The sequence below is a fragment of the Suncus etruscus genome, chromosome 17, assembly GCF_024139225.1.
Source record: "Suncus etruscus isolate mSunEtr1 chromosome 17, mSunEtr1.pri.cur, whole genome shotgun sequence".
NCBI classification, from domain to species: domain Eukaryota; kingdom Metazoa; phylum Chordata; class Mammalia; order Eulipotyphla; family Soricidae; genus Suncus; species Suncus etruscus.
Genome location: NC_064864.1, coordinates 24,071,768 through 24,132,715, shown reverse-complemented (window position 1 = coordinate 24,132,715; position 60,948 = coordinate 24,071,768). Strand labels below are relative to the sequence as shown.

Genomic DNA, 60,948 nt, shown 5'->3' with positions numbered 1-60,948 from the left:
CCTCTGGATAATGTGCAGAAAGCCTCTGTCCACCCTGGCTGCCGGTGCTGAAGATGACCCTCGGACACTCAGAATTCGGCATGGTGACTGCAGTTCTGGAGTCCGGTGCCCAAATCTCAGGTCCAGCTCTGCTCAATCCTCCTCAGAGACTTATCTGTCTCTGCCTCAGGTGTGGGACACCAACATGGCTGCGTCACAACTGCTAAGGGAGTGAGCTTACTGAACATGAGATCCTGAGGACAGACACTGTTCCAGGAAGGCTCCAGCATCATAGGGGCAGCTGTGTGCTGGCTAGGGAGGCAGGAAGCTGAATAAAGCTTTACAAGGTCATGGGTGAGGTCAGCGAGCCGGCCTCCAACCCTTCCAACCCTGTCTGAGGGCCAGAGGGTCAGGAAGGCTGACAGTGGCCCCATATAGGGAGAAGGGACCCTCTGGGGTACCCCACACCTGCACCCCTAATCCTGGCTGTCTCTTCTGTCTCTGGCCAGCACCTGAGTCAGATGAAATGGCTGAGATGAGTCTAAAAGGTTTTGGAAGCTTGCTTGAAAGCAAATCTGACTCTGAAAAAGCCCCAGCTTGACTCCTCCCTGAATAAAGAGAGTCAGCAGGTGATGGCCACTGCATGTGGCTGCTCCAGAGAACAGCAAGGTGCGGCCTGGTGGCAAGATCAGAGTGTGTGGTGGCACCATCACCCACTACTCAGCTGCACCATGCTGTGGGCTGGACAGGGAGGCCCAAGATCAAGGCTCCCTCTGGGCCTACAGAGTTCTCCAAGCAACATCACCCACTGGGCAGGGACAAGCCACCAAAGGCAGCGTTTCCCAGCAGTAACCAAGAGTGGCCTAGCAAACCTAAGGGTAAGAAAAGCCACTCCACTGACATTCATTTCCAAGTGCAGCAGCACGGGCAGCGCCGTCCACCCTGCCGTGAGGCTCAGGCCACCCTGCCACGGCCTCCTCGGCAACCCAGAGCACCAGTAAGATTGTTGACGCCGCAGCAAAGAACAGACCGACAGCATTCATATAAAGGTATATTCCATAAAAGAGTTTGGCAGTGGAAGAAAAGTATTACGCTTCCTAAAAACACAAGCACTCTTCTTCCCCTACATCTACAAAGAAAAAAATTCTAACAACAGCGTCGACAAACACCCACTAGTCCACACCATGCAGGAATGTCCAGTGGGCAAGTCGGTGAAGATGGCGCCGATCCCTGAACAGAGAGAACAGAGGGTGCGCGATCCTGGGATGATGGGGACTGGGAGAGACCAGCCCAGGGATGGAAGCCCAGCGGGTCAGTTCACAGGACAACTGCACTTCCGAGAGTGGCCCCAGAACGACCTGAAGGAGCACACAGTGGCCACTGGGACGGGGCTTGGAGAAGGGGGGGGGGGGGTGTCCCCTTGAGTGACCCAACACCCAGAGCTTCTGCTCAGTGGCATGCAGGATCCGCAGAGACCACTCATGGCCATGCGCGGAGGGTCAGGACTCCAGTCCTGGGGACAGTTTTAGTAGCACCACGATCAGAAGACAGTGAGGCCAAGCCAGGGAGGGGAGTGTAAATGTGATGGGGGTGCACTGGTGATGGGAGCTCAGGAGAAAAAAGTGGAGCCTCGGGGTCGGTTCTGAAGCTCCTGGAGGGAAGTGAGAGGGAGGGCTGGAGCCCTCAACACATGTAAGGCCATGGGGGAAATGAAAAAATGGTGTGTGAATGTTTCTTACCCTATAAATAAACCATTTATATACTTTAAGAAAAGGAGAGCCGGCTCTCGGTAAAAACCCAGCCTGTGGCACCCGGGCACATGCCAAGCAGGAGATGGCGTGACCCAGGGGCAGGGTGGGCAGGGCGGCCGGGCTCCCCTGGCACCATCCATGTGCTGGTTAAGCTCCCTTTCTGGGATGCAGATCTTGCCAACTACAGGCCCAGCTGGCACTCGGAGGTCCCAGGGCCCTCCCAGCACTGAGCCCACAGCCGTGAGTCCTTCAAACTACTCACAGGAGTGGCTGGCATGAGAGAGAAGCCCTGCAGGCACGTGGGCTCGGGGCACGGGGCACAGGGCCCAGCCCTCCTGAGCTCAGGAGTCTCAGCTGCCCCTCAGTGTCCCCAGCCCCCGCCACCCCTGCAGACACAGTCTCTGTCTCTGGGAGGGCCCCGCAGGGCAGGTGAAATCAGAGGTCTTGTGGCACTGATGCCGAAGGCGGGGTGCTGGCTCTGGACAGGGCACCCTGCACAATCGGGAGGGAAAGCGAAGACCACGACCTTCACTGTGGCTCAGCTCCACTCGCTCTGTCTGTGCTTCAGAAGTGGTGGCCCGCCTTCACTGCCTCGATGTCTGAGATGAGAGTCCGTGCCAGGAAGATGCCGAATATCTGAAAGTCAAAGTGGTGGTATCTAAGAAGGTGCCCACTGACACATCCTGAGCAGCAGCAGACGGTGCCACAGGACCCCGAACTATGGTAAAAAGTAGTGCACGTGCACCCCGAGAACCCACATCAAGATGAAATAGGCCTGGGAAGGGTTGAACAATGGCTGTCTGGAAACCAGCCTGACCACCCAGAATGTCAAAGTGTCTGGAGACCAGCTTGTTCCCAGCTTGGGTCATCCTGCCGCCTATGGCCACTTCCTAACCTCAAGGACAGAATAAGGGGCCAGATCGATAGCACAACAGTAGGGCATTTGCCTTGCATGCAGCCAACCTGGGACAGGTGTGGGTTCAATCCCCAGCCTGCCAGGAGCGATTTCTTTTTTGTTTTGTTTTGTTTCGTTTTGGGGTCACACCGGCAGTGCTCAGGTTAATCCTGGCTCTACACTCAGAAATCGCTCCTGGCAGGCTCGGGGGACCATATGAGATGCCGGGATTCAAACCACTGTCCTTCTGCATGCAAGGCAAATGCCCTACCTCCATGCTATCTCTTCGTCCCCCAGGAGCAATTTCTAAATGCAGAGCCAGGAGTAACCCCTGAGCATCATAGGGTCTGGCCAAAAACCAAAAAACTAAATAAAAAATAAGAACATGAATAAGAGCAGGGCAGGGCAGGTGATGTATACTGCGGGGGCAGTCAGGTGGAAGAACAGGGCAGCCTGACTTCTGCCTGTGCCCGCTCCCCACTCTGCTGGAAAACGCTTCCCAGATGTCTATGCCTCGCCGCTTTCCTTGACACTACCCATGCGCACTTGTTGAGCAGAGAGGGGTCGTGGGTCAGTAACCCACAAGACAGCTTGGCCAAGATAGAAGATGGAGTTCTGGAAGGGGGTAAGGGATGCAGCAGGGAGGGGAGGAGGCAGGTGGACCTTACCTGCAACAGCGAGATGGCAATGAAGACACCAGCCACTATGTAGATATTGCGCGGAAGCCAGCCCTCCAGGGCCTGGATGCAGCCTTTCGTGAAGATGGATTCGTCCCACTTACTCTTGGCCTGTGCAGAGAACCACAGCAGAAGCCTGAGTCTCAGGCACCATCCTACACTCCCACACCCCCAGAGAGCACCCACAGGGGCCAAGCAGAACCTGCTGGGAGGTGGCTAAGAAGCAGGTGGCAGGGAGTGGCAGAACTTTTCGGAAGACACACAGGACTGTTAACACAGGACTGTTTTCTTCCTTGGGTGGCACCTTTTACGGCCTCACTCAGGCCCCAGGCTGTGACCCAGACTGAGATGAAGCTGTTCCCCAACATCTCCCCCCACCACCAGCCCTCGACCCAGGTGAGGGGCTGGATGAAGGGAGATGGGGTGGGAAGAGGAAATTCGGTATCTTCTGACCAGGATGTCACGAGAGAAAATGTGAGCCCCCGTGTGCTCCACCCCACTCTAGTGAAAGCTTCGCCCCAGAAATGCCCGAGTATGCACAACAGGGTGCTCTTAAGGGACAGAGCTCTTTAGGAGGCAAAGAAGCTACAAGAGGCCATGGGGTGCCCCTGGACCAAGAGGCCAGTGTCCCTGGAAGGAGGAGAGAGCAGGAGGAGTCCTTAGGGACACCGTCACTCCAGGCCTTCATCTAGAGCCCAGGCATCTGCCCTCAGAACCAGAGAAACCATCTTCCTGGGGTCTGTGCCACAACAGCTGGAGCAGCTGAGATAAGCAACAGAGCTGGACTAGAGACACCGTGACAAGACGGTCAGGGCAGAAGAACCTAAACTGGGCAGTTTCAACACAAGTTCTACACCCCTAATGTCCATGAACTACACAAGGGATGTCTATGGATCCTCTCGAGTCTAGTTCCTCCTACAGGACAGCATGAAGACGGGGTCTGGGTGGGAGCTGCTCTCCTCACACCAATGGCTCCTGTGCTCCCCTGCTCACCCCAAGCCCCTGAATGCCCTCCTTGCCATCCCCACCACCTCCTGCCTCCAACTCATACCGCCACCTCAGATGCATGTCATCAGGGACTCAGAACCTCTAGGAAAGTCAAGGACAGGGTTAGAGCAAAGCACATGCTTTGCCCAACACCACAAAAGTAAATAAAATATTAGCTTCAGTATCCCTAAGTGTGGCGCTGGCTCTTTCCACCAATGCAAAAACACTGCAGGTCACTGAGACCAGAAGTCATAGGTCAGGGGTGGGGGGAATCCCACCGTCTCAGCAGCCCGGAACAGGGATGCATGAGCTCCTGCCCAGCCACTGGCCAGCAGAGATGGTACCCATGGGCTTTTGCTATCCCTTGTTTTCCAAATCCAATATGTGCCCCCACCAGAGGCCAGGAGCTGTGGAATCTGCAAGCATGGGGCTTCTCACCTGGGCCCTGACATCATAGCCGCACTGAGTGTTCACAACCTTTTGCTGCAAGAAAAATGGGGAGATGTCATGTCTCTGGAGAAGCAGGTAAGTCAGACCCAAACATCCGACGTTCATCGGTGCCAACAGCCTCAGTCACAGCCACATAGTGGCCAGCAACCGTGCTCCGGGGAGGGCAACTCGCATCTGTACCAGCTCTGTGCCAGCCTGCTTAGGCCCAATCCACACAAATCCTCAGTGGCCCCCACCCACCAAGACTGGCCCCAAGCTGAGCTAAAAGTGAGCAAGATGTAGGAGAGAGGCTTAAAAGCAATTCTCTACCTCACACATGGTCCCCCACACATAGTAACAGAACCCCACTGTCCCCACAGAGAGGTAGCTGGCTGTCAGCAACATCTTGTCCAGTACTCGCCCCAAGAGAACACTGAGCTCTCCCAAGACAGCCATAACCATGATCCCTGGGAGAACATTCTGGCTGTCTCAGCTACAAGGTTCAGAGGCCCTGAGGACAGGGGCCTCCCCAGAGGGAAGAAGCTGTGCGTGCCCAGGTTCGGGGCGACTCACCGCAGGGTCAGGTACACAGCAGGAGAAGGGCACCCCACACTTCTCTCGGCTGTAGCTGGCGCCACTGCAATTGAAGTAGATGTTGAGGTCCCAGTCTTCAGGGCCATACGCCCCACAGCACTGGTTCTGCCATCACAAAGCAAAGACATTGGTTGAGGGGTTGTAGGGAAGTAAAGACCCTCCAGTGAAAGGGACCCAACCAGGGAAAGGGACCAGAGCCAGACACCCCCACCCACCTCTCCAGCCTGGTCTAGCTTTTCTCTCCCACCCTCAGCCCAGCAGGAATGCCCTCCATGCACCCCCATGTCAAGAGAAGTGCTTCCCATGGCGGGGGGGGGGGGGGGTTTGTACCCACTGGACAGTCTTCCTTCCTAAGCAATATCCTGGTCTTTCCTACCACTCTACAGATTCACTAGCTCTGCTCACCTTCTGGGCCTACCTAGCCCACTGCTGCTGCCCATGGCAAGAGAATAAAGGCAAACACATTCAGGTTAATAATAATCAGGCCAGCAGGGCACAGCTATTTTTAATGCTTCCTGCTTTGTTTTCTTTAAGATCAAAGATGTGTGTGGAAGCTGAGTTTGCCAGCAAAACGGACACAGCAGCAAGCCAGGTCCAGAGTCAATGGGGAGAGTCCTCCCGAGGGGCGACCAGGTCCCAACCTCCAGGTGCAGCCCCCAGCATACACACAGGGTCCAGGCCCTCGAACTGCTCAGGCAGCTCAAGGGTCCATTCCAGGGAGGTCACATCCCATTCCACGCTAGGAAGTTTCCTCCAGGCAGATCTGCCGGCTCACACAGGAAGGGGGAAAGGGCAGGAAGGACAGAAATAGCCTTGATGGTGAGTCATGCACTGCGGAGATGGAACACTACTTTTCCCTGAGCTACAGCACCTGGGGTCCGGGGAGGCACCGTGGGAGGGAGCCACCGGGCCTGCTCCCCACGACCATGCTTTGGAGCAATACCCACAAGACCGGCCAGGAAAGCAACGTGACAGTGCTTACAGCTTTCTGCAGGGAGTCAATGAGGTTCTGCAAGTCGATGTCGTCCCGGTAGGAGCGGATGTTGCTCTCAAAGAACTCCCGGAAGCGGTCCCTCACCCAGTCCTGGAAGAGGAAGGCCAGGACGGCCACCGCCAGCTCCAGGAAGAAGATGAGCACGATGGCACTGCAGAACTACGGGGACAAGGCGGCAGCAAGGTCATCACACCCAGAGTGCAAGCCTCACCTATGAAGCAGAGCCCCACGAGGCCTATACGTCCCCACTCAACAGCGGGAGTCAAGAGGGAAGGCACAGGAAATGTACCAAATCCTGTCAGCCCCAGTCAGGGAAGTACTCCTTCCTGGGAGATGGGGAGAGCAGCACCCCCCAAGGGAAGTCCCACCAGGCACCAGTTCCTGCACACACAACCCCTGCCCACCTACCCAATGGAGTCCCTAGCCTCCACCATAGGAAGGGACTAGAGCACTGCAGTGCCCTCCAGGAAAAGAGTGTTGGGGGGGGGGGTTTGCACATTTCTGGGGAGGGCTGTGCTCACCATATCACTCTGGTGCAAATCCCCATGGCAGGGCCATCTACAGAAGCCCCCCATAATACCCTACACAGCCTGTGGGCATGCACAGCAGGCCTTTGCAGACAGGCCTTGGGAGAACAGATCAAGGAAACACATATACATGTACAAATACATGCACAAACATATGTGTACAAATGGAATTTCACACAGGCACATGAGCACACAGGCACGCCCACATGTATACACAGGCCCTCCAAAACTCAATCTCCATTCACACAAAAGCGAGAGACTAAAGTGATTGTTTTTAAAGTGCAGAGGAAAAAAATGGGCAAAGGAAAATGGTGCTCTTACGGCCAACAAAGAAAAGGCCTGATCTAATAAATTCAACAACCACCACCACCAAGAAAAAAAAAAAAAAAGATTGCAAACCACAATTATGTGTTCCCCACCACCAGGTGCTATTTAATTTTAACCAAATGCATTGCAAAATGAACTCGTATCTAAATATAAAACTAAACTCTAAGTAACTCCGAGTTCTGCCAGGAAACGAAGTGCATCCAGTAGATTCACGCTCCCTGGAGGAGGGAAATGATTTCCTCTCCCGCTGGAAACTGCTTTTTATCTTAGTCAAGAAAGGCAAAGGTGAGTCGCAAACAAATAATTCCTCTGAAGCGTCTCAGGGCAGAAAAGGGCAGACAACAGACAGGGGAGCTGGTCCGAAGGACTCCCAAGGGACTGAAAACCAATTGGAAGGTGGGTTCGAGATATGGAGTTAAGTGTAGCTGACTGTTCCCTAGTGCCTTGTTCAGTTCAGGAGGTCTCTCCTCCCCTGACCTCACCCCATCCTCCATCACCACCTCACCCCCCATCTTTCTCCCCATCCCATCTTCCCTCTGCTGCTGGTGCTTGGGGAGACCTCAGAGCTGCAGCCTGAGGTTGACCCAGCCCCCTGGCCCCTCTGCCCCGGGAAACACTCACAAACTTGAGCAGGCAGATGTTCTCCCGCAGGGCCCCCACGCAGCCGGCGAAGCCCAAAGTGAACATCACCAAGCCCACCATCAGGACCAGCACCACAGGGTCGATGCCATGGAGCCGGGTCACCTTGGTGAGGTCAGACAGCACCCCCTAAAAGAGGCAGAGGAGGAGAATCAGCATCAGAGGAGCCCAAGGCATCCAGGGAGTGGAGCTGTGAGAACAGATGTGAGGATACGGCCACCCTCCCAGGTCCTCTCACGAGGCCCTGAACAACTGCTCTTTAAGCCCCTCTTCCAGGGGTCTCTCCCCACCTCTGGAGCCTCCAGAGCCTCCCAGACTGACCCCAGGCTGTTTCTGAGGTCAATGACCAAAAAAGGCCAATGCCATACCAGGATGTAAGGGGCGAGATAAGGAGGACACATGAACTGCAGTCAGTGGGACTCTGTTTCAAGTTTTAATTAACTTAAATACAAATAGATTTCTATGATCAGTGACCAACAAACTGTCAGAACCGTTCTCCAGGACTAGGATGAAGAAAAGCTGGGCCAAGGAGCCTAGAGAGACCCTTGTCACTGCTGTACCAGATGTGGCCACACGGTGGCACTGTGCACTAGGGCTTGCAATGACTGTAGTCACTGGGACAAAGATTATTTTACACTCAACTCTTGCTTGGCCTTTGGGGATTTACAGGCCACCGAAAGGGGCCCAAACCTAAGGAGGGGCCTTAACTATTCATAAAATCAAGTACACCTGCCTCTGAGGAGCAGAGGAAATGCCTCCCTGCAGCTCTCAAGAGAAGGCACAGGTCAGTCTCAAGAGCCAGATCCAGGCACCTTGCCTCCCTGCCTGAACCGGGGGCCATGTGCTGCCTCACAGCTCACCCATGCTGCACCCCCTGTGCTCCCAGTGTCCCTGGTCCCTCCAGAACATCAGCTAGTGGCCCCTGGCTGGGTAAGAAGTCCCTACCCTGCCCCAGAGCACCGAGTGCAGCAGAGCACCCAGAGCAACAGTGGTGAGCTCAGCAGCTGTCTGTAGGAGAGGACATGAGTTTCACGCTGGGATATGTTTATCAGAAAGTGGACAGAGCTGCAGAGAGGTCAGGACTGCTGAGAAATGAGTGTTCCAGAGTCCCAGCCTAGGCCACCCAGGCCCTGCCTCAGGTCCCCAATGTAAACAGCAGCTGCAGTAACTAGTTCCAAGTACAAACCTGCAGGGACAGGACTGAATGTCAGAATGGCTTGTCAGGGACAGCATGGAGGGAGGTTCCATGACAGCTACCTGAGGACCCAGCAACAGTGGTGCCTACCTTCTCGCTCCATGCCCACAGGCCAACTCCAAGGAACGCAACTCCAGCCAGCTGAGGAGAGACAGAAGAGACAGAACATTAACTTGGAAAGTGGCACATGAGCCTCCTCAAGCAAGGTCTTACACAAGGCCAGGCCACTTCTGCCTCCCGTCCAGCCAGAGACAAGGGCCAGGGCCTCTAGCCAAACAGGTGTCATGACACTGTTCTAAGGAACCATCCCCAGCTTTCTGGAGCAGCCTTTTTCTCCATATGGTTCCATGTCCAGCAACAGAGGGCGAGATCTGGGCACACAGACTGCTGGAGGGAAGAGGAATCAGAGATCACAGACTGTCCTGACACTTCACACTATCTAAAGGTACCTCTTTAGGACCAGAGCATCAGCATAGCACTTAGGGCATTTGCCTTGTATGCGACTCACCAGGTTGAATCCCGGGCATCCCATATGCTCCCTTGAGCCCACGCAGAGCCAGGAATGACCCCTGAGCACCACTGGGAATGCCCCCACAAAAAAACAAACAAAAAGGTATCCACACAGTACTCTAGGCAGGTGTGGCCCACACAGGTATGCTCACACATACCCCATATGCATACATATGTTTTCACTGCATCCCCACCTGTCCCGCAAACCCACAGTGGAGGCAGGCCCGAGATGACTCGCCCATGAACGAGTGCCTCAGTCTCTTGCCTCAGGCAGCCCTGCTCTTCCTACTGGGCTTTGTGGCCACTCACTGGCACGCAGACTCCCCTGTCCGCACCCCCACACTAAAGGCCAAAGTTGTCTCTGTGACTGACACTCAGCTTCCCCCGTGTGACTTGGGCTTGAAAGAACTGCCTGCTTTATTCAAGGGCGTCAGGAGAGGCCTCTAGACAAAGCCTCTAGGTCTCAGGCATCCAGAAAAAGGGCAAGCACCCAAAATTAGGGGGTACAGAGAGTTTACAGACTTCTAGCTGTTGCACCCTAAAGCCATCTGTGAACCCCTGGTGAAGATGCTCTGTTGGGTTGGCTGGGCCTTCCTTGTGAGCCCCAAACCTGAGGCAGTGGCCAAGTAGAGCCAGATCCCAGTCCGGGTAATTATTTACCACCAGCAGCGGGAGGGCCAAGAGCGCCTGGGACAGCCTGCATCAGCCTCGGTCTCCAGCCACCCATGGGCAGGGCTGTTCCCAGCAGGCAGCCAATAAATGATGCCTGCCTGGCCTGGACAGAGCCTCATCTTGGTCGGTCCCTGCCTTCCCCCTTCACTCCATGCTCCATTCAGGCTCTGCCAAGTCCCACCCGCAGGGAGCAGGAGCTCAGTCAGACCAAGTCCTGCCTCCTGGGCCACACTCCACATAGAAGATGCGCCAAGGTACTACCCACAAGCACTGACTGGGCTGAAAAAAAAAAAAACTCGTGTGGCCCTCGCCCCAGCAAAACCCCTGCAGCAACTATCCAGCAGTGAAACAGGGTTTGGAGAAAAGGGGCCTCTGGGGGCCCAGGAGGTCAGAGAGGCAAGGGAGGCAAAAGGAGGGCGCAGGAGAAGCACACCTCCACTCCAACGCAGCAAAAGCAGGAACGCCAGCAGAGGGCGATTCTTCGGCAGCAGCCAGTCGGAGAAGGTCTGAACCCTGCAGCTTCAGCTGCTTGGCTTAGGGAAGCCCCAGGAGGAAAGGAGGCCAGAGGGCAGGATGGTACCTCCTAGGGTCACACAGTTATCACACACCAGCCTTTCCTCCCTCCGGATAAGAGGCTCAGGCCCTCCTGGCAGAGACTGAGAACCCCCAACCAGGCAGGGGCTTCCCTGGGCCTCTGGGCAGGGCAGCATTCACAGCTGTCTGTGTGCCCTGATAAGGAGCCAGCCACGCCCAGGAACTTGGCTGTGTCAAAGCCTCAGAAGGGAAGGAAGGAAGGAAGGAAAGAAGGCAGAGTGGAGGGGCAGATTCACCCCTGGGAGGTCGGAGGCAGCTCCCAGAGAGAAGCCTCACACTGCCCTGCCTGGTATCACAGTGACTTCGTGCTGAGAAAACCGGGACCCTCAGCCCACAGTCAAGGCTCGTCGAGGGGCCAGACAGTAAATATGGTACTTCCAGCACTGCAGGCCCAATGGCCTCCCCACTCCCTGCTGGGCTTCGCTGCTGGCGTAGAACAGTTGGGGTGAGCCGACCAGGCAGGGCTGTGTGCCAGCATGACTGTACAGCAGGGGTCTCAAACTCAATTTACCTGGGGGCCTCAGGAGGCAAAGTCGGGGTGATCCTTGAGTGCAAAGTCAGTAGTAAGCCTTGAACATTGGCGGGGGTGACCCAAACAACTAAAACAAAACAAAACTAAAACAGATTCCTCTAGGGCAGAGCCACAAAAATGTACTGAGGGCCACAATCAGCCTGCGGGCCGCGAGTTTGAGACCCCTGCTGTACAGGCACAGACAGGTCTGCAAGCTGCAACCTGCCAAGTCCTACACACAACTATTACAGCAAAACCATTTGGGCATGGAAGACAAAAGGCAGTGCTCACCCTCGGGACCCCCAGAACATCCCCCACACTCCAGGTCTCCCAGGCCAGGGCAGTAAGGTCTTAATGGCTTAAGAATATAAATAACCCAAATGACATATATGTTCAGTGGAATACAACAAAACAATGAGAGTCGGATGGCATGTTTGTCCAGGGGGATACAAGAGAACAAGGAAGGCCAAGTGACAAGTGTCACATCAATACAACTCTCTCTCTCTCTCTCTCTCTCTCTCTCTCTCTCTCTCTCTCTCTCTCTCTCTCTCTCTCTCTCTCTCTCTCTCTACCTCCCTCGTGTCACATCAATACAACTCTCTCTCTCTCTCTCTCTCTCTCTCTCTCTCTCTCTCTCTCTCTCTCTCTCTCTCTCTCTTTCTCTACCTCCCTCTCTCCTTCTCTCATCTCCTCTTTCACACACATCCCCCTTGAACTGAAACCATCCAGCACAGGTAGGCCATTTCCTACAAAGTGGGGCAGTCCTTTTGGAGAAGCTATTTCATCTAAATATGTCAGGTGTGAGCAATGCACACACCTTCTGACCCATTTCTGCCTCACTCCTGAGAATCCGCCCTAGCAAATAATTTCCCTCCTTCCATAAGGACAGACTCTGTATCATACAACACTAATCAGTGCTTCCTTTTCTAAGACAAAAATAAAAAGCAAACAGCCTAAATGTCCAATGTGGGAATTCCTAAAAATCCAATCTGGAAGACAAACAACCTGGAATGTGACACTCGGAGAGGCTGCTTGGAAAACAAATGCCAAGGCCACAAGGACAGTCACAAGACACGAAGCTAACTGTAGACAGGGCAATGGAGCAAAGACCACTCAGTACAGATGGGATACCTGTGCCATCGTACTAGAGTCTCCTGATGTTGGCAGAGTATGGTACATGGAGAGGGGGGAAAGGCACCACTTTTCAGCTGTGCCAACACAATAATCGGACACGTGTCATTATCAGAAACCAGACATCTCTTTCAGGCTGCGTTTATTTGCAGATATGGTGAGAAACTCCTCGCTCAGACCAGTGAGCCTTCTTTGGGGTCCCCAAATCACAGGATGCGAGTTCAGTGCCAGTAAGAATGATTCTCTCCCATTCACAGCCCAAAAGTGGGAGGAGATAGTGAAAATCATGGGATCGAGCAAAACACAGGGAGAGCAACCACTCTACACCCACAAAGATAAAAAGGGGAGTAGGGCAGGAGGCGCACGGGGCTTGGGGAGGGTTCTGCCTCTCAGATTCACCAGCTACACAGATAAAACTGTTGATAACCTCTCTCCACTCTTATCTCCCTACTTGGACAGCACACTAGAGTGTGACAGATCATGGTGGCCATCTGTGACTTTGAAGACAGGTGACCCGCAGGCCCAAGTGATGAGCACAGAGCAAAGCACAAAGGCCCAAGAATCTCCTCTGAAGTGGAAATGGGCAGCCCTTCTAGCATGGTGAATCTGCATACTGCTTGCAGGGTAGCAGAGGTCCAGACTTGCTGAGACACCGAGAAGACCCATGGCCACAGCTCCGCTCTCAGTGATAGAGCGCAGAGTGTCTGCACTCACAAGGGGCCTCAGTCCCATGCTACTAAACAGACCCAGACCAGGGCTTCTGCCCAACTACGGTGGATTCAACTGGCAACTCATGGTGCTCAGGGATCCGGGAGCTGCAAACAACATCAGAACCAGCCCTCTGGAGGGTTCAATGAGCAAAGCCAGGGAAGCTCCAGTTCTTCGTGCAGCTTGGATCTATCTGTGAGGCCAAACACTACCGAAATCAACTCTGACTTCACAGTTCAGTGGCACTGGTGGCATTCGCAGAGTCACTGTGGCCATCACCACGGTCCACAGATTCCATCGGGCAAACCTTAAACTCACTATCCAGAGAACAAAGACTTCCCAAAACCCCCTTGCCCTAGCAACCACAGCTCAACTTTCAATTTCAATCACTCTTACTAGTCCTGGGGCCTCCAGTGACAGAGAGGCAGACAGTTAGCCACAGGTACTTAGCCTGCTGCACTAGACTAGTTCCCCTGAGCTCCATGACACCCTCCAGGTTCATCTGTGCTGTACATACAACTCATCTGTGTAGAAGCCCCACTTTGTTCGTTCACTCTTATCTGGCTTCTACCTCTGCTCCGAATGATGCTGCAATGAACTGGGCTGTGCAAATGCCTCTCTTGAGACTAAGCTCCAGGGCAGAAGCAGATATAAAACTGCTACCTCCTCATTCCTCTTCACTGCTCCCGGTATCATGACCAGGGCTTGCACATATATGCCTGGCTGTGGTGGATGCACACTTGTGGGGCCAAGGGGCAGCATGTTGCAGTCCTCTGATGGTGGTGCTCAGGCACATTCTGGCAGAGATCAGATTCTTGTCCACAGTGCTCACACCATTTAATCTTCTCTTTCCGAGGAGCCCTAACACTCTCCTATAGTGATTATATTTTATTTGTTTGGTTTTGGGGCCACTCCCAGTGAAGCTCAGGATTTACTCCTAATGGTATTCGAGTGATTGGCCCAATGCAAAGCAATCACCCTACCAGCTATACTGTTGCTGTGCCCGGCTGCAGTGGCTACAATACTTTACATACTTGTCAGCAGCAAAGTTCAATATCCCCTCAGGCTTGCCAAAATTATCTGGGTCTTCTTGTTGTTTTATTTGAGACCATACCCCATGGTACTCTGGCCTTACTCCTAGCTCTGTGCTCAGGGATCACTCTGGTGGTGCTTAGAGAACCACATTCGAAGCCGGGGAATAGGATAAGGTTGCATGCAAGGCAAGCAGCTTACCCACTGCATTATCTCTCCAACCCTATTTTTCTCAGTTTGGGTTTTATTTTTGTCTCAATAATAGCATTCCTAGTAAGTAGAAAGTGGCATTTCACTGTGATCCAGATATCCAAGTCTAAGTGAGATTTTTTTTTACCCCTGTAACACAGCTAACGTAGCCAAATTATTATCAAAAATATAATAAAATATATTAATAACCTCACAATCCTGTAAGCACTGTTTCCCTGACTGCCTATGACAAGAATCCCAGAAGGCCCACTCAGTAAAATCCAAGGATCAGACAGACATCAGTGGCATCCATGCTTCTCTCTCACTCAGAGCATGAACAGAAAAACTTGGGGGGGGGGGAGGGGGAAATCTCAGCCCTGAGATGAAGGAAAAGAGGGAAAGACATTTAAAAAGCTAGCAAAGTACAACAGGTGTTTGCTATTAAGGCTGTCACTGTGAAGAAATTCTGGGTGAGACCAAACTGCTAAATAAAACTTGCATTCATCCTGGCACCCAGAATAGGTCAAAGAAACAACAGGTTTCTTCTGAACACTCAGAAAGAACTGGTTGAGCCCAGACTGCAGTCACCACGGCCACTACAAACCTTGCAGTGTGGAACTCCAGGACTCCGTAAATTTTTGAAACAAGGGCCCGGAGAGATAGCACAGCGTCGTTTGCCTTGCAAGCAGCCGATCCAGGACCAAAGGTGGTTGGTTCGAATCCCGGTGTCCCATATGGTCCCCCGTGCCTGCCAGGAGCTATTTCTGAGCAGACAGCCAGGAGTATCCCCTGAGCACTGCCGGTGTGGCCCAAAAACCAAAAAAAAAAAAAAATTCGTTGAAACAAAACAAATCACAGAAGTCTCTGGGGAAAACATCTCTCTGTGTCATTTCATAATAGGGCGGAGGAGGCTACTAGTGGGTAGTTTTTGAAGGTAGGTTATGAGATTATAGGAATTCAAAGAATTCTATTTTTTTTCTGTCAAAAAAAAAGGAAAAAACACTGTCTTGGCAAAGGCATGGCTTTTCCTTTAATCACACATTCAGCAACCATGGGAGCTGGTCAGCAGACAGGTGAGATCAGTATTTCACAAAGCAGACAACAAGGTCATCACAGACTTGATCTGGGTGAGAAGCCTGTCCAGCGAACAGGCGTTTCTCCTGAAGGACTCTGCAGCACCCCAGTTCTCAGGCCTCACTCCATAGCTCTGAGTAGCCAAAGGCAGAAAATCCAAAACTCAAGCCAGAGGTCCAGGCAGTCTCCTCATCTCACCTTCCCAGCCAAGCTCCGTCTCACCTCACTTTCCTGTCTCTTCCTGTTCTGCCCCACACACACTAAGTGAAAGATAATTATGTCTCAGCTGCCCAAAGCGCCGACTCTGCGCAATTCTGCCACCTTCTACCACGGCGCTGACGAGCCCCAACCCTGGACCCACCCAACTCTGTTCCTCAAATGTGCTGCTGCCGATGTGTGAATGGACAAACCAGTAAGGCTTCCCAAGAGGAAACGCATTTGTTCTCAAGTCTCCGAAGAAATGGAGATACCGGGGCTCTCAGCCACGGCTCATGGGGAGAACTTGACACGCTAGCTGCAAAAATTGGAATGAGAGTCAGAGGTCATGGCTTGAGGCCAGATAAACACAGCCGAGCCAGCAGAGCGGGTGGGGCAGGGACAACAGCTGGATGGACACATGTTCCCAGTGTCAGGCTGGCTTTAAACCAGATGGCCACCCATTGTACACCTGCTAGGGACAACAAGTGGCAGTGAGGATCTGAGGGCTGAGAGTTCTTTGGTACAAGGACCTACAAGATCCACAACAACTGCCCAGCACTGGCCTATGTCAGGTGGTAGGAAACTGGTAACCACTAGGCAAGGAAAAAAGCCTACGATCAAAGTTCAGGGCAGAGAATCCTGTCCATGAGCATGCACGCCCCACAGATAACACACCGAGGTTTCAGAGGTTTCAAAGCCCCTGTGCAAGCACAGAATCCATGGACAAGGATCCATGCCTTTCCCTGGACCAACCCCACAAGCAATATTCAAGTTATGATGCCTCCCTTTAGTCCCTTGGCCACTGAGACCAATTTTTCTTCTCTTCCCAGCAAGAGTCCTAAAAAGAACTGTCATGAGCCATGGTCTCTACTTCCTCACAGTCACTGACATCGTGGCCAACTCTAAGTGGGGTTTCATCCAAGGCCATGTCCCAGTGTTAGCTAAATGTCAATCAGAAACAGACCCTCCCACCCTCGTCCCAGTCTTGCCTGCTGGAGTGAACCCAAAACAAAAGAAAGAAGGAAACATGACTGCCATCAGGCACTCACCCAGAAGATGATGTTGTAGCTGAAAAGGAGATATTTGTACCAGCAGCTGACCTCGGCGTTCGAGTATCTATAATAGTGCATCTTCTGAGGAGCAGGGTCTGTGGAGACACACAGCGGTGATGAGACAGATTTCATGGCCAGGCATCATCCCCATATCTGCTCCCCCAGGAAAGAATAAACAGAAGGCTCACACGCTGACCCCAGAAATTTCTGAATATGTTTCACCATGTTCTTTGACTTGCCAAGCTTGGGTTTAACACTCCAAGATCCTCCTTCTACACCAGAGCCCCAGAGCCGAGAGGCTGCACACAAAGTTGCTTCTTTTCTATATACAGAAACCGGCTTCTCAGGACATGCTGGATGCTGACTAGTGCTGGTCCTCATGCCCGCTAGCGTCACAAGCTGCCTCAGGCCTTCGGAAAATGATAACCCTGAAAGCCAACCAAGACCTCAAAATCTTGATCTCCTTGAGCTCCTGCCAATCAAGACTAGCCTGGCACCTACAGAAACCAAGGAAAGATACAAGAAACTTGGAGCCAGAGTAGGCACAGCAGCAGGGTAGTTTGCCTTGCATGCACTAACCTAGAAGGAACCGCGGTTCAATCCTCCAGCATCCCTTATGGCCCCCCCCAAGCCAGAAGCAATTTCTGAGCACATAGCCAGGAGTAACCCCTGAGCATCACCGGGTATGGCCCAAAAAGCAAGAAACTCCACAGCACATGGGGTCAGGGAGACTGGGGCTAGGGATCATCTGGTCTGCCTCACCAGCAGCTTCAGCCTCTTCTATAGGGCATCTGGGGCCACATCCCACCAGGAAACAAGGCTCCAGTCCCAGGGGGCCACATCCTTCACCAGAGCATGTCAGCAGCCTTCTCCTGCTGGGCTGGATGAATCAGACCCACCAGAGGGCGAGGAGGAGGAGGAAGAGCACTAAACACTCACCCTGTTGGGCTGGAGCACAAACACAGGGGCAGGGACGAATGCTACAGGACACATTGTTATGACACATTGTTATCATTGTTATCTCTCCATTCCCAGATGAAACACACACACACACACACACACACACACACACACACACACACACACACACACACACACACATTAACCCTGCAACAGGAGAAGAGCTGCTTCCTACAAGCCAAAGTACGGAGAATCAAAGGCAGAACTTCAATGTCATACGCAGATGCCAGCATTGAAACTGAGGGAGCAACAGGAGATTTGTTCAGGGCTCCCCACCCCTACTTAAGCCACATCCTCCAACACAAGGCCTTCTTGTGGGGATGGTGTGGAGTAAGTAATACAGAGCCTGTGTGGGGCTCCTGAGATCTGGCTCAGCAGCTTTAAAACCTCAAGGAAGGGGCCGGAGAGATAGCACAGCAATAAGGCATTTGCCTTAGACACAAAAGAATGGTGGTTCAAATCCTGGCATCCCATATGGTTCCCCCCCCCCCCCCCGTCCCCCAGCCTACCAGGAGTGATTTCTGAGCATAGAGCCAGGCGTAACCCCTGAGCACTGCTGGGTGTGACCCAAAAAGAAAAACACTTCAAGGAAAAGACGGATGAATTCCCCAGCCAGCATTCTGAGTTGTTAGCACATTTACACAGAACCCCAAGAAAGAGATAAAGTCCACAGTGCTGAAACTGGAGCCCAGATCTAACCCCAAATTTAACCATACAATTCTGAGTAAGTGCAGTCACAGCATCTGACCTCACTGGTTAAACTCCGTCACGTGGAAGGCAGAACTTAACTCTACTAAACAGCCCATTTAATTCCTATTGTTTTCTTTAAAAAACACATAAAACAGTACTCCACCCCACCACCACCACTGAACGTGGCCCAACAACCTGCCCCACACCCCCATATCCAGCTCCCCCCAAAGAAGATAATGCATTTTTCAGATACGCATGAATGCTTCAGAGGGAAAGAACTGCCATGTGCTAGCCGCATGACAAACTCTTCAAAATCAAAGAGAGCATTCAGGTAACAGCCAGGCATGTGCTCTGTAACAAATGCTCAGAACAAAGGGCAGTCGGAGCCACTGACCACCGTGACCCAGCTGGTTAGCGACTGAACAGAAACTCAATAAACCAGAATCAGTAGACACACTCCAAAGTCAAAGGCTGGATGCAGGCAGAAACACACAAGCCAGCAGACTTACTGATTTTAAAAGGCATATGCAATAATAATTTTAAATAAAAGCCTATATTAATTTTAACTTCAGAACCAACAGGCAAAGCCTGTCATAAGTACAAAAGCATCCATGAAAATAAAACAGAAAAAAAAGATTCTGAATTCCCAGTTTCTCACACACACACACACACACACACACACACACACACACACACACACACACACACACACACACACACACACACACACCCCGAATAAACTAGAAAGAAAATGCAAATAAGTTATCTGCAGCTGCAGCCATTGTGACAAAGGGTGCCTCCTACCACATAACAATCCACACTTACAACCCAGCTGGTACACCCCACCCTCAAGGCTGAAGACATCATCCTGGAGTGCAAGGACAATGCAACAGAGGGACTAGAAGGCAACCTAACAATGAAAGAAAACTTGAGGGCAGCCCAGATTGTAAATTGTAATACTATTGTAAATTATTAAATTGTAAATTATTCACAATTTAATGAAGGGGCCACCACTTTTGCTGGCGATCCCCTGTGAGGCTCACTGATCACTTTGCTAGTAATAAGAGTGAGCTTCGCATTAGTATCTGCAGATATCTGCAGATATGCAGATTATGTGTTTTTATAGATATCTATCTCCTCTCAGCATCTCTTTTCCTCAGCCTCTCTCCACATCTCTCTCTCCCAGCATATATCTCTCTATCCCACTCTCTCTCAACTAAGAATTTGCCGCCAGAAAATGAACGCCTTTTTTGGTGGGGTTTCTGGGTCACACTGGGAGGCATTCAGGGGTTACTACTGGTTCTGCACTCAGAAATCCTTCCTGGCAGGCTCGGGGGACCATATGGGATGCCGGGAATCAAACCACCATCTATCATGGGTTGGTCATGTGCAAGGCAAATGCCCAACCTCTTTGCTATCTCTCCAGCCCCCACAAAAACTTTTTTAAAGAAAAAGGAGAACCCAGTTAGACAGGGCTCAAAGGGCTGCAACATAAGCCTGGCATGAGGTCACCTGAACACACCACATGGTTCCCCACCTTCCCCTCAGAGCTAACTGATAAGCCCCCCCCCCCCCCGTAGCACCCAACACCAACAACCTGCACAGCTCTAAGAGCAGCCCTCCTCTTGAAAGAAACCTGCCCTCCCACCCCCAACACACATACAAAGAAGAAGAAAGCAAAAGAATAGGAACCTAAGTGACAACACAGCGGTAGGGTGTTTACCTTGCATGTGGCCAACCCAGGACAAACCCAGGTTTGATCCTAGGCATCCCATATGGTCCCCCGAGCCTGCCAGGAGCAATTTCTAAGTGCAGAGCCTGGAGTAACCACTGAGCACCTCCAGGTGTGCCCACATTCCCCCCCCCCCAAAAAAAAAGAGACATAGAGACAGCACAGGAACAAGGCACTTGCGCTGGTGTTGCCAAGTCTGGTTCAATTCCCAAGGTCTCCTGGGCACTGCCAAGGATCACTCCTGAGCACTGAGATAGAACAGCCCCTGAGCACCACCAGGCATGGCCCAATCACATCTGTACCCTACCTCTTACCAACTTACTCACTCCCCCGCCAAAAAAAAAAGGAAGGATGAAATCTAAACATACTTTTGGGACCAGAGAGATGGCACTAGAGGTAAGGTATCTGTCTGCCTTGTAAGCGCTAGCCTAGGACAGACCTTGGTTCGATTCCCTGGCATCCCATATGGCCCCCCAAACCAGGGGCTATTTCTGAGTGCATAGCCAGAAGTAACCTGAGCATCAAATGGGTGTGCCCCCCAAAAAACAAAAACAAGGGCCCGGAGAGATAGCACAGCGGCGTTTGCCTTGCAAGCAGCCGATCCAGGACCAAAGGTGGTTGGTTCGAATCCCGGTGTCCCATATGGTCCCCTGTGCCTGCCAGGAGCTATTTCTGAGCAGACAGCCAGGAGTAATCCCTGAGCATCGCCGGGTGTGGCCCAAAAAACCAAAAAATAAAAATAAATAAATAAATAAATAAATAAATAAATAAACATACTTTCAATTAAGGAACAATTGGAAAGCATGAGAGGTTAAAAAAAAACCAAAGTGGTAGATTTATTAGTGCTTTGTAAAAAAAAAAAGTTTCCACTGTCCCACTTCCCTATAACACCTTTGTTTTATAAAGGTACACAAAGGGGATTTCTCAGGCTGCGGGTGTGACGGTACAAAGGATGGCACTGGACACTCACCACCTACCCATGGATCTGAACCCTGGGTCTATCAAGTTGGAGAGACACTGAGAAACCGTCAGATGGCCCATGACTTGCCATGCTGGGGCTCCACCATCCGTGGCTAGGAAGGCTAAAAACACATGGAATGCTAGCAGTCCGGGGTACATCTTCTCAGTTGCACGACTGAGTTTCGTGAAGCAATTTTCACTAAATAGTTTTATTTTGTCATTACCCATGCACCTAATGTAGACATTAATAACTACTTAAGAAGTTACCATGAGGAACAGCAGTCCCTGACCCGGCCTTCCCCTTTTCAGGGAACACTTTCAACTTCTCCGTGACCTTGTTTACCCCCAAGAATTTCTTAGAAATTTCTCTTCTTCGTGAGCATTGAGTACTATTCACTAGTCTTCCAGTCTTAAGTATTACCTACCAATCCGCTTTCTACCCTTGCTCTAACTCTCTGCTCCACTACAAGCCAGCCCTCCCACTCTCTCCCGAGTCTTCACTCTTAACTAGAGTCAAACTGGTACTGGCTAAGTAATTTTCTGAATTTACACTAGTAAGACCATGAGCTTAAGGCTGCAGAGATAGCACATCCACAGGGCATTTATTTGCTTTGTACAAGGATGACCAGGGGCAGACCAGGTTTGATTCCCAGCATTCCACAGGATCCCCCGAGCCTGCCAGGGGTGATTTCTGAGCGCAGAACCAGGAGTAACCCCTGAGCACTGCCACAGGGTATGGCCAAAAGAACAAATATAATAAATAAAAATTAAAAAAAAAACAGACGGTGAGCTAAGTAAACAAGGATCGCTTTCCATTTCCTAGACAATTTTCTAATCCCTGGGATGAACAATTCTCTTTCTGTTTGCATCATTTTACGTGACTAAGTCAATATGCAGTTCCAGATTCAATGCCTATGGTCCCAATCTCCTGTTAGTAGTAAGTTCCTGAGCATCAGCTGCTCTCCCTTCTGGAGCCTTCAGAGCTGCCTCCACCCAGACTGGTACAGAGCTCCTTTCCCTCGAGGGACGCATTGTACTAGAGTCAGCCTTTACTTAATCAGTAACAAAATCCTTCAGAACTAGTATGTTTGAAACCACCTTTATTTTACTTTTCTTCCTAATTAAAATCCCACTAAGTGTGGAATCTCGACCAGAAGTTGATTTCGTTAAGAAGAAGGTAGGAAGGCCTGGAAGTTGAGGCCAAGGCACATGCACAAGGCCAGCACGGCATGTTCCTATGCACACTGCTCAGGATGGCCAAGTAGTCCCAGAACTGCCAGGTCCTAGTAGGATGTATCACTGGCCAACTTACTCAAATAGTACCAGGAGTGGCTCCAGGGCACCCTGAGCATTTGCTTAGGGGCCTCCCATCCCCCACAACAAAAATAAAATACAAAGACATTGATCAATGGGGCCTGAGCAGTGGCACAAGCAGTAAGGCGTCTGCCTTACCCACGCTAGCCTAGGACAGACCGCAGTTCGATCGCCTGGCGTCCCATATGTCCCCCAAGCCAGGAGCCATTTTTGAGTGCATAGCCAGGAGTAACCCCTGAATATCACCGGGGTGTAGCCCAAAAAAAAAATAACCAAAAAGACATTGACCAAAAATCTTCTATGATTCATTCCAGGGTACAGAGAATTCCAAAACAACAGACTGCTAATGTTCAATTCTGCTTTGCTGTCTCCATAAATGTTTAAGATCATCTTTCTCCCAGCACATGAAATTCCAAGGGACTGGTCTCGACTTGGTCTACTTCGCTGAATGAACATCTATCTGGTGAGTTCCAGAAACACTGAATCTCTGAGTCCCCTTGTAGTCTCCTTTATTGTTCTGCAGAATAAATATTCCAAGTCAGGCTTTGCTTATACAAACAACTGACTACACAATTGTTAGATTAAGTACTTCTGATGCTCTGTTCCACCAAGAGAGTCAAATGGGTGCTACGGATCATTCATCTACTGAAGGAACTCCAGTAGGTCCAAAGGAAGAAGTCTAGAAGGGGGCCAGAGTGGTAGCACAGTAGTAAGGCATTTGCTTTGCACATGGCAGAGCCAGGACGGACCCAGGTTTGATCCCGGTCTCCTGAGCCTCCAGGAGCAATTTCTGAGCACAGAGCCAGGAAGAACCCCTGAGCGCCACGGGGTATGGCCCAAAAACAAACCCCCCTCCCCCCAAAAAAAAGAAATCTATAAGGGGACTCGTGAATATGGGAGAGGAGTGCAGATAACAAGCCAGTTTCGATCAGACTGCCTCCATACCCACAAAAATCTCAAAGAAAAATGGAGTCCCAGGTCCCATTACTCTCTGAGATGAAACAAAGAGGTTCGATTCTTTAGAAGCTTTTGAGACAGTACCAATATCAGGTACCAATGTCCTATTCTGAGCCAGTCCAAGCCCCATATCCCAGGCTCTGCCGGAAACTGTGAAATGGAGACTGAGACAGCAGCTACTCCCAGGGGCCCAATAGTCTGTCCACAACAGATAAGTGCTCCAAAGCCACAGGAGCCAGGTAAGGAATGCAGTCTCCCCGGGGCACTAACCCCAGCACAGGGGTGCAAGGAAAGAGAGCTTTACAGACCTGAATCCCATTTCGGATAGCCCCTCACTGTTTCTCTGGAACACCTGGGCCACCATCTCCGAGCCCCACCAAGCTTTCCTGAGTTCTCAGAGCTTCACTTCCTGTCTGCAACCCTGAGCCTCACAGAGCACTGTGAGTTTCCATCCCCAAAACCCACAACCTAAACCCACTCAGGGAGTTCACTCAAGGAGCATCACAGTCAAGGCCTTTTCGCTAGCAACCCTTTGTCTGACTCCACCGGGACAGCAGCAAAGCTGCAGTGGGAGGGACCAGATATGGGGCAGACAAAGGGAGAAGGAGGCAAGAGTTCACAAAGAGAAATGCTGGGCCTGGAATCGAGGTCACCTAACCCAGTGCTTTTTCAGACTTACTATTTTTATTATTTCTTCAGCTACAGGAGTTTGGTTCAAAGGAATTCTGACCCAGAAACCCTACATGGAGGTAGGCAAGGTAGTGTGGCCATCTCACCAGGGGGCTGGCAGGGAGGAGGGACTCAGGCACTGGGGAAGAGGGCAGGGCTGGTGTCATTCAACTCAAATACCACAGAACATCATACTCATTCCAGAAACTTCTCTGACTACATACAGAGACCAGTGCAGGACTCTCAGATCTGGAAATTCATAATTAAGAGCTGAAGGAATGCTGGCCAAATCAGGACTAATCTGAGCATCAAAAATATACAATAACAGTAATAGGCTTGGACCCACTGGATAAAATAAGCATCCATAAAGTCCACTCTAAAGTAGATAAATGGATCAATAAATGGGTAAAAGGAAAAAAAATTTTAACAGCAGGGCGCCAAATGATAAGCAGGTCAGGCCAGGGCTAGGCTTCCCCCCCAAAAGCCATGAGCAGACATTGTCCACTAAGTGTTTCTTTGGCAGGTAGCACTAAGGTCAATGAAAGCTGGAGCGTCCAGGGAAATGGCCAGTTGAAGAAGGAAGCTTAGAAGGTAGGGCCACATCCACAAATAACTTTCTCATTTATTGGAGAGACCCGTCTTATGGCAGGACAAACACCCAGAGCCCTGTTTTGTCGCCAGTCACCCTGGGCTATTCACAAACTCTCAAGGCCCCAGGCACCTGTCTCTATCTTTAGCTCCAGAATATAAACCCTTGGTCTCTCTCATTACTCAAGCATTTGCAGGCATGAAAATTTCTCCAGCATATGTAATTAAATTTGTTTTTCTCCTATTAATCTGATGTTAATTTGTTTTCTCCACCAACCCAGGAACCCCCACGGGGGAGCGGGGGAGGGACGGGACTAGCTATACAGGAATTAAGACATTAAATCATCACAACTCAGCTACCAGGACAGAATGACAGGTTGCTGGGAATCATCAGCCAGAGCTTGAATTAGGGTTCAGCAGGCCGTGCACAAGGTGGACCCAGATTTGACCTCAGCCCATGGCCTCCCAAGCTCTGCATTGTGTGACCCTGGAGGTGCAGCACTCTCACCCAGGTATGGCCCTGGAGGACCCAGGTAGCATAGGGCCCAGCCAGCACCACATTCTCAGGCCCTAGCCATATCCCAGTTAGCAGAGTCGCCACAGGAGTGGAGAAACAGGTTCACCTAGATCCATTCCAGCTGCCGAAATAGAACACTATTTGGTGGATTAAAATAACAAAACAGGATTTCTGTTTGGAAGCTGGGAGTCCCAGCTAGCAAGGCCGGGAAGGACCTCTCTCAATACACAGCTAGCCACTTCCCACGGTGCCCTCATGTAAGGATGGTGACCCTCCACCAGAAGCTGCTGCCCTTGGAGGTGAAGGGAAGGGTGCCTGAGACACTTTACACAAAGAAACAGGGGCAGGAAGCTGTGACATCGAGCCCAGTTCATATTGGCTGTCACCCTGGGATCTCCAGGGAATCCTGCCCACTCTGACCTATCCTGCTGAGGAACAGAGAGCCAGAGGCCCCCGAACTGTCCCAAATGAAGACAGAAGAACTGGACTGCGAAGTAGACAGGATTCTAGGAAGGGACGACAGGTCTGTAGGGACAAGACCCATGTGGGCAGTCAGGTAATAGCCAGAAAAGCGTCAGCTCAGTCATCCAGGCAGATGTTTCAACACATAGCCTAGCACTATAAAAGGGAGGTGCAGGCGACCGTCTGCTCCAGACAGGGCTCCCTGATAAGGTGCAGGTGCCCCCAGATCAGGACAGGACACACAGGTGTATACATGGCAACAAGGTCAGAAGCTGCTTCGAAACACCACAGACAGATGTGAAAGAACACACAGGCCCATTTCAGGGAGGAACAGAAAAATCGTCCTGTAAACAACTCAACTGTAACCCTCAGTAAAAACTGACTCAAGCAAAAGAAAGTTCTGCTGCAGTCACCGTGTCTTCAGTGACTATGTATCTACAAGAAATATGTCTACTTGGTAGCAGAATCTACCGGGTAAGATTCAAAGACTCACAAGCTGGTCTCTCTGCAGGAGCAGCCCTCCTCCTCACCACCTGAAGAACTGTGCAAATTAAAGCTGGATTTGTGTTCCTTCCTTCCACGCCTGGAAGATGGTAAGAATTCCAGCACTAAGATGTCTCTGCAGCCACTGGCACAAGCCTCAAGAAAGAAGGAGCAACTCTCTCACTCCCCCAGGCAGGGCCTGGTCTCCTCCAGCCTCACAAGCCTGGGAGGGAAATGTTCAGTGAACCCAGAAGACAAACACCCCAAACACTGGGTGAAAACTGAAGCCTGAGAAAGAAGACAAAAGAGAGAAAGAAGACAAAGAGCATTGGAAATGCCCCCAGCCAAAGGGGTTAGGGCAAGCATGATTCCAGTGCACTGCCTGGTCACAGATGTGACCCATTTCTAAAGGAGTGGAGTACAGCAGAGTCTGCTCCAGCTAATCTGTAGGCCTCTTCAGAGACTCACCCTCAGGCCTGGGCTGGAAGCAGACATAAGCTTTTTCCCACTACCTCTACCAGAATGCATGTGGGAGAGTAACCCTAGCAAAATCCAGAGACTTTTTTTCACCTAAAGCTTCATTTAAAACTTTTTTATCCTGAGATAAAACAAAAATGAATAGTTCCCATTCTGGGAGGGTTACTTCATCTTTTGCATATACCAAAACTGCTTTGTTTCAACTAAAAAAGCAAATGGCATTTACAACGTGATTCAGAGGAGCCTGTAGACCAGCTGGCAACAGATGGTTGAGGGAGGCCAGGGCGTCGCCCTCCACAAAGGAGGGGTCCAATTACCCCAGTAGGCTCGGCGCTCCAAAGATGACCTTGCTGGCACAGGCCTGGAGGAGACCCCACAGCTGCCACTCAAGGGACTTTGAGACACCAGTCCCACCTCTAAGACACTCTACAGTGCCAGAGACACCAGTAGGGAAGTGCAGAAGCGGAGCATCTAGTTAGAGCAGACTGCAGAGGAGGGCAGAAGGGAAGGCATTGAAACCACAGGGTCTTCTGCTTGTAGGGTGGAAACACAGACCTGAAAGTACATGCAAATCACCTGGGAAGCCGAGAGCTTTGCTTTCTGCAGGTGTGGGTAAGCAGCCCAAGACTGCCCATTAACTGCTCATCAGTTCTAAGGATAAGGAAGCTGGTGATGGGCAGGCCTGGAAGGCAGCATCTTGAACGGTGAGTGGGAACGGGAGAAGCCCCACGGCTGAGGAAATTTAGCAGCACTATGGAGGCAGATAGGGGAGGTGTCGGTGGAAGCCCTCCATCTTACTATGTCCATTTACAGGAATTCAGTGCTTTCCCAGAAAGACACTATAATTCTAGAATGTGCTCAGTATTTCCATGCATCTCACTGGATCCTTGCAGGTTTTTTATTTTTCTATTTTTCGTTTCATATCACTGGAAAGTCACAGTCACCAAAGGCCTAGGGAAGTTGGACTCTGCCCCCTCCGTGTCTTCCAGCCCAGGCCTCTAGCATTGGGAAGTCACGGCAGGGGCAGGGAAGGAAGATCAAGGCCTGAGGGACAATGGGAGGAAAGCTACTGGCCACTGGCACAGAGGCCCCCCAGGAGGGGGGCTCCAGCTGGGAGAGGCAGATAAAAGAGCCAGAAAGTCACCCTGAAGGGAACCAGGAAGGGGAAGGTTTGAGCCCCTGGAAAAGAAAATAGAGGTGGGAGCCTCCCACAGTGGGAGGAGTCTCCTGGGCTGGAGCCCCAGACGAGCTGTGGAGACTATTTCTCTCAACTAAAGCTAGATTAAAACATTTGGTTTTACTTTCAACCCTGAAACTATCTATTTCACTGACTCTGGGGATATGAAATCAGGGACACTTGGCTTCCCTCCCAGCTAGGTTCAAGCTTAACTGTGAGGCATTTTTCCAAAATCGACTCTGCCTCCCCCATCCCCCCACGTATGAGGCAATACTTACTAAAGGGGCTTCTGGGCCCCAGAATATGACAGGGCGGGCTCAGGATGAACAAGTTTCCACTTGAAAACCACAGTCTGTGTTGATCAACACCACCCCCAGCCCTCACCCCTCAGGAGCTGAGGCAGGCAGGGTGCCTGCCGTGCAGGGAAGACCATGGGTTTGATCCCCTGACTGCTCCTGTGACCTCCAGTACCACCACATGAGTTCAGTCTTCCGGGGCATCACAACAACTAAGGGGGAGAGAGGTGAGGAAGTGGGCCCAGCAGTGATGAGTCATTTCGGAAAGAGATTCATGAACTTCAGATTCCCTGCTGGAAAGTTCACCTTCCACTGTCTTGGGGAGTCACCCGAGAAGAGAAAAGGCCAAGGTCACTGAGTGGCAGAAGTGGTGGGACCCAACTCCAAGCAGCACAATCTGTCCCTGGAACTTGTTGCTGTCCTGCCCTCTCCAAACCTCGGGATGCCCTGATATGTGTCTCAGGGTTCTTTCCTATGAACCTGAGACCTTTCTGCTTCTGCTCTGTCTTGGCAAATATCTGCTGAGACGAGGTTACTCTCAGGGCCAATCCTAGCAGATTGGGATTTGCTTCTAGTAAGATTTGGCTAGTGAGAATGAAGAGGAGCAGAATACTCACCACTTAATTTTGGGATTTTGTTTTGTTTGGGGGACCACACCCAGTGGTACTCAGGGCTTCTGCCTGCCCTTGTTTTTAGGGATCACTCTAGGGGGTGGGGTTGTCTGGGAAGCCTAATAGGGTGGCAGCATCAAACCAGAGTTGGCTGTATGTAAGGCAAGTGCCTTACCTGTGTATTTTTCCCAATTCTCACTCCTATTTTTAAAGTGGCAGCTCTGGAAATTGAATGAAAGTTGCCCTGCTGTAGAAGACACTGTGATGAGCTCTCAATTTGTGGGGTGTCTCCCTCTCTGTAAGAAAAGCTGGAGGTCTCTAAAGGCAAAAGGACTTTATCAAAGGAGAAGGATAGGTGGATGCCAAACTGCAGCCACCACACTGGTACTTGCCGATACCAGCCCCAGTATCTTTTTTTTTCCTTATACTTTGTCTTGTGGATCAGCCCCAGGACTAAGAGTCTACAAAGGAGCTATCCAACTTTCTTATTTTTAGCTGAAAACGACATTCAGAGTTAAGGTCTGGGCCATTCTGAGGAGTAACTCCATTTTTCTGGGCATTTCTTCAGAGTACTGTAGGAATACTTGTTATCAAACTTCAGTTTCCATTCTGTTCATCTTTTATTACAAAAACCTAGAAAGGTAGAGTGAATGTTATTTCCCTCCTCTACAAAAACCAAAGCTGATCTCAAGATAAATGATTTTGGAAAGAGTAGGATAAAATACTTAGCACCAGAAAAGTAGTCAGACTTTGATTGTCACACAGAACAGCTGGGTTTCAAAGTCACAAGACTATCACGAATTCTAGCTGTGTGACCCCCCTCATTTAGATAAACCTGGACGGCCCCTAGGAGGAAGGCCACTTTTGGCATACAAAAGGCCAGAAGGCCTGGGTTCGAAATCCCAACACCGAATGGTCTCCTGAGTAATGCCCAGAGCAACCCCAGTACAGATTCAGGAGTAGCCCCTGAATACCCACCACCCAGTATTGCCCCCAAACCAAAGATATTCCCAGATAAAGGGGCACAGGATGTTCCCAGGAGAAATTTCCAAAAACAATAGAGACCAAAGCAAACAAAAAAAATGTCCTCAACTACCCAACCAAGACACAAAATGCTATACATGAAAGCATGATAGCAGGGAGGGTCAGGAGGGACGGAAGACCTCCCGTGTGGCTTTTCAGGAGCCAGTGTTCCCAGAGGCACGAAGGCCCTCCCTCTCCTCTACCTCCTCCTCATCCCATCTTCTCTCTCCCTCTCTCTGCTCCCCTGCCCCATGGACACAGATGGTGTGGGGGGGGGGGGGAGTCCAGTAAGGTCTGTGCAAGTCACCTTCACTCTGAGCCAGCAGCGTAAGATCTCATGCTCAGCACCAGTGGGCACAGGGGGCTGGGATACGACTAGGGGAACTGAAAGTCTAATCAGGAGGTCCATGTTGTCCTGGCTGAGAGGGAAGATGCATGTCGCAAGGGTTTCCGGTGGCACTATACCCCCTGCCAGCTGCCTGCCAAACCTGCCGCCTGCCTGGGCCTCAAGAGCCTGGAGATGGCAGAACAAAGGGAAATGGCTGTGGCTCAGGCAGTGGGGGAGGCCGCAGCCCGCCTGCCAGCAAGGCGGCTTTTCTGCAGCTGAGTGCCGCTGTTAGAACCGGTCATGCTATATGCTATTGCTTTTTTTTGCGAGCTACAAAGCAAAGTGGGGACTGAGAGACCAAAAGCAAAGGAGGCACGAGCCTGGCCTCTGCCCAAGGGCACAGCTGGGCTTGGAACACTGGGGCAGAAACTCCCTGGAGGAGAGAGGAGGGAGGGCAGCAGGTGGCAGGCCACAGACCCACCCGGGCACTCGCTCTTGCCCATCTGCGCCCCATGGGTTCCCAGCACTGCAGCCAGCGGGCCTGAAAGAAGAGACGTGGGTCCTGGCAGTGGTGACCAGAAGCAGAGTTCCTCCAGATTTCCCAGGTTGTGGAGGAAGAGCACTGGAAAAGGACCTGGGAGGGGGGATCAGCAAGCATCGGAGAGCACATGGAGGGGTGGGGTGGGGTGAAGTGGCTTAAACCCATCCACCCCATGATCCCATTAAGCATAATAGTCTCCTGCTGCCAGTCATGAGGCACAGCACTGACCACCCTCTGCTCGCTCCTCCCCACACCCCCAAATCCACAATAGTAGGCGGCAGGAAACCAGGACAGAGCCCATGAATAGCTCCACTGTCAGCCCCCAGCCCCACAGGTCAGCCGCCCTGCCACAGAGCTGCCATAAGGCACAATAGAGACCTCTGTGCTGCCAGGCCAGCCCAGTCCCACCCGCACACACTGGGCTGTGGGCACGGGACTCACCCTACTTCTCACAGAGCAGATTCAGGGCCACTGACCTCGCCCACCAGGTCAGGGTCACCTCCGGTGGTCAGCCTGCTTCTTGCCCATTCTGCCCTGGCAAGGAGTAGCAGCGTTGCCTGGAGAAGGCCGTGGTCCTCTCAGCGGCTGCAGAATCCCTGGACACCCAGTGGGGGCAGCCCCCACTTGTACTCCCTCACATTCTTCCCTCCTCCACCAGGGAGAAAACAGCTCACAAGTGAGAACTGCCCTTCACAAGTCTGCTTGGTAAACCAAGAGCCTTCCACACAAACTTGAAAACAAGGTAGGCCCAGCGGGTCACAGACAAGAGATGGTCAAATGCAGAGGATCCAGGGGACAGGTTGACCTGAGTGGAACCAAAAGCAGATGAACAGAAATAAGTACCAGTGGGATCGGCGAGATAGCATGGAGGTAGCACGTTTGCCTTGCATGCAAAAGGACGATGGTTCGAATCCCGGCATCCCATATGGTCCCCCGAGCCTGCCAGGGGCGATTTCTGAGCATAGAGCCAGGAGTAACCCCTGAGCACTGCTGGGTGTGACCCAAAAACCAATAAATAAATAAATAAATAAATAAATAAATAAATAAATAAATAAAGTAAATAAGTACCAGCACCTAAATCCGTACTATCTTCCCCACCAAAGAAATACAAGATATCAGGCACCAGAAAGATAGTACAATGGGTAAGGGGCTTGCCTTATATGCAGCCAACAAGTTTTGATCCCTGGTGTCCCATATGGTTCCTCCAAGTACTGCCATGAGTGATCCCTGAGTACAGAACAGAGCCAGGAGTAGGCCGTGGCTACCACGAGGTGCAAACCAAAGAGAAAAGGAGAGAAATACAAGATGTCTCCCAAGGAACAATCCAGAAGCCTTCATTCTTCCTTTGGGATCAAAGCAACCCAGCCTGTTCGTTTTCCTGTTAATCACCCAAAAGCCTCAGCTCTTCATCCAGCCTCTCCATCACAGACCCAGGAGCAGGTGCAAGGCGGTCCTGCAACTTGGCAAGACAAATGCTCACAAAATGTCTCAGCTAGAAATAATATGCTGAAAATAGCCTCGATGTACACCAATCGGAGATGAGCCGTGTGAAACACGGTTTACTAAACTATGCGTTGAAATGAAGCGATCCTAAGATAGACTTTAGAGTAAAAAATTCGGTATGCGAAGAGCAATATACTCTAACAGAGTGCTGGCATTATAAACTCTGGGGCACCCGATTCACCAGAACAGGGATCAAGGAGAAGGCCACAGAACCCATGTGACTCAGAACCCACCATCTCGCACCTTCTGGGGAGACTGGACACATTGGAGGAGTAAAACTGAAAGGTCAGGATGAAAATACAAAATTTTATTGAATATCTTTATGGGTTTCTCATCAAATATACATTCTGTTTTGGGGGTGAAGTGGGCAGAAATGGCACAGCATGGGCCCTCCAATTCCTAGGGCCCACCAGGAACACATCAGTCAGTGCTGAGGGCAGGAGTTCCATATGGTGCTGAAGCCCAAACTCTGGTATCTACATGTTCCAGGCATACACCCAGACCACTGTGACCTCCCAGGCCTCCATCATAGATACATTTCCTTTCTTTTCTTTTTTGGTTTTGGAGCCACACCCAGTAGTGTTCAGGGCTTACTACTGATTACACTCAGGGAACACTCCTGATAGGGTTTTATGGGGTGCCAGGGAAAGAACCTAGGTAGGCCATATGCAAAGGTAAGTTTCCAACCACTCTCTAATCGCTCTGGTCCTTAAGGACACATTTCTTAAAATAACATTTTAGTGCCTGGGATATAATTCAGTGGTAGAGTATGTGTCTTGCATATGTACAGTGCTAGGTACTGAACTCAGAATTTCACATCCCTAGCACCAAACATATCCAAAAAAAAAATGTTTTTAACTTAGATTTTAACATTTAAATGTCCTACTTTGTGGCTGGAGACACAAAAGAATTTAACAGAAGGGCTGGAGAGAAAGCACAGGAGACGGGAGTAAAGCTTTACATGAGCCCAATCCTGTTTGATTCTCAGCACATGCCCCACCCTTAGCATCACCAGGAGCCTGGGAGGCCCCTGAGAACCAGTGGGGTGTCGCTGCTGGTGGTCCCTGACACCTCTGGGTCCCAGCAGCACCACATCTTCAGGTAGCCAAACAGCCAGGAGTGACCACCAGGCACCTTGACCTAAGCTTGAAAGATGAACCACCACCACTACCCCTCAAAAAACATTTAGGTCTAACTCTGCAAACAGCTTCTGTTATTATCTCTCCTAGAACAAGTAATAATGGATGAAGAAGGAAAAAGGGGAATGGGTAATGAAGGGGGGGGTCAATAATTCCAATCTCTGGAATAAAGACTCAACGACTCAGGGTGTTCCCTCCACTCCACTCCTCCACCAAGTCCCAAAATAGAAAGTTTTTACTTGCAAGTCCAAGAGCAGATTCTGAGGAAGACAGAAGGAAACCCCAGGTTGTTCCTCACAGAGAGCTACCTGTGGAGAGCATTCCAACACCGATGGTGAGATTGCAGACCCGGGTTCAGGAGGTGCTTGGGGGGGGGAGCAGGGTAACAGAGAGCCAGGAACCAGCAGGACCACACAGCCCAATTGTAGCAGCTTAAAGAAAAAAACTATTTCAACAGATTTCTAGGCCTGGCTGAACTCCAAGGACAGGCTAAAATCAGTTCCTCCCAAATCCCAGCTCAGAACGCCCCCTCCCTGAACTCCTCCATGTACCTTTCAGGAAAGAGGGTGGCAGAATAGAATGGTGTAGAGAGGGGTTCGTATATTAATCCTCACTAATGCGATACATATATGTAGCTTAAAAGCCTTCTTGAACTGGCAGTCAATAAACACTCAGCACTCAGAAGCACTGATGTCTTTTCTCAGAGTGATTTTTCCCTCTAAGGAACAATATGAAAACCATTCGGGTCTCTTCTGCTTCCAAAGGGGATGCCTATTAGAGCTGGGCCAGGGCACTCCTGGGGGGTTGGGGAAGAGAGTTGAGGGGGAGGGGAGTAAACTATTAGAAGCCCTGCCTGGCCCAGCCAGAGGCGCCACAACTTGTACCAAGACACCACCCCCCACCACCAGCCATGGTCCCAAGACACAGACTACCCAGGAACAAGCCAAAAGAGGAAAGAGCCATGCACTCAGAGGCCTTCCCAGTGAGTGCTCAATGTTTCACAAGTGGCCCCCAAATTCAGAAGTGGAAGTTTCATAGGAAATTGAGAAAGTGGAACCCCATGGGCACTTGGAGCCCATGCACCTCAGCCCTGGGAACAAGTGCCCACTGCTTCCCACAAGAATGGGCAGGGCTCCCCCACACCAAACAGGCCCTGACCCTCCATGCAACAAAGAGCTGGATCTGTCCATCACCTCCGCCACAAGGTGAACTTCAGAACCACCTGCCCCACCCAGAACCCACCACCTCCCCTCTGTGCCTGGTCTCCCCTTAGGCCACTACCAACTACCTCCTTATTCCCCTGAGAATGAAAACCATAGCCAGGGCCTCTTTCGTGTTTACAACATTACTCGTCTGCCACAGGAAGTAGCAGGGACAGTGGTGCACAAGGCAGACAATAGTGGAGCAGGCAAGAGAGCTGCCCTGGGCCAGAACCTGTCACCACATTGGCCCCTACGCGGTGGAGATGGGGAGTGGGGAAGGCTCTTACCCAAGGTCAACGGATTTCCTTCATGCTGTTTTGTACCACATGGCAGGAAGCCTGGTTCCTAAGAAAAGTAGGAGGAGCCACAAACAACAAGTAGGCAAGGAGAGAATCAGGAGCAAAGGGGGGTGGGGGAGAGGCTGGCTAACAGTGTGAGGCCTGCAGTCCCAGGGATCCCCCTCAACACCTCAAACAAAGGAGAGGAGGTCAGTCCAACCCCTCAGCTGCTCTGCTGAAAGAGGGAGAAGCTATATAAGTTGCCAGACTGGTTTGCCTGCGAAGGCAGCAGGAGAACAAGGCCAAGAAGGAAGAAGGGTCGAAGCAGGCAGGGAGGCTGTCCAGAGTCCAAAGACTATGGCATACCTGGCAGAGGGAGACAGGCAGGAGGGGGTGTTCATAAGGGGCAAAGCTGGCAAGGTCTGTGTGGCCCCAATTCCACACGATTGACCAAGGAGCCAAGGGACATGGAGACAGGCATTGAAAAGGCTGAGGAGCTGGGGCGCTGACCCAGATGGACACTAGTCAGAGAGGATGATCTCAGCCAACGTGAGAACTACACTAAAGACTGAACACAGACCACTGTAGCCTGGGGGAGACAACCGCCTCCATGTCAGCCAGCTGCCTCACCAAGGCTCATCTCTGCCCTTAGAGTAGTCATTAGGCAAGAATCCTGCTTCTACTGGAATCCCCAACCCTCCAAAACTGATGGCCCTCCTGCTGGCCCCACTCCTCCATCACTATATCTCCCAGTAAGAAAGAGACTGAGACTGCCTTCAGCAAGAATCCTGAAGGCGAGGTGCGCAATTACCCTACTAGCCAAGCAACGCTCCCTCCTCCACCCCACCCAAACCCTAGTCACACATTGCCAATTCCCCTGGTTGGATTTGGGGTTCTCAATTCCTGCTGCAATCCTTGAACTTGAACTTAGGACGCTCCGGAAGAACTCTCCCTTGCAGTTTTAACAGCTATCAGAATCACGTTCTAACAGGACAAAGCTCCAAGTCTTTCTGGGTCCCTCAACTAGAGCAGTGTGAGAACCCCAGTTTCTGGGGCAGGAGAATAGAGGCCATACCTGGGAGTGCCAAGTCCAAAGCCACGGTAGTCCTCTCCCTTCCCATTACTCACCGGCCATCCCAGTTCCCCTGCACCCAGACCTTGGGTTCTAAGCCATGGTTTCTCTGTGTGTGTGTGTGTGTGTGTGTGTGTGTGTGTGTGTGTGTGTGTGTGTGTGTGTGTGTGTGTGTGTGTGTGTGTGTGTGTGTGTGTGTGCAGGCACAGGGGACCATATGGGACGCTGGGATTCGAACCGATGACCTTCTGCATGTGTGTGTGTGTGTGTGTGTGTGTGTGTGTGTGTGTGTGTGTGTGTGTGTGCAGGCACAGGGGACCATATGGGACGCTGGGATTCGAACCGATGACCTTCTGCATGAAAGGCAAACGCCTTACCTCCATGCTATCTCTCCGGCCCCAAAGCCATGGTTCTAACCCTCTGCCTCACAGGCTCACCTTGGGATGGAGAAGGAAGAAGTCTGGGGAACACTTGTTTCCTTCCAGCCACCCGGAGGGCACCTCTGCTGAGTAGTGGGAGGAGAAAACCAAGAAGGACTCGTAGGCCCTGCAGAGCCGGTTGGCCCAGAAACATGCACTGGTATACACACAGTGAGCCAAAATCGAGAGGAGAGATACCAAACCTCTCTTCAGGCTCAACCGTGTCCAAGCCCTTGTCAGATCCCTCCAGGAAAGCTTAACCTTAGCTTTACTCAGTTCCATAAACACACAGTACAAGGCAGCAAAGTGAGTTTCCCTCTTTGTTCCCCCAGGATCCCAGAAGTCACTTCAGGGCCTGTCACCCTAACTGTCAGCTATAAAAATCAAGCTGGGAGTCAGGCCTGAGCTCTCCAAGGAGTAGACACCAATCTCTGTCCAACCCTGCTGCCTGGGGAAGAAAGGAGAACAGACCTGATAAGTGAAGTTTTATACCCCTCCCCACCAGCCCACTAAAGCTCAGATAAAGAGGAGCTCAGATAGAGAGCTCAGAGTTTTGCCTCAGCACCACCCAAACACGCCCGGCCCCACCCCAGTACAGAAAGGAGTGCAGGAAGTGGAGTCGCTCATTCCTGTAATGAGGGACTACTAAGTACTTTGCTATGAGCTACCTGTAGTGACGTAAGCGGTTCCAAACCATGTCCAGGTTAACTCCAATGCTTCAGAGCCTGCTTCACAGTCCCAGAGAGAATCAGATAAGAGGGATTCTTCTCATTTCACAAATGAGAAAATGCGGGCCAGAGCGATGGTGCAATGGGTAGGGCATTTGCCTTGCACACAGCTGACTCGGGTTCAATCTCCCGCATCCCATAAGATCCCCAAAGCTTGCCAGGAGTAATTTCTGAATGTAGAACTGGGACTAACCCGAGTGCCGCCTTGTTTGCCCCCGCACGCGCACACGCACACACACACACACACACACACACACACACACACGAGTAATTTCTGAATGCAGAGCTAGGACTAACCTAAGTGCTGCCTTGTGTGGCCCAACACACACACACACACACACACACACACACACACATTAAAAGGCTAGGACTAACCTAAGTGCTGACTTGTGTGGCCCAACATACACACACACACACACACACACACACACACACACACACACTAAAAGGCCAGAGAGAAAGAGAGATGGTACAGAGAGAAAGGTGCTTGCCTTGCACACAGCCAAACCTGTGTCCATGTGATCCCCAAGCACAACAAGCAGACAACACAGAGTCAGGAATAAGCCCTAAACATCACAACAACAACACCACACACATACCACCCAAAAAGTACCCAGTTGAGAAAAAAATACACTTCCAAGAGAAGGGACACTGGGAATCGCCAGGTTCTTCAAGGCTGGGGAGATGGCTGAAAGGGTTGGAGTGTTACATTTCACATGCTGGGGCCCCAGGTTCAATCCCCAACCTGAGCATCTCCAGCTGTAACCCAGAAGTCAAAATAAATATGTAAATCACTCTGCTAATTACTCTGCTAGTAAGAGCACTACTTGAACGTGGTTTCACCTTGGTCCATTCAAGCTGGACATTGTTTCTCCTCTGGGGCAAAGCACTGAACGTATCCCACCTTCCAGGTCCTGCTACACACACACACACACACACACACACACACACAGCGTTTGCGTCATCTAAACCATAAGCAATGCTGTTACAGGAAAAAAAGGATGTGGAGATGTTACGAAGAGTCCACGTGAATCGGGCACACAGAATAAGGAACATAGAAAAACCAGGAACTAGTCGCATTCCCCTAGAGCAGATCCTAGAAGTCTGCAGAGCCCCAAGAACTGTGACGACCAACCGTAAGTGAAACAACTGCTCCAAGACCACCATTGCCCCTGCTTCTTCCAGATGGTTAAAGGGAGGCTCAGGAAAAGGAGGAAATATGCCTTAGGATGGACAGTGAGCTGACCACAGTGTCAAAGAACCAAAGGGTTTACAACTGCCACCAATGTTTCCTGGGCCTCCTGAAAGTCCACAGAGACCAAGCAGGTGAGGAAACACAGAAATGCAGCCCACAGAAGGGTCAGAGTTTTAACCCTTCAGGAGGAAGGCCCAGGGTCAAATGCAAAGGGTTTTCCACAAGCCTCAGAGTCCCATTCCAATCCAAGCAACTAGCAAGCCAGTCATCTATGTGATTCCTCTATATTGTCACCTCATTATCTCTCCTTTCCATATTCTGGTGTCCACAAACACAGCCCTCGAGGCCCAGAAATGACATGAAATGGTCAAGGTCTATACTGAAAGGAGGAGGGAAGTTGGAGAGTCTGGCACATATTCCACACACAAATTCTGCTGCCTGCCCAGATGAGCCAGCTGCTAAGCAGGACTGGCTGCAGTGGCAGAAACACCCAGCAGCCATAGTCTGAGGACTCGTAGTTTGAATCCAGTTTGTTAGACTCTACAGAGATGACTCTGAAAAGCTCCTGCTCTAAAGAAAGAAGGCTGGCACTGGAACTGTATGTAGGCAAACAATAGGCAGACCAAGGGTTAACATGCCAAGGCAGTAAAGAAATGGGGGCCTCCTCTTTAAAGGCCAACTAGGATGCAGCAGCAAGCAAGAGGGATCACCACCCAGTTCGCAACCCAGTGCACCAAACTATAAAAAATTAAACTCTGGGGGCTGGAGAGCTAGTACAATAGGTGGGGCACTTATCTTGCACACAGCCAACCAAGTTTGATCACCCCACCCTAAACCTGGTCCCCCAAACCTGCCAGAAGTAATTCCTGAGTAGAGTCAGGTGTAATAAGCCCTGAGCACAACGGGGTGAAGACCCCCAAAAATCAGAAGAAGAAAAAAAATCTGTGATCGGCACCGGAGAGAGAGCACAGTGGTGTTTGCCTTGGTAGCAGTCGACCCAGGACCTAAAGTGGTTGGTTCAAATCCCGGAGTCCCATATGGTCCCCTGTGCCTGCCAGGAGTGATTTCTGAGCATAGAACCAAGAGTAACCCCCTGAGCGCCGCTGGGTGTGCCCCAAAAAAAAAACAAAACAAAAAACAAAAAAAAAGAATCTGTGATCTGGAGTCACCACTAGCTCTTGGATCCACGAATGAGAAAAATAATGAGCAAAAGGTCCCACCAGAATCAAAGGAACAAGCTGCCTTTGCAAGCTACCTCTTACTACCTAACTTATATCCAAATGTGGGGTCTCAGTGCACCCTTAAATTGTTTCTTTGACTAATTCATGATCAGTGTTCTGAGTGACAGAAACATATAACACTCAAGACCAGAACTTTGGGGCCGGCCGGAGCAATAACACAGTGAGTGGGACGGTAGCCTTGGACACTTGCTGAACCAGGTTTGATCTCTGACATCCCATATGGTTCCCCAAGCCTGCCAGGGGTGATTTCTGAGTGCAGTCAGGAGTAACCCCTGAGCACTGCTGGGTGTGGCCAAATAAATAAATAAATAAATAAATAAAAAGAACTTGGGAAGTCACTGAGGACTGCACAAAAGGAGGCCCCGTGGATGGCATCAGTACTGTTTATTCATTACATGTTTCGTCAAATCCTCATTCCCACCCAAGCCTTGTAGATAAGGGTGATGACTTTAGGACCACTTTAGCCATTGCAAGGTCACAATATGGAGGAGCTGTAAGAGCCTGGGTGAGATTCATCATGTCGGGTGCCTCTGCCCAGGCCACCAGAAAATTTTCAACTAATCACCATGTGTCTCCTACTGAGATCCACAATAAACTTAAAAAAAAAAAAGGTAGATATGCCCGTGGACATAAGCAAGAAATACACCTTCGTGTTACTTTAAGTCTCTTGAGATTTGAGAATTGTTATCACAGTAAACCCTGATCAATCTAGACAGATACAAAAATGCAATGACTCACTCTCCCCATCTTCTCTGGCTGTGTGGGTCTTGGCACCTGAAAGATAAAAGCTCTCTCTCCTGGAGTTGAAAAGCACCACCACCCCTCCGTGCCCAGATAGATGAGATGCTTTCAGAGACGGGGAGAAAGGAGGTATCAGCACCGGAAAGCCACAATTCCATTGTGGGCCAGGCCCAGTGGGTGTGTGAATACATTCTGAGGAAGGAAGACATCATCTATGTTAGAAATGAGGAGGCCTGGCTCCTGCTGAGACTCGATGCATGTTACTCCGTGATTTCTCCACAGCTCTCTCATCTACAAAATGGAACTTCAGAATTAGATACCGCACAGTGCTAGTGCAAGGATTATTCAAGTAGGGCTCCGAGGGCAGTGCTTGTTGTAAGTCTCAATAAATCCCCCCTTCTGTATAATCACTGTAAGCTGCCATAACTTCCTCAAAGTGAAATCCAGCAAAGATTTCCCAGGGTTTGCAAGATGGGATTTTGCAGACACCACCCAACTGAAGTGCAACAGGTGACAAATCAAATCCCCAAGCACACAGCAGTCAAGAGTGGTCCGTCACTGGGGGCTGAAGAGATTAGTGCAGCGGTAAGGCCTTTGCTTTGCCTTGCCTTGCACGCAGTCAACCCAGGATGGACGGTGGTCTCCGAGTATGCCAGGTGACCCAATCAATACCAAAAAACAGAGAGAGAGAGAGAGAGAGAGAGAGAGAGAGAGAGAGGAAAGAGAGAGGAAAGAGAGAGAGAGAGGAAAGAGAGAGAGAGAGAGAAAGAGAGAGAGAGAGAGAGAGAGAGAGAGAGAGAGAGAGAGTTATGTCCCTATACAAACAGTTCCAAAACTCCTCGATCCCTCATCTCCTTGGGGTCTGACCCTTCTCACCCTGGGCACATGCTTGACCTCCCCACAGCTAAACATGAGTAGGGAACACAGTCCAGCTGCTCAGCTGGTCCAGGGGATGCCTTTCCTAGGCAGCTGACCCTTCAGCTGCCCCCTCTTTGCAGTGCCCTTCTTTCTTAGAGGTGGCCACAACCTCCAGAAAATAAAAAATCCCCTGGATTCCTATCAGATTGAATAACAGGTATGGGCTGAAGAAAGTGCAAATCACAAATACACAACCGAGGCCCTGCCATCAAAGCAGCCTGGCCTCCAAAGACTAGCCTAGCAGCTTACAGAATGTTAAGGCAGTGCTGGGACGAGACCAGTAACCCCTGCCCTCCAACTAACTAATCCCTCTCTCTCACTCCCCCTCTCCCCAAAGCAATTTGGTGGTCCAAAACACAGAGTTCAGAGATGTAGGGACCAGGAGATCAAAATCGAAGTCGCAACAAAGAACCCCACAGAAGTGGGGAGTGGGGAGAAAAAGCTTGAGTAAACTCACAATTTACAGACCCTAGCTTTGCTAGCTTGCTCTTGGGGCAAGGCAGCCCTGTGCGAGCCATGAGAGTGTTGGGGCCTGGGAAATGGAGGTGGAAGGAGTTTTTTTAGCTTGGTTCTGAGGGTTCTGGATCCAGGAGCACCCCTAAAGAAGAAGAAAAAGACGGGTATCTCGGCTATGGACAAGGCTGGCTGAAAGAAAAGTACAGGGGACAATAGGGTACAGAGAGGTATTCAACAGCTTAGGCTCAGGGTTTCCCAGTACAGATAAGAGAAGGACATTGCCAAGTCCTAAAAGCCACGAACTTCCCCCACATGGAGATCAAGGCGGACTAGGGGTCCCCCTAACTAAAGAAGGAAGCGAACCCTAAAAAAAGCAATGCCCATGTGCTCTGTACCCCCACCCACCCATACCCAAGACGCCTGGATGCCCCCTGACCCCAGAAACTGGACTCTTGTCATTCCAGATCGCCTAGTAGAACCCCAATGCCAAGTTCTAAGATGATCCACTGGCAAGTCCTGGGACCCCCCAAAAACCCATCACGCAGGCTTGCAGGTGCAGACTTTCTCCTGCTCCAGGACCCTCGGAGGCCCCCAACTCCACGAGGGACCCCACGAAGGGGCCACAGGGGAAGCCGGGTCACCCCGAACCGAACCTGTTCGATGCCCAGGGAGGCCCCAAAGAAGATCGGATCGGATCACGCCCACGGCGGGCCCGGCCTAGGGTCGACGACGATGACGACGCCTCCAGCCAGCGCTGCAAGCAGGGTGTCGAGGGTTCGAGTCCCGCACGCACCCCCAGGCGGATTGGGGTTCGAAGCGGGCCGAGGCCTCCGGCGAGGGCGTCGCGGGCGCTGCGAAGCGACCCGATCCGATCGGGGCAGACAAAAGCCGGCCGGGCCGCCCCGGGACGCGGCCGAGGAAGCCTGCGGGGCCGAGGCGGGAGCTGAGGCTCCAGGAGGGGGGTTCGGCCTCACACAATGAGGGGCGCCGGGGGGAGGGAGGCGCCTGCAAGCTCGACTCACCCGGGCGCGGAGGCGGCGGACGCGGCGGCGGCGGAGGCGACGACGCGGCCCGGGTCGGCCGAGGAAGTTAGAGCAAGTTCGGCGGCGCGGGGCGGGAGGGCGCGACTCGGGCCGGCCGAGCGAGGGGCGTGGCTAGCGATTGGGAATGGGGCGTGGTCTGGTATGTGGGCGGGGCTGTGGGCGGGGTCTGTCAGCGGCCGAGGCCGAGGCGCCTCCGGAGAGGCCCAGCCGGCGCTTCTGGCCCCGCCCCTGCTTCGCTAGCCACGCCCACTCCTGCGTCAGCGCGGTGTCACCGGTGGGAAGCAGTAGCCTGGATCTGAGCCCGCCCCACCTTGAAGGCGGGGCCTGGTGCGGAGGGCGTGGCTAGGGGCAGGGCCGAGAGGCAGCCGAAACCGAGGCGCCTCCGGAGAGGCCCACCCGCACAGTGCGTCTGGCCCCGCCCCTGCCTCTACCTCTAGCCACGCCCACTCTAGCGTCAGCGTTATGTGCGGAGGGCGTGGCTCGGGAGCGGCCGAGGCTAAGGCCCAGTGAGCCTGGCTCCGCCCCTGCTTCTAGCCACAACCACTCTGCGTCAGCGCGGTGTCACCGGTGGGAAGCAGTGCCTGGAGGAGCTGAGCCCGTCCGCCCCACCATCTGGGAGGCGGGGCATGCTCCAAGCCCGCCCCATCTTAGAAGCGTTGCGGGGTGTCTAGTGTGGTGGGCGTGTCTAGGGGCGGGGCCTAGGTTGAGGCGTAGCTACACAGAGCGCCGGGAACGACCCACCCCAGTGCTCCTGGACCCGCCCCTGCCTGTAGCCACGCCCACTCAGCGTCAGCCCTAGCCGGTGGGAAGCAGTCGCCTGGATCTGAGCCCGTCCCGTCTTAGAAGCGTGGCCAATCCCGAGCCCGCCCAATGTAGAAGGCGTGGCCTAGACTCGGTCACGCCTCTTTCTCGCGCTCTGGGCGTTGCCATTGGCGGAGAGGGGAATCGCGTCTTCCCGTAGCTCGCGCTGCGCTTCTGCCGTAGATTAGAACTAGGCCGGGCCAAGGACCTGAGCGGTGGCGCAAGCGGTAAAACATTTGCTTTGCAAGCGCTAGCCTGCGGTTCGATTCCCACCGGCGACCCATGTGGTCCCCCAAGCCAGGAGCGATTTCTGAAAGTATAATAAATAAATAAATAAATAAATAAATAAATAAATAAATAAATAAATAAATAAAACATAACTGGCACGGGTCAAACTCTGGTGGCCCAATGCTGGCAAGGGAGGCCACATCCATCTCCCAGGGATTCAGGGAATGAATGATCGGGTAGAGGCGTGCTCAGGACTCGACAGATGGGTGTGTTGAAAATAGAAAGGCTTTCTTGCCAGCAGGCCTTCGAGGCTGCCAGTGGGGGAAGATAGATGCCCAGAAAGAGATGCTGCATTAAGATTTTTTTTAATGACTTGCAAATCTGCTCCCTCTAGTCTGGGTGCTAAAATCAAGCTTTCCTTAGACGCCTGCTGAGATGGGGTAAAAATTCTTTTGTTGATTTGCTTTTGGGGACCACATCCTTTGTGCTCAAGATTTACTCCTGGCTCTGCACTCCCCCCTGGCAATGTTCAGGAAGAACCATGTAAGATGTCAGAGACCCAACTGGGTCTGCCTAGTGAAAAGCAAGCATCCTAAGGGGATTCTTGAGTGGAGAAAGAAGACACTTGGAAGACTGCCTAGGGTGGAGAAGTGTCCACACCACTGGCTAGGTCCAGGTTCAAAAGGCTAATCCCCTATGGAGTCATCTTCAGATCTAGGCTAAAAGACACCCTGGAGTCAGGCTTCTTCAAGGGAAGGACTGAGAGCACGTAAGCCCTGAGCACCGCTGGTTGTGGCCAAAGCAAACAAAAATTTATCATTTTGAAGTCTTACCACTTTCTAGTGCTGCAACCACCAGAGTTCATTGAAAGGCTGAGATTTATTTGGAAGAGGAAGGTCCAGTGACTTCCTGGGTTTGTTTCTTTGTTCCCTCTTTTCAGTTAAGCAGTTTACAGAGTTGTTGGCATCAGCCAAGGCGGCTCAGGGTCTCTGGGAAACCGGCCTGTTCAGGCACTCTGTGGGCAGAGCTTGTGCGTATGCCAGCCTGTGCCCTACCCTTGGAGGCTAAGGATCTTGCAATAAAAATGAGAGCCGAGGCATCTGGCTCCTTTTTTGTGGAGCATAAAGTTCCTTTTTAGCAGAGGTGACTCATAGTTGAAAACTGAAGTCAGAGGCAGGAGCGATAGCATAGTGGTAAGTGTTTGCCTTGCACTCGGATGACCCAGGACGGACTGGGTTCAATCCCCGGCATCCCATATGATCCCCTGAGCCTGCCAGGAGCGATTTCTGAGTGCAGAGCTAGGAGTGACCCCTGAACACTGCCGGGTGTGGCCCCAAAAATAAACAAAAAAAATTGAAATAAGTGCTGGAGACATCAACAAGGGCCAAGGCTAGAGAATAGAGCTATTTTAGATGGAACAATGAGGAAAATGTCTTTGGTATGTTATTGCAAGTGAAATCTGGGCCAGAGTGATAGCACACAGTAGGATGTTTGCCTTGCATGCAGCTGACCCAGAACAGACCAGGGTTTGAATCCCAACATCCCATGTGGGTCCCCGCGCCTACCAGGAGTGATTTCTGAGTGCAGAGCCAGGAATAGACCCTGAGCACCTCCAGGTGTGGCCCAAAAACTAAAAAAAAGGAAAAGGAAAAAAAAAAACTGAAATCTAATGCATGAGAAGAAGCCTTGTGAAGACATTCCAGGTCCAGGGCCATAAACCAGCATATTCCTGGATATGACCAGATGCTAAATAAAAATCACATACGGACCAGAGAGATAGAATGGAGGTAAGGCATTCCGCCTTGCCTGCGGAAGGACGGTGGTTCAAATCCCGGCATTCTATATGGTCACCCGAGCCTGCTAGGAGCGATTTCTGAGCTTAGAGCCAGGAGTAACCCCTGAGTGATACCGGGTGTGACGCCCCCCAAAAAAATAAATAAATAAAAATATAATACAACCACCGTCACCTTCCTCCTGGCCTTACTCTTTTCCTCCAGCCTCTACAGTCTCACTTCAACCACCTCTTTCTTTTAAAGAAACAGAACTCTTCCTGTTTTAAATTTTATTTTATTTTATAAAGTCACTGAAATTACAAAGCTTTTCATAATTGGCTTTCAGGTATACAATGTTTCAATACTGAAATGTCACCAATGTCCGCTGCCCTCCAGCAATGCCTGCATTTGCCTCCCACCCATCAGTCTGCCTCTCTAAGACAGTATCTTCTTGCTTAGCCACACCGGTTGTACTCAGGGATTAATCCTAGCTCTTTACTCAGGAATCCCTCTTGGTGGTCTCAGGGAACAATATGGGGTGCCTGGGATGAAACCTGAGTGGGCCGTATGCAAAGCAAGCACCCTGACCCTTGTACTATTTCTCGGGCCTCAGAGGCACATTTGTTAAAATTTGCTTTTGCACTGTGGTTTGTAGTACTATTGCTGACAGGGTCTCATACGTAACACTTCACCACCTTTCTGCACCATTTCCTCCACCCAGCCGAGAACTTCCCTTTGTCACCCTCTCCGTGACTTAACTTCTACCCCCAAAGAGGCATGTTTCCTAACTGAAGACCAGTTCTCACGTTCTTTATCTCCACTGTAACTCCTTTTCTTTAAATCTCACACACAAATGGGCTGGAGAGATAGCATGGAGGTAGGGCATTTGCCTGGCATGCAGAAGGACGGTGGTTCAAATCCCAGCATCCCATATGGTCCCCCGAGCCTGCCAGGAGCTATTTCTGAGCATAAGGCCAGGAGTAACCCTGAGAGCTGCCAGGTGTGACCCAAAAAACAAAAACAAAATAAAAAAAATCACAAACTCACAAAAACCACGATACCACCAGACTCCATCCAGCTCTTACCTTCATCTCCCAGCGAACAACCTCTCACCTTCACTTATTCTTGTTCCTATTGTGGACTAGCTTTGAACCCTACTATTCTGCTGAATATTCTGACAGAACATCCCCTGATTCTTACAGCTCTGACACTGCCAACTTTTCCCCCAGTGCTTGCTGCACAGACTGGTCTTGCTGACCCCTCTGGGGCTCTGGAATCTGGGCCCCACTTCTTTCATCCAGTAAACTATCACTCCCCCTGATTTCCATACACACCACCCTTGTGGCACTACACCTGCCTTATTAGCCACTCTTATTTGGAGCGAGGTGGAGGCAGTAATATATGGTGTTGCCCAGGGTTTACTTCTAGCTCTGTGCACAGGATTTTTCCTGGCTGGGATTAGAACCATATGTGGTACCTGGGATTGAACCCTGGTGGGAAACATGCAAGGAAGCTAGCTACCTTACCCACTCACTGCATTATCTTCCAGCCTTCACTAGTCACTTTTTCTCAGGCTGCTCAGTGCCTCTCTCCTTTGCACTTCTGATCTTTGTCCATTTTGCCATCTTTTCCTTTTTCCATGCTTATCTCTCAGTCTCCTCTAGTCCTGTGATTTTATTTATATTTTTGTTCATTTTTTGTTTATTTATTTTTGGTTTGGGGCCACACCCAGCAGCACTCAGGGGCTACTCCTGGCAGGCTTAGGGAACCATAATAGGATGCCAGGATTCAAATCCAGGTCCATCCTGGGTAGGCCAAGTGCAAGGCAAACACATTACTGCTGTGCTACCACTCCAGCCCCTAGTCCTGTGATTTTATTTATTTATTTATTTATTCGTTTATTTATTTATTTTGGTTTTTCAATCACACCTGGTGACGCTCAGGGGTTACCCCTGGCTATGCGTTCAGAAATCGCTCCTGACTTGGAGGACCAAATGGGATGCTAGGGGACTGAACCGTAGTTCACTCTAGGCTAGCGCACACAAGGCAGACACCTTATCGCTTGCATCATCGCTCCAGCCCCCCAAGTCCTGTGGTTTTAATTATCACCCCAATGCTGCTGTTTTAGTATCCATTTCCCCACTTTCTTTTACAAAGGGAACCTAATTTGGAGGGGATTGCATTTCCCAGACTCCTTTAGAATTCTGCTTGCCATGTGATCATAATTGACCCATGAGGAGAAGCAATCATTGGGGATCCCCAGAAATGTGCTGGGGATTTCCCAGCACAGGTGATGCCTGTCCACCTGTTTTTGCCCTTTCCTGCTTTTTTAGAAATCTTGCTGGGGGTGATTTTGTTTATTTTTAAATATTGATTTATTTATTTATTTATTTATTTATTTTAGATTTTGTTTAGAAATCAGCTTGGGAGAACAAGCTGACACAGAGGATAAAAAGTTCCTTGTAAGGAGAGCCAGAGCACATCTCTGGAGTGGTGGGTTGGATGACATGAAGGAGCTGCTGGCCACTCTTGCTTGGTTCACCTTTTCGGTTTGTGTAATATCAGGTTTTTCCACAACCATGTCAACAAATGACAGTAAAATCCATTTGTTTAAAGCAGTGTAGTTGCCTTGCTCTCATAGGAGCTGGACTTAAGCTCTGATTACTACAACTCCCAAATTTATACCTCTGCTTAGAGCTCTCTCCTGAACTCCAAAGAGCAAATTAAACCTCTGTCCAGAACACATCAAACGTAAGATAGCCAAATCATTATCTCTTTTATTTATTTATTTATTTATTTATTTGATATTTGGGTCACACCTGGCAGCGCTCAGGGAATACTCCTGGCTCTACACTCAGAAATCGCTCCTGGGATGCCGGTATTCAAACCACCGTCTTTCTGCATACAAGGCAAACGCTTTACCTCCATGCTATCTCTCTGGCTCCCAGATCATTATATCTTGACAGTATTTGTCTATCTGTCTTTGTCTGTCTCTCTCTTTCACACATGTACACACACACACACACACACACACACACACACACACACACGCACACACACAGCAGTGACTTGAATTCTGTATCTGTTTATGCAACCAGGACTTATTACTTTATTTTTTTCCCATTCAAATAGTCACCTAGGTTCTGCTTTCTAAATAAATATATCTTTTTTTTGGGGGGGGGGGCTACACCCAGCGGTGCTCAGGGGTTACTCCTGGCTGTCTGCTCAGAAATAGCTCCTGGCAGGCACGGGGGACCATATGGGACACTGGGATTTGAACCAACCACCTTTGGTCCTGGATCGGCTGCTTGCAAGGCAAACGCCACTGTGCTATCTCTCTGGGCCCCTAAATAAATATATCTTTGAATCTGTTTGCTCCTTTCTTTTTTTTTTTTTTTAGTTTTATAATTTTTATTTTATATATCTTTTTTATTTCTTTTTTTTAATTATCTTTATTTAAACACCGTGATTACAAATATGATTGTAGTTGTATGATAACAGTCATGTAAAGAACACCCCCTTCACCAGTGCAAGATTCCCACCACCAATTTCCCAGATCTCCTCCTCCCCACCCCACCCACACCTATACTCAAGACAGGCTTTCTATTTCCCTCATCCATCACATTATTATGATAGTTTTCAGTGTAGTTATTTCTCTAACTGCATTCATCACTCTATGTGGTGAGCTTCATGTCATGAGCTGCACCTACATGGGGGAAATAAGGGTTGGGACTGAGGCAGTAAAAGACTAGAAATGAGCTTTGTAAGGGCAGTATCAAGATCACAATACAAGATCGATATTATGTATATATAAACTATATGCATACAATACTATCAATAGGAGACCAAGGAGAAAAAATTTCCAGTGACTGTCACAACATAAATCAGTGCTAGAACGACCCGCCCTCCTCCCAAAGAGCATTCTCATTACTGTAGGAAGAGGTAGGGGGAAAGCCTGATGACCCCTATAGAGCCCACCTGGACTGGCGCCCAGGGAAGGCCTGGAGTCTAGGGGGAAAAGAGAGGGACGGAAGGGGGTCTGCCAAGCATCCCAGCTCTCCCCAGGCTAGGAAGAAGGCCTCAGGCATGGGGACTCCCAAACCCCATACCTGAGAAGAGCTTGCCTTCAAAATCAAAGGGGAAATCGGAAGCCAGATATCTGCCTGCCCTCCTCCCCATGCACCTCCCCCCTGGAGTACGGAGGGAAGAGGGAAGCCTGAGGACCCCTAAGAATCCACCTGAACCCACTTCTGGCCATCTGAGCTGGCACCCAGGGAAGGCCTGGAGTCAGGGGAAAAAGACAAGGACAGCTGGGGGCCTGCCAAGCCTTCCAGCACTCCCCAGGCTAGGGAGAGGGCCTCCGGTTTGGGGCCTCCCCAAACTCCATACCTGGCAAGAGCTGGCCTCCAGAATCAAAGAGGAAATCAGAAGCCTGATATCTGCCCAACCTCCTCCCCATGCACCTCCCCCCCCAGAGTACGGAGGGAGGAGGGAAGCCTGAGGATCCCTAAGAATCCACCTGAACCCACTTCTGGCCATCTGAGCTGGCACCCAGGGAAGGCCTGGAGTAAGGGGGAAAAGACAAGGACAGCTGGGGGTCTACCAAGCTTCCCAGCACTCCCCAGGCTAGGGAGACGGCCTCTGGCATGGGGCCTCCCCAAACCCCATACCTGGCAAGAGCTGGCCTCCAGAATCAAAGAGGAAACCGGAAGCCAGATATCTGCTGAACCTCCTCCCCGTGTACCTCCCCCCTGGAGTACGGAGGGAAGGGGGAAGCCTGAGGACCCCTAAGAGTCCACCTGAACCCACTTTGGCCATCTGAGCTGGCACCAGGGAGGGCCTGGAATCCAGGGGAGCAAGAGGGGGATAGACGGCCTGCCAAGCCTCCCAGAACTCCACAGGATAGGGAGAAAGCCTCCGGCATGTGGTCTCCCCAAACCACATGCCTGGCAAGAGATGCATAAGCTCAGTTTTTCAGACCTGTTATTTCAGTGTGAAAATTTCTAATTTCAGTCGTCAAATCCTCTTGATGCTTAATTGCACTCCAGTCAAGTCTATTGATGCTTTTTTTGAGCTCCTGTACATCTTCCATAATTTTACTCTAAACTTCTTATTTGAGAGGATACCTAGCTGTTTTCTACTTTTTAGATTATCAGAGCAGCCATCTTGATTTCTTTAAACATGGGGGTGTTCTGCAAAATTTCTCCATTGGTAAGGCTGTAGATTGCTTCTTACAATGTGGAGAAATGGAATTCAGGGGTTAAAAGATAAGCGCAGCTGCCGCGCTTCTCGGGTGTGGGTCCTGGAAAGATTATGGTCCTTGGTGTCTGTAGGATGGCTCAGCAGGAAAAAGGCAGAGAGCCTGGCTGCCATCCCTTTTAAGTCTCTGGGTACCCAATCACACGGCAGGAATCGGCCCCACATTTATTGGGTGGAGACATCTTTCCGGGTGTGGGTCTTGGAGCTGTTTGCTTCTTTCTATTTCATCAGCTTCCTGGACCAGGCCTTTCCTAACTGTTCTTTATTCTAATCTTACTTAATTTGGGTAATGCTGTGCCTCTTTAGTGGGTAGGGGAGCAGCATCAGAGGGATCACTTTATAAGGGTAACAACCTCAAATAGAAATGTGGGAGGAAAAGAAAAAGGAAAGAAATGTGGGAGGAAATCACTATCCACTTGTTTCTGGAGGCTGCTGAATATTTTTTCCTAAAGATGCACCAACAAGTCCCATAGATTTGGGAGCCTCTGCTACACTTCAGTCTTGTTCCCTCTGATGCACTCTCTGCTATAGCCTTAGGATCTTTCCAGCAATGTTATTCTGCTGCCTAAAACCTTCCTTCCAGTGACTGCTTAGGGCCTAAGGAATGTCAGGTGTCGAAAGACTCTGCCAGGAATTGTGAAGTTAACTCTGAACATAGCACTCCCTTCTTTAATACAGAATAGTTTTACTAATAAGTGGATGAACCTTAGCCAGAGTTGAACTAGTCCATCATTGTTCCTATTATCTGAGTGGGGAATTACTCAAGTCATATTTATCACACAAGGCAAAGGCTGAGAACTAGAAGAAAGTAGGAGAATCCACTAGAGCTGATCAGCTGCCAGTTTTCACTTGAGTAACACAGGCAGATCTTGATTCCTCCATGTTGGTGCGGTCCCTCATCCCTGTCCTTTCTCCCAGGTTCCCTGCTCTTTCCTCCTTCTTTTTATCATTATGATGGTCGATGTCACACATGGTCTGGACTGTGCGACTCGCACGCTGAGCTGTGGAGCTTACCATGGGCCACACTTCTTTTGCTTCTAGTACTCATACATATTCTATTTAGAGTGTTTGTCAGGGGACATTGTGATGTTTACACATGTGCAGCCAAGGATCACATGCCCCATGCATATCTCTCTTATTTGCAGTGCTTGCTGCGGGGTGGAGGGCCATAGCATTTTAGCTCTGATGCTTGCGCATATTCAGCAGTGGTGTGGACTGTAATCATATGAAATCATATGGCTTCTGAGAACACAGAGGGCAGAGGCTGTGTGTGAATGAGTTGGAGAAAAGGAACCATGGTGCACAAGTTGGGGTTGGAACTCCTAGGAATGTATGGTGGGACAGGGCCCGGAGAGATAGCACAGCAGTGTTTGCCTTGCAAGCAGCCGATCCAGGACCAAAGGTGGTTGGTTTGAATCCCGGTGTCCCATATGGTCCCCCGTGCCTGCCAGGAGCTATTTTCTGAGCACACAGCCAGGTGTGGCCCCCCCAAAAAAATGTTTGGTGGGACAGCTGCCTTTTTAGAAAGAGCAGTTCTTAGAGAGCTCTGGAGGAAAAGTAAGCCCAAAGAAAAAGGCGTTTTGTCCTTTTACTTTAAATGCCTGTGAATTTATTTATTCCATTTCAAAAAGTCTCAAGAACTTATTCCCATTTGTATCTACAGCCTTAGTAACAAGGCCTCTGGCCTTACCACCTCAGGTGGGGTCCCCTCGAAGACTGAGAAGTGAGATCTGCAATGAGTATCTCTTGTCGGCCCTCTTTTTATTTATTTATTTATTTATTTTATTTAAACACCTTGATTACATACATGATTGCGTTTGGGTTTCAGTCATGTAAAGAACACCACCCATCACCAGTGCAACATTCCCATCACCAATGTCCCAAGTCTCCCTCCTCTCCACCCGACCCCTGCCTGTACTCTAAACAGGCTCTCCATTTTCCTCATACATTCTAATTATTAGGACAGTTCAAAATGTAGTTATTTCTCTAACTGAAATCATCACTCTTTGTGGTGAGCTTCCTGAGGTGAGCTGGAACTTCCAGCTCTTTTCTCTTTTGTGTCTGAAAATTATTATTGCAAGAATGTCTTTCATTTTTCTTAAAACCCATAGATGAGTGAGACCATTCTGCGTTTTTCTCTCTCTCTCTCTCTGACTTATTTCACTCAGCATAATAGATTCCGTGTACATCCATGTATAGGAAAATTTCATGACTTCATCTCTCCTGACAGCTGCATAATATTCCATTGTGTATATGTAACACAGTTTCTTTAGCCATTCGTCTGTTGAAGGGCATCTTGGTTGTTTCCAGAGTCTTGCTATGGTAAATAGTGCTGCAATGAATATAGGTGTAAGGAAGAGGTTTTTGTATTGTATTTTTGTGTTCCTAGGGTATATTCCTAGGAGTGGTATAGCTGGATCGTATGGGTTGTGGGCCCTCTTTAAGAATGAGGCCCATGGCATTTGCCTTGGAGCAGCTGATCCAGGACCTATGGTGGTAGGTTAAAATCCCAGCGTCCCATATGGTCCCCCGTGCCTGCCAGGAGCTATTTCTGAGCAGATAGCCAGGAGTAACCCCTGAGCACCGCCAGGTGTGGCCCAAAAACCAAAATAACAACAACAACAACAACAACAATAATAATAATGAGGCCCAAATGGTTAATAAAAGTTGGGAACAGGGAGCACCTCATCCTTCTTACCTTAAATGTCCCATCACATTGAACAGGGACAGAGAGGTTTTACGTCATCTTCCTGACTGATGCTGAAAACAACTACACACCTAGTTCTGCCACAGCTGCAAAGGGGACAAGATGGTTGACCAAAAAGGAACCTCCACATGTTGCTAGGCAAGACACACAGAGAAGAAGCAGGTGAAAGATTACCTACCAGGTGAAAACCTGCCTGAGTCAACCACAACTCTGCCCCTTAACATCTCCATCCACGGGGCCGGGCGGTGGCGCTAAAGGTAAGGTGCCTGCCTTGCCTGCGCTAGCCTTGGACGGACCGCGGTTCGATCCCCCGGTGTCCCATATGGTCCCCCAAGCCAGGAGCAACTTCTGAGCACATAGCCAGGAGTAACCCCTGAGCGTTACTGGGTGTGGCCCAAAAACCAAAAAAAAAAAAAAAAAAAAAACAAAAAAACAAAAACATCTCCATCCACTTGGGAAAACCCAGAAGATGCACAGATGTGATAGTCACCTGGCAGTGTAAAAGTGTTCTATAGGAATCATTTTGTGTGAACCAAACTTCAAAACTGTGCATTGGTCAAAGAAATACAGAAAAGAGGCCTAAAAGGAGTTTAGTCCAGAGGGGCAGAACCAGAATTCTCCATCAGCTTCATGTCCAGCCGAGAGCACCCATTTGTCTTAATCTCCCGGCCCAAAGTGTGCCCCTGCAGACAGGAATAGAGCAAAGCCCTACATTCCTACATTTGGGGATCTGAGAAGTTTCTAGAACCTCCATGCTCAAAAGAGACCCTGATAAGAGGCCATCCCTCTCCTTCCCAAGAAGGAAGATAAGTTTGTTGCATAAGTTTGTGCACTTACATACACCAAACATACATCACACACAAACTCATACAGAAGCACATATATTGTATGAGGTCACACACCAGACACACACATATGCATACCATACATGTATCATACAAGTAACACATGTCACACACATGGTGCGCATACTACACAATAAACATACAACACACATCCCTCTTGACCCACCTGAAGTGGAACAGAGCACAGGCAGGTGCTCTTCCAGGCCTCACACAGTTCTGGGGGCTTTTAGCTGGTCCCCAGGTTAAAAAGCCCAGCAGTCCCCAAGCAGCCCAACTGGCCACAGGGGTGTGCACACACCGCCACCTAGGGGCAATCAGCGGGAGTCTAAATTGGGTGTGCGCAGGGCAGCACCCAGCCCTGTCATGGGACTCTTGTCCTACGCGGGTGAGTTGTCCTTCTATCCCCAAGACCTTTTTTCCTTGGCTCTCCTCTTTGTCTCTCTCTGTTTCTGTCCATATCTGCCTTTGTCTCTTTTGGTGCCAGGTTCAAAACTGCTTCATCCTTGAGCAGTTCTGCCGCTGGGCTACATCTCACGTCTCTCTTCCCTTTACATGCTCCAGGAAGACTAATCACCTGACTTATAAGTACCTTCTCATGAGCATTGCTGCTCTTCCAAAACTGTGTGTGAAGTCCCTCATCCCAGCACCCCATCTTCATGGTATCCCCCACTCCTATCTGAAGATATCATCCATGCACTGGCCACATTTACTGGCAGATCTGGTCTCTCTCCCAAACATCAATCTACATGAAAACCCTGGTCCCCGTTATGCCCAAATTCATGCCACTATCTTTGTTGTTGTTGTTTTTGGGTCACACCCGGCAGTGTTCAGGGGTTACTCCTGGCTCTGTGCTCAGAAATCACTCCTGGCAGGTGCTGGGGACCATAATGCCGGGATTTGAACCACCATCCTTCTACATGCAAGGCAAGTGCCCTACCTCCACGCTATCTCTCCGGCCCCATCCACTGTATCTTTAGTTTGACCCAGTCTGATCGCTATCATAACATCTAAGCAGGCTAACCCCATCTCCAGCCTCCCGCCCTGAGTGGTCTCGCCAGGTCCATGAAAGACCTGGGTTGGGATCGGATAGTTCAGGAGGGAACTGACCCCTGGCAGAAGCAAAGTGCAAGCCTCAAGGTTTGTCAAAGCCTTCTTCTCTTTCAGGATAAGTAGAAAACACCTAAGTGCAAGGCTCCCTGGGAGGTCAGGGGAGACCTGTTAACTCTGAGGAGTGGTTCCTGGTTCAGTCTTTCCTCTCACCCTCACCCACCTCTGGATCCCTGCATACTTCAACTCCATATGCAGCTGTGGGACAGCCTTGCCCCCACATATCTCTCTCTCTTCTCTCTCATTGCTGCTCTCTGTTTCTCTGTCTCTCTGTCTCTCTCGTCTCTGTGTCTCTCTCTCTCACGCGCGCGCGCGCGCGCGCACACACACACACACACACACACACACACACACACACACACACTTCTCTGTTTCTTATTCATCTTTTACTTCCTAGGACTCCAGCCTTTTTGGGTGCTATTTCTAGTCCTCAGTCGCTATCACCATCATCCCTTTGGGCAAAAACTTTGTGCAGACTAGACTAGGCAAGTGCCTGGCATCAGCCCTAAGTCCTAGATTGTAAGGCACACACACACACACCCAGTTCTGATGATGGTGCCCATGATTTGTGCCACTGAGCAGTCCCTGCAATGGCAGCTGTAGCTGGTCACCTCTTCCAGTCCCCATTAGAGGGCAGTGACACATGGCACATGGGCACATGCTATCCAGTTCTCCTGCTGACCACCAATAATTAAACTACTCATAATCATATATTTGAATCAGCTTTAGCAGGAATAATGCAGATTAGATGTTGTGCATAATCTATTCTTGTTGTTTATTTTTTGTTGTTTAGTTTTGTTTTGTTTTTGGGTCACACCCAGCAGTGCTCAGGGACGAATCCTGGCTCTACACTCAAAAATAGCTTCTGGCAGGCTAGAGGAATCATATGGGATGCCGGGATTTGAACCACCATCCATCCTGAATTGGCTGCACACAAGGCAAACACCCTACCACTACACTATATCTCCTGCTCCTCTTGACCATTTTTTAAATTGTTGGAAACACTGATGAAACAAAATTATAACTATTGGAAAAAGATGACCCATTACCACCATCACTACCTACTGGGATGACACTGCACTGTGGGGCCTGAGCTTTGAACCTTCAGTCTCATGTCTGGGAATGATTTCCCAACCCAATACCCAAACTTGCAGAGCTTTGTAAGGCCCCTTTAAGAAGCAAATGATCAACTACTGAATACATTCCTGGTGGAACAAAGAATAACAGTTCCAAAGAAGATTTAAAAAAAAAAAAAAAGAATATTTTTCTTCTATCCACAGACCTAGTCACCAGTATCCAAAAGCTAGATATAAATATTGCCAACATTTTTCTGTGTTTTTCTCTCAGTGTTTTTCGGCAGACAATACTGATTCAAGCTATTTTTATCCCCAATTCTAAGGATTGAACCCTGGGACTCCCATTTATGAGCCATATGATGATAAACCATATCATCAGAACTCTGTTCAATTGTTTTCTTTCTTTCTTTTTATTTATTTATTTTTATTTTTGGTTTCTGAGTCACACCCAGCAGCGCTCCTGGCTCAATGCTCAGAAATTGTTCCTGGCAGGCTCAGGGGACCATATGGGATGCCGGATTCAAACCACTGTCCTTTTGCATGCAAGGCAAATGCACCACCTCTATGCTATCCCTCTGGCTCTTTTATTTATTTATGTTTTTGGTTTTTGGGTCGCATCTCGTAGTGCTCAGGGGTTACTCCTGGCTCTACACTCAGAAATCGCTCCTGGCAGGCTCAGGGGACCATATGGGATGCCGGGATTCAAACCACCATCCTTCTGCATGCAAGGCAAACACCTTACCTCCAAGCTATCCCTCTGGCCCTGTTTTCTTTTTTATGTACAAAGCACTGAAGTTTATCTGTGCACAAAAGTAACTCATAAAAAGGACCACATTTCCAACCACCCTTGACATTCATTAGCCTGAGACCTGCCCCTGAAAGACAGGAAAGTCGAGTGTGTTTCTTCCACAGGTTATGTCAAGAGAATGAAGTGCACTCAGCATCTGACATTTTTCCATATTTTTAAACTCTCTTCATAAGTTATTAAAAGGATGATCCTGAACATAGCATCTATGAAAAGTCTGCTATTATTCTCTATCAAGTAAAGTGAAAAGCCTGTTCTCTCAGATCAGGAGCCTGCTAGGAACAGCCACTTTCCCTGCCTCTATGAAATAGACCTTCCCATAACAGTTAGACAAGAATAAGAAATAAGGTGTATCTAAGTTAGAAGGAAATAGGTTAAATAATCTGTTTATATTTAGCATAAGCTTTTCATAGAGTTTCTGCCCAGAAGCTGTTGGAAGTATAAATGAATGTGGTCAATTTTCAGGATACAGTCAGCCCACAGAAATCAGTGTTTCTCACAATGGTAATAAACTATCTGAAAGAGAAATTAAAGAAATAACCAAGTCTTGAACCAACTAAAATATTAGGCTTCAGTACATCCAGTAATACCAAAATTTCAGTCTTCTCAATAGCACTTGTGAAGCCAGAGCAATACCACAGTGAATAGGGTGCTTGCCTTGCACACTGCTGACCCGAGTTCGACCCCTGGCATCCCATTTGGTCTTCCAAGCATACCAGAAGTGATTTCTTAGTACAGAGCCAGAAATAACTCCTGAGTTCTGCCAGGTGTGGCCCCCCAAAATAGCATTTGTGGTATTCTCCTGTGTATAGTATATTTAATACAATCAAATAAGTCATTTAAAATACAAATAATACCAAGCAAAGTATGTTTTTGGTCACAATGGAATAAAATTTGAAATAACTAGCAGATGAAAATGTGAAGAATTTTAAGTTCCTAGACTACACAATAGGCAAATGACATCTTCAATAAATGATGCTGGGAAAACTAATGTCTACATTCAAAGGATGGAATTGAATCCATCTTGTTTCTAAGTAAACAAGAGGCCAAATAAAAAATCAAAAAGAATATTACTAAGCACTTTGGGAAGAGCAAAAACAAAAACATGGCATACTCTAGTTTATAACTTTTGTTATGCAAGTAACACTGCATAGAAGAAAAATTGAAGCTATAAACCCATGCTTTAAGAATGATCTTTCAGGGCCCGGAGAGATAGCACAGCGGCATTTGCCTTGCAAGCAGCCGATCCAGGACCAAAGGTGGTTGGTTCGAATCCCGGTGTCCCATATGGTCCCCCGTGCCTGCCAGGAGCTATTTCTGAGCAGACAGCCAGGAGTAACCCCTGAGCACCGCCGGGTGTGGCCCAAAAACCAAAAAAAAAAAAAAAAAAAAAAGAATGATCTTTCAAGGGGCCGGAGAGATAGCATGAAGGTAAGGTGTTTGCCTTGCATGCAGAAGGACGGTGGTTTGAAGCCCGGTATCCCATATGGTCCCCCGAGCCTGCCAGGAGTGATTTCTGAGCATAGAGCCAGGAGTAACCTCTGAGCACTGCCGGGTGTGACCCAAAAACAAAACAAAACAACAACAAATAAAAAAGAATGATCTTTCACTTAATACCTATTCTTTAAAGTAATCTATATATTAAAAAAATTTTAAAAAAAGATAGTGCCAGAATGAAAAAAGATTGATCTTTCACCTCAAGATAATAGAAAAGAAGAAAAACCAAACACTACACCAATAGGTGAAAGGAAAGAGAAAAGATCAGAACCCACATGAGGGGTCGGAGCAATAACAGAATGGTAGGGTGTTTTTCTTGCACAAGGCCTGACTAAGAACAGACTTCGGTTTGATTCCCTGCATCCCAGATGGTCCCCTAAGCCTGCTAGGAGCAATTTCTGAGCACAGAGCCAAAAGTAATCCCTGAGCTCCACCGGGTGTGATCCAAAAGCCCAATTCCCCCTCCTCCAAAAAAGAACCCACATGAACTAATGGGAAAATATAAAGGAAATGAACAGAACTAAAGTGGATTTGTTGAAAGGATCAATATAATCAACAAATCTTTATCTATATCCTCTAGGAACAAAATCTGAATACTATTAAAATCATTAAATAAAAAAAAATGGAAGGACCAGGAGTCAAAGAGAAACTAAAGGAAGTAAGGTAATTGTCTTGCATGTGATCAATCCCTGGTTTGATCTCCAGCATTTGCCTATGGTCTCTTGCATACTGCCAGGGGTCATTTCTGAGTTTAGAGCCAGAGTCAAGAGTGCAGCCAACAATGTGTGTCCTGCCAAAAATGAGGAGAGTGGGAAGGGGAAAAAGAAAGGGAAAAGACCTTTATTATGAGTTTTGCAGAAGTAAAAAATCAATACATAAAAATGAAAGCAATTTGCATCCAAAATCAGAGTGAGATGTGGGTTCATCAGTAGACCATCTGTTTTACACATGAGTCTGTGAGTTCTCCAGCAGTCAAAATAATTAAAACAAAAATAAATAAATAAATAAAATATCTAGGAATAAATTTAGCCAATTTGGAGAAAGGTCTGTTTACTAAAAATTATTAAAACCTATAAAAGGGCCCGGAGAGATAGCACAGTGGTGTTTGCCTTGCAAGCAGCCGATCCAGGACCTAAGGTGGTTGGTTCGAATCCCGGTGTCCCATATGGTCCCCTGTGCCTGCCAGGAGCTATTTCTGAGCAGACAGCCAGGAGTAACCCCTGAGTACCACTGGGTGTGGCCCAAAAAACAAAAAAATAAAAACCTACAAAAAAAAAAAAAAGGCTAGGGTGCTAGCTCAGAGGCTGGAGTTCATGCCTTTCATACATTTGTTCCAGATTTGATTCCTTATCACCATTAGAATTCCCAAGTAATGTTCCAGGAGTAGTCCCTGAGCATCACTGGGGGTAGCCCAAAATACTAAATATCTAAATAAAATAACTTATAAAAAGGATCAAAAAAACATAAATAAATGAAAAGTACTCCATTTTCTTGGACTGGAAGAATTAATAATGACCATATAACCCGAGCAATCTTCAGCTTCAATGCAATCCTTATAAATATCCCAAAATACCTTTTCATAGAAACAGAAGAAAAAAGATCCTAAAATCTGTATGAGACCACAATAGACCACCAATAGCCAGAACAATCCTGAGAAAAAAAGAACAAAGCTAAAGGCAATCACATTTTTTAAAATATCAAGCATTATTACAGTTATAGCGATCTTCTGATTAGGATGGGCACAAAAACAGGCATGAACGTAGACCAGTGGAATAAAACAGAATCTAGACTTAAGCCCAAACATATGTAGTCAACTGAATTTGGTGAGGTAAGGGACCCACATTCAGCAGTGATTGGGAGGGACTATATGTGATGCAGGGGATTCAAACCATTGCGACCACAGCTGATACAGACAAAGGAAGTGGCTTGCTTGACCTTTGTACTGTCTCCTGAACACACAGTCAACTAACTTTTGACTTGACCACCCTGAAGACGCAATGGGGAAATGACATCTCCAATAAATGGTGCTGGGAAAACTGATGTCTACATTCAAAGAATCCTTATCTTAAACTCCTCTCAAAAAAAAAATTTAAATAGTCAAAGATGTAAATATAAGACTGGAAACCATGAGATGTCACAACACGTGAAAAATCTTTCTGGTGTTGGTTTTGGCAACAATTTCTTGAATAAAAAAAAAAAAAAAAAAAGCTCAGGTGGCAAACTCTAGAAATGAGACTGCATCATACCAAAGAGCGTCTGCACTACAACAAATATAAGCAATAAACTCAAAGGGCTAGGAGAAAACATTTGCAAACCAGATATATAATAAAAGTGGATACCCAGCATAGATGAAAAACTTCTACAACTTAATAACAAGAAAGCAAACAACTCTATTTTAAAATGAGGGGCCAGGGCCAGAGCAATAGCACAACTGGTAATGTGTTTGTCTTGTATGTGACTGACCCA

General features: G+C 49.6%; 1 protein-coding gene across 1 annotated transcript; it reads right to left on the bottom strand.

Moving 5' to 3' along the window:
• Window positions 1-1,017: 1,017 nt before the first annotated feature.
• On the bottom strand, window positions 1,018-42,516 carry TSPAN14 (tetraspanin 14). The gene is made up of 9 exons (XM_049790728.1): window positions 42,365-42,516; window positions 16,663-16,760; window positions 9,085-9,135; window positions 7,782-7,928; window positions 6,295-6,465; window positions 5,292-5,417; window positions 4,728-4,772; window positions 3,294-3,413; window positions 1,018-2,366 (listed from the first exon to the last, which is right to left on the bottom strand). Exons 2-9 carry the CDS (start codon window positions 16,741-16,743, stop codon window positions 2,295-2,297), a joined length of 813 nt encoding a protein of 270 aa, XP_049646685.1. The 5' UTR covers window positions 16,744-16,760; window positions 42,365-42,516; the 3' UTR covers window positions 1,018-2,294.
• Window positions 42,517-60,948: the final 18,432 nt, after the last annotated feature.

Bases quoted from the DNA above. Each gene is read 5' to 3' on its own strand.
- TSPAN14 (XM_049790728.1), bottom strand. From the start codon at position 16,743: ATGCACTATTATAGATACTCGAACGCCGAGGTCAGCTGCTGGTACAAA. The intron at 7,929-9,084 runs GTAGGCACCACT...TGCCTCTTTTAG, and splicing joins TGTGGGCATGGAGCGAGAAG to GGGGTGCTGTCTGACCTCAC. The intron at 5,418-6,294 runs GTAAGCACTGTC...TTGTGATGGCAG, and splicing joins TTGACTCCCTGCAGAAAGCT to AACCAGTGCTGTGGGGCGTA.